The 72,089-nt window shown below is 37.8% G+C and overlaps 1 pseudogene; it reads right to left on the bottom strand.

Moving 5' to 3' along the window:
- Positions 1-62,513: 62,513 nt before the first annotated feature.
- Positions 62,514-70,083, bottom strand: LOC112795139 (adenine/guanine permease AZG1-like; annotated as a pseudogene).
- Between the last annotated feature and the right edge of the window lie 2,006 nt (positions 70,084-72,089).

Genomic DNA, 72,089 nt, shown 5'->3' with positions numbered 1-72,089 from the left:
TCTAACTGTACCCACTCTGAAAACATTTCAGAGGGACATTTTCTTAGCATACCTCTATACCTCTCCCAGGCATTGTAAAGGGATTCATTATCCTCTTGTTTAAAGCCTTGGATGTCCAGCCTTAACTGTGTCATCCTTTTTGGAGGGTAAAAATGATTCAGGAATTTGTCTGACAACTGTTTCCATGTCTTTATGCTTGCTGTAGGTTGGTTATTCAACCACCTTTTAGCTTGATCTTTTACAGCAAATGGAAACAGTAATAGTCTGTAGACATCCTGATCTATCTCTTTATCATGTACTGTGTCAGCAATTTGTAAAAACTGTGCCAGAAACTCAGTAGGTTCTTCCTGTGGAAGACCGGAATACTGGCAATTTTGCTGCACTATGATAATGAGTTGAGGATTTAATTCAAAGCTGCTTGCTTTGATGGGAGGTGTACAGATGCTACTCCCATATGCAGCTGTAATGGGGTTAGCATATGACCCCAGAGTCCTTTTGGACTGATTAATCCCACTTAAGTCCATAATGGACAAAAGGGAAATGATAATGATTGCAAAGAGATAAATTTTGTTTTTTTTTGAATTAACGAAAAAAATTAAAATAAAACAAAATAAAATTAAAATAAAAATTTGAAAATCAAAAAGAGAATAAGATCAAAGCAAATTGAAAACTGAATCACTGAGTTAATTAAAAAGATTTTGAAAATAGCAATTAGAAAGATATGATTGAAAAATTTTTATGAGAAAGATTTGATTTTGAAAAGAGGAAAGAGAAAAACACAAAAAGACACCAAACTTAAAATTTTTAGAAAATCAAACACACAGTTTTCGAAAATTTTTAAGGGAAAAACACAAAGAGGACACCAAACTTAGAATTTTTATGAATCAAAAAGGGACTAAGAACATGCAAAAATCGAAAATTAAAAGAAAAACAAAAGCATGCAATTGACACCAAACTTAGAATATGAAACTAGACTCAACTAAAAGACTCTAAACCAACAAAAATAAAACAGTCCTAATCTAAGCAACAAGATAAGCCGTCAGTTGTCCAAACTCAACAATCCCCGGCAACGGCGCCAAAAACTTGGTGCACGAAATTGCAATCACACTTTTGCAACTCCGCACAACTAACCAGCAAGTGTACTGGGTCGTCCAAGTAATACCTTGCGTGACAAGGGTCGATCCCACAGAGATTGTCGGCTTGGAGCAAGCTATGGTTATCTTGTAAATCTTAGTCAGGATATCGGAAATTATCAGGATTGATTGTGAAAGACAAAAGAACATGAAATGATTACTTGTTTTGCAGTAATGGAGAATAGGTTGAGGTTTGGAGATGCTCCATCTTCTGAATCTCTACTTTCCTACTGTCTTCTTCTTCAAACACGCAAGTCTCCTTCCATGGCAAGCTGTATGTAGGGTTTCACCGTTGTCAATGGCTACCTCCCATCCTCTCAGTGAAAACGATTGCATATGCTCTGTCACAGCACGCGGAATTCATCTGTCGGTTCTCAATCAGGCCGGAATAGAATCCAGTGATTCTTTTGCGTCTGTCACTAACGCCCCGCCTTCAGGAGTTTGAAGCTCGTCACAGTCATTCAATCATTGAATCCTACTCAGAATACCACAGACAAGGTTTAGACCTTCCGGATTCTCTTGAATGCCGCCATCAATCCTAGCTTATACCACGAAGATTCCGATTAAAGAATCCAAGAGATAACTACTTAATCTAAGGTAGAACGGAGGTGGTTGTCAGGCACACGTTCATAGTTGAGAATGATGATGATTGTCACGGATCATCACATTCATCCGGATTAAGAACAAATATTATCTTAGAATGGAAGCAAGCATGATTGAATAAGAAACAGTAGTAATTGCATTAATCCATCAAGACACAGCTGAGCTCCTCACCCCCAACCATGGGGTTTAGAGACTCATGCCGTGGAAAGTACACAAAGAAAACGTGTAAAGTGTCATGAGGTACTGATACAATGTCAAAAGATCCTATTAATAGTAAACTAGTAGCCTAGGGTGTACAGAAATGAGTAAATGACGTAAAAATCCACTTCTGGGTCCACTTGGTGTGTGCTTGGGCTGAGCAATGAAGCATTTTCGTGTAGAGACCTTTTCTGGAGTTAAACGCCAGCTTTCATGCCAGTTTGGGCGTTTAACTCCAAGTTTTATGCCAGTTCCGGCGTTTAACGCTGGAATTTCTGAGGGTGACTTTGAGCGCCGGTTTGGGCCATCAAATCTTGGGCAAAGTATGGACTATCATATATTGCTGGAAAGCCCAGGAAGTCTACTTTCCAATTCCGTTGAGAGCGCGCCAATTGGGCTTCTGTAGCTCCAGAAAATCCACTTCGAGTGCAGGGAGGTCAGAATCCAACAGCATCTGCAGTCCTTTTTGGTCTCGGAATCAGATTTTTGCTCAGGACCCTCAATTTCAGCCAGAAAATACCTGAAATCACAGAAAAATACACAAACTCATAGTAAAGTCCAGAAAAGTGAATTTTAACTAAAAACTAATAAAAATATACTAAAAACTAACTAGATTATACTAAAAACATACTAAAAACAATGCCAAAAAGCATACAAATTATCCGCTCATCATTCATCCACTTATTCATATGAATTTGCATGGTTTTACAATTCCTTCCTTGTGATATGACATAAGTGAAAACATGTTTCCTATGCTTTAGAAATATTAAAATTAATTATCCTTTATTACCATTCGATGCTGTGATCTGTGTGTTGAGTACTTTCAGGTTTTATAGGGCAGGAATGACTTAAAGGATGGAAAGAAAACATACAAAAAATGGAAGGAAAGCACAAAATGGAGTTTTTGAAGAAACTGGTAGCGACACGAACGCGTAGACGACGCGAACGCGTGCTTTGCGCAAATTGGCATCTGCGGGAACGCGTGCATGACGCGAACACGTGGCTCATGCGAAACACAGATGACGCGGACGCGTGACTGACGCGACCGCGTGGAAGAGCAAAACTCCAGATGACGCGACCGCGTGACCCACGCGGACGCGTGACGTGCGCGATCTGCAGAATTTACAGAAGTCACCCCTAGCGATTTCTGGATCCTTTTTAGCCCAAATCCAAGCCCAGAAAACACTGATTGGAGACTACAAATTGGGGGAATCCATTCATTCAAGGGGAGCGAACAATTAATGAATAATTCACAATTTTAGGATTAGATGTAGTTTTTAGAAAGAAAGGTTCTTTCCTCTCTCGTAGATTTTAGGAATTAGGATTTCTATTAGTTTTAGGATTAGGATTTCTACTTCTTCATCATAGGTTCAATGCTCCTTTAATTTATATTTCTCTTCCATTTTTAGATACTCTAATGCTTTTATTTGATTTATGTTGCCAAATTGGCTTATGAACTTTTCATGTTAGGATTTTCTTAACTAATGCAATTTGAGGTATTTTCATATATATGATTTTAATTTAGCTTTCTATATTCTTGGCTTTGGTTGATTAATTGGTAACTCTTGAGTTGTCAAACTCATCGTGATTGATAATTGATATCTTTACTGATTGATTTAGATTCCTATAACTCTAGTCTTTTCTCAGGAGTTGACTAGGACTTTAGGTGTTAAATTGATTTATCCACTTGACTTACCTTCATAGTTAGAAGTTGACTCAGTGGGAGCAAAAATATAACTCTCATCACCATTGATAAGGATAACTAGGATAGGACTTCCAGTTTTCATACTTTGCCAAGAGTTTTTTTTCGCTATTGATTTAATTCCCTACAATATATTTTTCTCATTCAACCTTTCAAAAACCCAAAAATACTGTTTTTCATAACCAATAATAAATAATACTTCCCTGCAATTCTTTGAGAAGACGACCCGAGGTTTGAATACTTCGGTTTATAAATTTTATTGGGTTTGTTACTTGTGACAACCAAACGTTTGTACGAAAGGATTTTCTGTTGGTTTAGAAGCTATACTTACAACGCAATTATATTTGTGAATTTCTTTACCGATAGGAAATCCGATCGTCAAAATGGCGCCGTTGCCGGAGAATTGCAAACGTGTGCCTTATTATTGGTTATTGTAAATATTTTTTGTTTACTTGTTTATTTGTTTTTGTTTTCCCTTTTTATTTCTCTTAGCTACTATGAGCTCTCACCCCTCTCGCTTTGAGTTTGGTTCTAAATTTGTTGAAAGGAATGGAAGCTATAATAGGACTATGCATCACGGTCAAAGAAATCAAAGATGGATGGAGCCAAGAGGATCTGATCAACCCTTTAGGCAACCACACCTTCCAAGATATCATGGACAAAGACCATTCTACAATGCATACCAAGCTGATAGATATGGTGGACCCCATTGTATTTACCAACAAGCCCCACCCTGTGCTTATAGACCATCCTCTCAACATAGCTTCGAATTACCACACTCACAACCTCCTTTTCACCATTCACCACCGTATGATCCTTATCCACCCCAATTCCAATCTAATTACTCCCAAGAACCACTACTTCCCTATGCACCATGTCCATATCCATCGAGCCAAGAATCACAGGCTCGCCTCAAGGAAACAGTAGATCAATTTCATGCAACTCTTCATCAACTGGAGCAAGCAATAAATCAATTATCTTCCAGATGTTCGGACACTCAAGGAACTCCCATAGCTCCATGTGGACAATCTAATAGAGAACGTAGCATGAAGGAGACACTAGAAGCTCCAGTGGACAGTAAGGAACATGACTTTGTCCTGGAACAACTGGAGGAAGCCCAAATTATCCAAGAAGAAGAAGTACTGATTGAAGCTTTAGGAGAAGCTGAACCCCCATGGAAATCCAGAGTTGTGAAAAATTTCGTCACAGACGCTACAATTGATGCTAAGGAGGATAGTGCACGACCCCCAAAGCAGGTATACTCTGAAGAACTGGACGAAACAACTCAAGAAACAGGTTTCCTTGATGATGATAATTACAAGTCAAGTTCTCTTAGTAATGAACTTGCATCCGCAAGTGAATTCTTTGAGACAGGAGAATCTTCCCCGAGTGAATACGAAGATGATGCTGAGGTAGATTTTTCTCAACCTCCAACTTATGACTTGAGTGATGTTGAGGAAGAAATCGAGGACTTTGATCAAGACATGGTTGAAATTGAAGAAGTTTGCAAAGAAGTGGAGAAATTCACAGAAGAACACAAAGAAGTAGAGCTTGCAGAGCCACTGGAAACACTTATCCCAAGGCCACTACCACCCAACTCCAACTTCAAGTGGGTAAAATCCTTAACTTTTATCTTTACTTTTCCACTTGAATATGGTTTACTTGAAACAGATGGCCAGCTTAGAGTTCTTTGCGACTTTAAGAGCAAAAGGGAGATGACTCGCACTCAGAGTTGGTATGCAAGATTTATTGAGGTTTTGCACTTCAATTTGAGGAGCAAGGATTGGTATAGAGTTTGATTAATTGGGTCTCAGAAGATGTTTGGCCATCCTGATGAGAATACAACTTCCAAACCACCCGGCTGGAAAAATATAAATCAAGACAAAGACGGGTGTAAAAGCAAGGTTTGGGATCCTGGAATCTGTTCTGACATTCAACACCCCGGAAGCCTGAGAACCTGTTTGGAACTTATCAAGGGCTTTACATGCCTTGTTTGGGATCCCAGAGGCTGTTGGCATTCCAAACATTGGTGGAGATTTCTGGATGAATTCAAGCACAAGCCGCTATAACAGGAAGCTCATCAAATGTCCAACTTAAGGACTTTAACTAAAAGTGCTAGGTGGGAGACAACCCACCATGGTATGATCATTCCTTTTTCAGTTTAGTCTATTTTTGAATTTTGATTGAACATGAAATTGTGCATAACATTCATTGCATTCTGCATACTGCATAAAAAAAATCACCCCATGCGAGCGCGCAGGCCACGGGTGGGCGTCGAATGGAAATCGGCGTAAAGATCCAACGCCCAAAAAGTTGGGCTGGAATCGTGCGGCTGGTGTGCGTTTAGCACAAAACGGCCCACGCGTTCGCGTCCCTTGCACCATAATCATCCCACATGAAGGCGTGAGCGACGCGTCCGCGTCGCGTGGATATTATGGCCCCTTAAATGGAAACAGAGAGTTGCGCCAAAACGACGCTGGAACTTTACGTCTAGCATAATTCACAACGATGCGTTCGCGTGCTCTACGCGTCCGCGTCACTTATCCTCTACCCAACTAACGTGATTGCGTTAATAACGCGACCGCATCAACCCCCTTTTTGCCCAATCACGCGTTCACATGCTCCACACGTTTGCGTGGATTTGAAATCACTTAACCCACCTACGCGAAACCCTACTGATGAGTGGATTTTTGATGGTATAGAATTTTACAAATGAATTCTCGTTGCAAGTATAGTTTCTAAACCAATCAATAATCCTTTCATACAAAAAGTTGTTTGTCACTAGTACAAACCCCTAAGATTTATAAACCAAAGTATTGAACCTCGGGTCGTTCTCCCTAGGAATTACAATAAAGTGTCTTGTTATTGGTTGTGAGTTATTTTGGGGTTTTTGAAATTTTAGACAAGAAATATAAATGGCAAAGGAAATAAACTAACAACTAACAAAGCTCTTGGCAAGATATGAGTACTAGAAGTCCTATCCTAGTTATCCTCCTCAATTGTGATAACAAATTGTCCATTACTCCCACTTAGTTAACCTCTAACCATGGAGGAAAGTCAAGTGGATGAATCAATTTGATTCCTCAAGTCCTAATCAAATCCTAAAGGAAAGACTAGCTTTAGAGGCATTCAAATCAATTAGCAACTTCTAATTATCAATCAACAAAGGAATTAGATAACTCAAGAGTCGCTAATTACTCAATCTAGGCCAAGAGGAACAAAACCTACACTAAAATCCAACCAAGCTTTTCATCAAACACTTGGAAGGCACAAAAGAAAAGCATAGTAAATTGACAACAAGAATGAAATCTAACAACAATTATTGAAAAGAATTAACAACAACAATTAAAAGAAACACATTTATTATGAATTACCTTGATTGAATTGAAAGAGAGTAGAAGAAACAAAAGTAGATCTACAACAAAACACAAGAACAATATAAAAGAGATTACAACAAAAGAATGGAATTAGAATGAATGTAACTACAAGGAATTGAGAAGTAGAAGTAGAAGAGAACATGAATTAAAATCTAGATCTAAGAACTAAACATAATCTTAATCCTAATCCTAGAGAGAAGAGAGAGCTTCTCTCTCTAGAAACTAACTCTAACTACTTCTAAAACTAGTCCTAATGAGTGAAAAATGAACTAATATCCCTTTGCTCTTCAATCCTTGGCTTTAAATAGCATTTTTGGCGCCAAAGTTGGTTGGGATTGGGTCCCACAACCCTTCTGAATTCGCTGGCCACTTTTTTATTAAAAAAAATCATAAACCAACAGCACGCGTACGCGTCCATGGGGTAATTCGCAAAGTGCGCGCAAGCGCCAGGTGCGCGTGCGCGTCCATGGGCGAGTTCAACTTCTTTGACTTTTCATGATTTCTCTACTTTGATCCATTCCTAGCCTTTTTAATCTGAAATCACTAACAAACATATCAAGGCATCTAGTGGAATCAAAGATGAATAAAAACCATCAAATTAAAGGTCTAAAAGCCTGTTTTCACATCTAAGCACAAATTAGGAGACAATCACAAAATCATGCTAATTCATTGAATAAATGTGGGTAAAAGGTGTTAAAATCTCCTAAAATCAATACAAGATAAACCGTACAAATGGGGTTTATCAACCTCCCCACACTTAAACCAAGCATGTCCTCATGCTTAAACCAAGAATGAAGTGAAGGGTATGGCATTTATTCAATGGAAACTAACTAAATGCAATCTACCTATATGCGACTATCTAAATGAATGCAATTGCTTGGTCAAAATAAATCAATTCCCAAGAAGCATATATGCACAAGGGCTAAGGACTAGCAAGTTTAATCCACAATTGAATTGAGTTATTAGATATTTTTATGAACTTGCATGAAGAGTGATGATTGTAGGTGGAAACATGTAATTGAGTATCGAACCCTCACCGGTAGTGTTTGCACTCTATTCGCTCAAGTGTTTAGGGTTGCTTCTCTCAAATCTCTTCTAATCATGCTTTCCAAGATTTGTTTTTCTTCTAACAATCAACACATATTTCATGCATGCATACAAGTATCATGAGGTCTTTTCTTTGGTTGTAATGGGGCTTGTAAGACCCAGAACCTTTGAAAAGTCTTATTATGGTCAAGTCCCAAATCATATAGTTATTTACAGCCTTAATTTCAGAAATTATTTTATTAAAGATATTTAAGGCAAGTTTTGATTTATTGAATTTGAGATGAGTTATGTTTATTACCCAATTTTATAATTTTTGGATTATTTTCTATATTTAAATTATAAAATTGACAGTTATGAAATAATAGGGATTTTTATACGATTTGGACTAAATAATTAATATTTTAGAATATTGATACTACTATTTTGGGAAAATAAAGGATTTAACTATATTATTCCCAATTATTGGGTTTGAACATTTTATTGAAAATAATTTGTGAAAGTGATGAACAAATAGTATTATATATATTATTATTGTTGGATTACAATTTATTTCTAATTACTATATTATCACTATTATCATTTGAAATTACAAAACTACCACCAAACCTAATTTTACCTAAATCCTAATTTTTCCCAACTCCTAACCCTATCAGATGCAGCCGTCACCCCCCTTCATTCCCTTCAGTATAATCTTCAGAAACAAAATTATAGAGAAAGAAGCTTGAGAAAGGAGAGTGGGAAGAGAGGGAGGGGCTGCGTTGTGCAGAATCGCCGCCAAACCTGCCATGCCCGGCTGTCACCATCTCCCCGCCGCACGGCCACCATCGCATCCTCGCGCACAGAGAGAGGGGGATGCGCGAAAGGGGACCTTTTTCCGCCGCTGTCGTGCCGTGAGCGCCAATTCGGTGGTTGCCGTTGCCGCTGCCTGGGTTCCATTGGTCCAAGCCGCCATTGATGGAGCTCGCATCACCGTCAGCCATGGCCGCTGTGCCTCGTGTCGCCTAGAAACGCCACTGCTGCTGCCGCCGGAAATCGCCATTGAAGCCGGTGTCGTTTGGTAAGCTTTAACCCGTCTTTAGTTTTCTTATCTATTAAAGTTCACCTTTACCATGAGAGTTGTGATGCGGCTATTGTGCTAGGAGTTGTCGCAAGTTGCTACTACCGGAATCACTACCGAGACTGCCGCTTCATGGTTCAGTCACTTCTTGTTTGCGGTAAGCATTTACGTTTCGGTAACCCCTTTAGTCGCTGTCCTGGTAAACGTTGAGGTGTTGTAGCATTCGTTGTTATGAGAGTTAATCTCGGTTATTATATGTTGCAATTAGAGTTTCTGTGGTTACTGCAAAAGTGAGCGAAGCTGTGATTCAAGCTGCCGGTAAATTCGGGTTATGAGAGAGGGTTCCTGTGACGCGTTTGGGTTATGGAATTTGCGTTTTGAGGTAGGGGAGCTTTCCAAAAACTATATTTTATATTTCAGAATTATTACATATGGATACTGATGTGAGATAATGTATTTGGTGATTGTATAAGCCTTATGTGATGTTGATTATCCTGGATGAATGTAATTATATGTTTGAATGGATTATTATTTGGTTTTGATGAACGGATTGTTGTGTGATTTTGTGAAACAGAATGCTTTTCAAGTTGATTCTTTAAAGATTTGAAATATGAGTTTAATCCATTGAGGATTGGTTTGAATTGAGTCAATTATTTTGATGATGTGAAAGATAGAATACACTTGAAATTTAGCCTGGGTTGCTTTAATTAATTTGGTCTTTGATAAATGATTTATTGCTGAACCGATTCTTTTAAACTTTGGAAATGAGTTAAATCGGTTGATATTGAGTTGATTTTGAAATGGTTTCCTTGAGATATGCCACTGAGGTGACTGTCGGTTTTAGCTTGCTTTTGAATTGATTTCTGGTTTTGAGCTGTTGAAAAGGAATGAGAAATGGTTTAGTTGGAACCCGAACCGGGTGGCAAAAGTCCAAGTTTTAGGGGACGTGCTGCCAAAATTTCTATAAAATCTGAGTCTTTATTGAATGTTGTATGGAAAAATGACGGGTTAAAGACTTCAACTATTTTATTTGAATTATCAAGAAAAGGATGATTCATGCTTTTGAAATGAATTATTAAAGAGGAAATTGTGATTTAGTCTTGTTTCTTAAGAAAGGCATTGTATCTCTTTCAGGAGAAAGTTACTTAGATGAAACTTATGTTTTTAAGCTGTTTTAAATGTGACAAGGGCAATGCCTTTGAATTTGACTTGAGGGTTTCAATTAGAGGAGTTTCAATGACTTTAAAAGAACTTGAATGTCTCTTGACATGTTTCATTTTGAAATGTTTTGAGAAAGGTTTGAAGTACTCTTTGAATTCTGAATTATTGCAAGACTAAAACAATTTTGAACAGTTGAAACGTTCTAGAATTTATCATGGGGGTTGAAGTTGGTTTTTGCCTAAGTAGAGGAAATGGATTTGAAAGAAGTGAATGATTACGTGACTCGGTTTGGCTTAGATCCTATTTTATTACTCAAAACGGAAAGCCAAGGTTTTAATGATTTTAAATGCGAGTAAGGGTCGATCCCACGGAGATTGTTGGTATGAAGCAAGCTATGGTCATCTTGTAAATCTCAGTCAGGCAGATTCAAATGGTAATGGAGGATTAATGATTAAAAGATGAATAAAACATAAAATAAAGATAGAGATACTTATGCAATTCATTGGTGAGAATTTCAGATAAGCGTAAGCGTATGGAGATGCTTTGTCCCTTCCGTCTCTCTGCTTTCCTACTGTCTTCATCCAATCCTTCTTACTCCTTTCCATGGCAAGCTGTATGTTGGGCATCACCGTTGTCAATGGCTACAGTCCCGTCCTCTCAGTGAAAATGTTCAACGCGCTCTGTCACAGCACGGCTAATCATCTGTCGGTTCTCAATCAGGTTGGAATAGAATCCAGTGATTCTTTTGCGTCTATCACTAACACCCAGCCTTCAGGAGTTTAAAGCTCGTCACAGTCATTCAATCCTCGAATCCTACTCAGAATACCACAGACAAGGTTTAGACCTTCCGAATTCTCTTGAATGCCGCCATCAATTCTAGCTTATACCACGAAGATTCTGATTAAGGAATCCAAGAGATAAACATTCAAGCCTTGTTTGCTTGTAGAACAGAAGTGGTTGTCAGGCACGCGTTCATAAGTGAGAATGATGATGAGCATCAAATAATCATCACATTCATCATGTTCTTGGGTGCGAATGAATATCTTAGAACAAGAATGAGCTGAATTGAATAGAAGAACAATAGTAATTGCATTAACACTCGAGGTACAGTAGAGCTCCACACCTTAATCTATGGTGTATAGAAACTCCACCGTTGAAAATACATAAGTGATAATGGTGATCATTGGCTTCGGCCCCAGAGAGGGAACCAGAAGTAGGGGTGTTCATAAAAAAACCAAAATGTGGTTAACCGGTTAAAAAACCATAACCACATTGTGGTTAACCAGTTTAATAAAACAATTTTAAAAACCATATCCATATTTTTTAGAATTGGTTAACCAAAACCAAATTTAAAAAAACCTATTTTTAACCGGTTAATCAAAACCAAAACCAAATTAAAATCAAAACTTAATTTCAAAACCAAATTACATACTCTTTCTCTCTCTCTCCTCTCTCTCTCTTTTTTTCTCTCTCTCTCTCTCCCTTCCTCTCTCTTTCTCTCTCCCTCCCTTCTTTATCATCTCTCTCTCTCTTTCTCTCTCTCCTCTCTCTCTCCTTTTAACCAAAAGAACCAAGATGATAATACAATAGTAAAAGGTCCTATTTATAGAGAACTAGTAGCCTAGGGTTTACAGAAATGAGTAAATGACGTATAAATCCACTTCCGGGCCCACTTGGTGTGTGCTTGGGCTGAGCACTGAAGCATTTTCATGTAGAGGCTTCTCTTGGAGTTAAACGCCAGCTTTTGTGCCAGTTTGGGCGTTTAACTCCCACTTCTGTGCCAGTTCCGGCGTTTAACGCCGGGCAGTCTTGAGCTGATTTGGAACGCCGGTTTGGGCCATCAAATCTCGGGAAAAATATAGACTATTATATATTGCTGGAAAGCCCAGGATGTCTACTTTCCAACGCAATTAAGAGCGCGCCAATTGGGATTCTGTAGCTCCAGAAAATCCACTTCGAGTGCAGGGAGGTCAGAATCCAACAGCATCTGCAGTCCTTTTCAGCCTCTGAATCAGATTTTTGCTCAGGTCCCTCAATTTCAGCCAGAAAATACCTGAAATCACAAAAAAACACACAAACTCATAGTAAAGTCTATAAAAGTGAATTTTAACTAAAAACTAATAAAAATATAATAAAAACTAACTAAACATACCAAAAACATACTAAAAACTAATAAAAATATAATAAAAACTAACTAAACATACTAAAAACATACTAAAAACAATGCCAAAAAGCGTATAAATTATCTGCTCATCAGTCATGTACTAGGTCTTGTCGAATGACGAGAATTAGAGCTTTATACACATGACGGTCTATTGATTAACACTGTTAGTCTTGCATTGCATAATTCTTGGTATTAAGTTTGGCCGGCTTAATACTAGTGAATTATGTATATGAGAGCACTAATGGGTTATCATAGATGATATGCGAGTTTTGAGTAAAGCAAATCGCGGATTTTGGGAACGCTGGAAACTATTTCTCGAGGCTATTCAGTTGTGTATCTTGGATTTTGTTCGAGTCGACCTGTTCTTTCATATCCTAACTTGAAGTTCTTGTTTGCTACTCCTCTTGAAAAGTAATTTGATGTTTCCACTCTGTTTCTCTATTCATATACATTCTTATTCGATCTTAATTGCATATGCTTGTTTGCAGTCCTTGTTGCATCTACCTTCTCTGTTTGAGTTCTTCCTGATTCAAATATTTTTTTCATATAGTCTTGAACTTGTCTTAATGTGTTGTACCTTTTAACTCCGGGTTCCGAGTCCATTCTTAGAGAAATTGTTGATTCAGTTTTTTCTCTTATTTGACAGTGAGCACAACCAATTTTGAGACTTTTTTGAAAATTGCTATTGAATAGATATATACTTATCTATACATAAAATTTTGAAGATTTTTCATACCGCTTAGTAACTATCTATTTTTAACACCTCACCTGTATTTTTACTAGTTTATGGAACTGCATTTACCTTAAATTACAATTTGGCTTTCAAGTAATTTTACTATAGTTCCAATGCACATCTTCATTTGATTATGTATTTGGACATTTTTCAACATTTTGAAAAGAAAGGATTTATCACTCTTGTCCCGGTTGAGTTTTGTTTGATAAGTTTTACTTAACTTATTTTGAATTGAGTTTGATTCAGCATGCTATAAGGTTTATGCCATTGTTGTTCTTTTGAAAATGTTGGACTCATAGCTTTCTTCCTATGAACGGACTAAATTCTCTATTAAACCTTCCATCTCTATGAACGTCATACTTGACTTTATTTTTAACTAATCTTTTACATTTTGTGGACATTACCATTGATCTTGGTTTTTATTTTCTTGTGAATCTCATCCTTATATGAGTCAGCTTGATTTGTTTTAGTTTTGTGCATTGCTTATTCTCTCATTGTATTTACAAGAGTTTTTAGTCAAAGACTTATCCTTGGGAAATTACTAATGATTGTGTTGTCTTTTCCTATGACTTTTATATTCTTTTGGATCAATTGAAAGCTTGTTTGTTGTCTCATGCCTAGTGGATCTTGTTTGAACTACTTTGATTTTAAGATCCTTTCTTGTATGGCTTGACCCCTTTTAAGTACATTCTAATCTCCTTGAATATCCTTTTGAGAAGGTGATTTCAAGAACACTTTGGAGTCTTGTCTTGAACTTTCTAAAGATGTTTTGAATTCTCTTTGAAGGAATACTAAACGGAATTTATTTTCTGTTGCTTGGTTATGATTGAAACCATTGTTCAATTTTTGACAAAATTGTTTTAAAGTTGACATGCGCTATTTTAAATGAGGGTTTGAAAAGTTTCCTTGTTTAATGGAAACCTGTTCGTTGGTGACGCACCACTTGTTTCCTTACCAGATTGTAAGCAAATTTTCACCTCGGAATTTCTTTTCTAAAGAGAATTTAACTTCCTCTTTCTTCCTTGCTATAAATGTTATACACGCTTGTTTTAATATGGGCTTTGGGAACTTTTGAACAAGCAATTGATTTTCTCTGAGTTTTATGAATTACTTTTGGTTAGGTTGTGCATCTAACTATCTTTCTAAAATATTTGAGGAAATATTTTGGCTCTTAGCCAAACTTGTGTGCATTTTGTTTTTGAAACTCTACATAATCTACTTCAACGTGAAATTGATTTAGAGCAAAGCCACGTTTATGCTTTTGTTACTCTCTTGAAGGATACTTGTTGTTTAACTTATCTTTTAGACTGTGAAATGATTTTTTCGCAAGTTTTCGATTTTTTTATGAACAATGTATCCGGGAGTATTTTTAATCGTACTCTTGAGTTCTATGAGACTTGTGTTGGGTCTGAGATATTCGTTTCTATAAACCTCATACTTCTTCGACTCAGTGTGAAATTGTTTCAAAATAATGCGCTGAATTTTCTTCTTATTGGTCCTGTTGGATTTCTTTGATACAAGGGTTATCTTTGAAGTTGTCAATCGATTTATTTCTAGCAAACTTTATTGGTTGAGTGTCTTTGTTTACCTGGATTGGATACATTCTCCCAAATCTATGAGTATTATTCTTGACATGTGTCTCTCCTTTCTAAGATCTTGTATCTTTCTGAGTAGACTCGAGAATTGTTTTGATATCACGTGCGACTTGTAGATGTAGTAACGCGATGCGTTAGTTCTTTAAGGCGTGATACGGGTATACGGAAGTTGAAGCAGTAGGTGTGCAACGTTATGAGTTGTGGGTGTTTTGTTCCTTGCGAACGGGTTTGCGGTTGTTAGGCTTATGATCGGCTATGAGGTTGTAAAATAATTGGTGGAGTTGGAAAATTGAAGTTCTGAAGTGGGAACAAGATTTGTCGGCGAACGTTATGCCGCTGTTTAAATACCAACATGCTTTGCAGCCTTTTACCACACTAATTGCCACTTTGCTTTGTGAACGCGTATCTAAATTTGCACCCTACTTTGGCACCTCAAGTTTTTGTAAAGCCTTGAGATCATGTGACCTTGTGCATTAAGCCTATCTTGTAACATTTGATTTGCAATCACACTCCTACCTTTGTATCTTTATGCATATGATCATCCAAGTATTTGAAGACCGTATATATATGTTTATATTTTGAGATATTTTTGCTTCTTCCTTAAATGTGTTCAAGGGTGAACTGTTATGAAATTTCTTTTGTTTTATATCAATTTTCGAGGGCGAAAATTTTTATAAGGTGGGTAGAATGTAAGACCAGAACCTTTGAAAAGTCTTATTATGATCTAGTCCCAAATCATATAGTTATTTGCAGCCTTAATTTCAGAAATTATTTTATTAAAGATATTTAAGGCAAGTTTTGATTTATTGAATTTGAGATGAGTTATGTTTATTACCCAATTTAATAATTTTTGGATTATTTTCTATATTTAAATTATAAAGTTGGCAGTTATGAAATAATAGGGATTTTTATATAATTTGGACTAAATAATTAATATTTTAGAATATTGATACTACTGTTTTGGGAAAATAAAGGATTTAACTATATTATTCCCAATTATTGGGTTTGAACATTTTATTGAAAATAATTTGTGAAAATGATGAACAAATAGTATTATATATATATTATTATTGTTGGATTATAATTTATTTCTAATTACTATATTATCACTATTATCATTTGAAATTACAAAACTACCCCCAAACCTAATTTTACCTAAATCCTAATTTTTTCCAAACTCTTAACCCTATCAGATGCAGCCGTCACCCCCTTTCATTCCCTTCAGTGTAATCTTCAGAAACAAAATTATAGAGAAATAAGCTTGAGAAAGGAGAGTGGGAAGAGAGGGAGGGGCTGCGTTGTGCAAAATCGCCGTCAAACCTGCCATGCCCGGCCGTCACCGTCTCCCCGCGGAACAGCCGCCGCGCCTACCCGTTCACAGCACCGTCGTCGCCCTTACCGCGTCGCGCCGCCACGGCAGTCCACACATCCTTGTCACCGCCAGGGGAATGCCAGCGCCGCCACCATGTCACGCCTTGCTGCCGTGCCTCGCGCCTCACCGCCGTCATCCTCGCAGGCGTGGATGAATCCTTTTGCTGCCACTGCTGCCCATGAAGTCGACGCGGTCGCGAATCAGAACTCAGGCGAGAGAGAGGAGGTCATGAAGGAGAGAGGAGCCGCGCCGTTCTGCCTCATCGTCACCATTAAAGACGCACCCAGTTCCTAGTCGCCGCCGCACCAAACGAGGGAGTGGCCGCCGTCGCTGCAGAGGAGCCGCACAGCCACCATCGCATCCTCGAGCACAGAGTGAGGGGGATGCGCGAAAGGGGACCTTTTTTCGCCACTGTCGTGCCGTGAGCGCCGATTCGGTGGTTGCCGTCGCCGCTGCCTGGGTTCCATTGGTCCAAGCCACCATTGATGGAGCTCGCATCACCGTCAGCCATGGCCGCTGTGCCTCGGGTCGCTGAGAAATGCCACCGCTGCTGCCGCCGGAAACCGCCACTGAATCCGGTGTCGTTTGGTAAGCTTTAACCCGTCTTCATTTTCCTTATCTATTAAAGTTCACCTTTACCATGAGAGTTGTGATGCGGCTGTTGTGCTAGGAGTTGTCACAAGTTGCTGCTGCCGGAATCACTACCGAGACTGCCGCTTCATGGTTCAGTCACTTCTTGTTTGCGGTAAGCGTTTACGTTCCGGTAACCCCTTTAGTCACTGTCCTGGTAAACGTTGAGGTGTTGTAGCATTCGTTGTTATGAGAGTTAATCTCGGTTGTTATATGTTGCGATTAGAGTTGCTATGGTTACTGCAAAAGTGAGCGAAGCTGTGATTCAAGCTGCCGGTAAATTCGGGTTAAGAGAGAGGGTTCCTGTGACGCGTTTGGGTTATGGAATTTGCGTTTTGAGGTACGGGCGCTTTCCAAAAACTATATTTTATATGTTAGGATTATTACATATGGATACTGATGTGAGATAATGTATTCGGTGATTGTATAAGCCTTATGTGATGTTGATTATCCTGGATGAATGTAATTATATATTTGAATGGATTATTATTTGGTTTTGATGAACGGATTGTTGTGTGATTTTGTGAAACAGAATACTTTTCAGGTTGATTCTTTAAAGATTTGAAATATGAGTTTTGATGACAAGTCATCATATACCCATTTTTCAAGCTAATTTCACTTGTTTTGTTAGCATTTATGCACTTTCTTGCATCCTAAGTAAGTGATTTGGAGTGAAAATGCATAACTTCTCTAAATCAAGCAACCACCATGGAATTTATGTTAAATCATGAGGTTTAAGCTAATTTTAATTGAATTTTAATGGATTTATAAGCCTCTTGAATTTAGTGATACTTGGAGTGGTTGTTTTGGTTTATTGTAGGTGAAGAAAAGAAAAGAAAAGGAAAAGCGTGGCCTAAGAAGTGTAGCTTAAGGAAAGGAAAGCGTGGCCGAAGGAATAAGAAGCGTGCCGCATGCTAAGGGGGAGGCAACATTGCCCTCCACAAGGGCAGACTGCCCTCTAGGAGGGCAACATAAGAAAACCAAGGAGAGAAGGCAACTCTGCCCTGCCCACTACAAGGGCAGAGCACAAAATGGTGCCTTGGGACCAAGAGGAAGAGAACCTTGCTCTGCCCTTGTGGAGGGCAGAATCGGGCTCTCCAAGGAAAGAAATTCAAGGGAAAATGTCACCCATGCATGCTACAAGGTTCGAACAAGGAACCATGAGGAAGCCAAGGACTAAGGTTTCGTGCCGTGCCAAGAAACCAAGGAAATTATTGTAGCGTGTGCGTCCGCCCAAATTCGAACTCGGGAATGCAATGTGGGAACTCTGCCCTGCCCTTGGCGCGGGCAGGGCAGCATTTGGATTGGCGCATGACCTTGGCGCACCACTCCTCAATCTGGCGCACCAATCTTCGACCCTGGCAGCACCACGCACGCGTCTGGCAGCACCACAACTTTCTGCCCTGCCCTTGGCGCGGGCAGGGCAGCGTTTTGCGTTCCTGGCACACCACGCTCGTCCCTGGCGCACCAATCTTCGACCCTGGCAGCACCTGGCGCACCAACTCTTCGATCTGGCCGCACCACAATTTTCTGCCCTGCCCTTGGCGCGGGCAGGGCAGCGTTTTGCGTTCCTGGCAGCACCAAGCCGCACCAAACTCGCACCAGCCGCACCAAGGCCGCACCAATCTCATGCACCAAGCACCAATTTTCTGCCCTGCCCTCCACAAGGGCAGGGCAGCCTCCTGGGAGTGAATTTTCATGGGCCGAAAATTCAAATTAAAACCCCATTTTAATTCATTTCTTCACCAAATCAAAAGCTCATCCAAATCCCAAAATCCAAGAATAGAAAGTGTATAAATAGAAGCTAGTTTGATGTAATTAGGACCCTTTTACCTTCTTTTGAATTTTTACCTTTTGACTTACCTTTGGCTTAGTCTTTGAATTTGCATTTTCTTTGAGCTTTCTTGAGAAACTTGTCCGAGCACCAAGAGGATCAAGGGAGAATTGATTGATCTCCTTCCTCATTCTCACTTGGGCATTTCTACTCTTCTGTTTATGAGTTTTGGGTGTGTGAAATTGAGGAAATTCTGTCTCAATTCCCATTCAAACTCTTTTCAATTTGTTTTCTGCATAATTGAATCTGATTTCTGTTCTTCTACTGCTTTCTCTTCAATTTTCTGTCAATTGCTTTGTGAACTTGGATCTAAGAAGGCAAATAGAGATCTAGGCTCTGCTACCTAGTCTCTTGAGACCTGAGACCCAATTTTACTTTTGGTTCTTCTGTGAACCCTTGCTACATTTTATTTCCTTTTTGTTTGAATTCTCATTGCTTCTGATCTAATTTCTGCTCTCTTAATTGTTGCAATTTACTTTCTCTTTGTTTATATTCTGCAATCCTAGTCCTCAAACCCCTTTTATTTTCAAGCCATTTATCTTTCTTGCCATTTAAGTTACTGCAATTTACATTTCTTGCATTTTAAGTTCCAGTCATTTACTTTCTTGTTCTTTAAGATTCTGCAAATTTACTTTCCTGTTCTTTACTTTACTGCACTTTTCCCTTCCCCTTTTACATTTACTGTCATTTACTTCCTGTTAAACATAAATCACTCAACCAAAACTTGATTCGCTTGACTAAATCAACCACTAAACTAAAATTGCTCAATCCTTCAATCCCTGTGGGATCGACCTCACTCATGTGAGTTATTATTACTTGATGCGACCCGGTACACTTGCCGGTGAGTTTTGTGTTGGATCGTTTTCCACACATCAAGTTTTTGGCGCCGTTGCCGGGGATTGAAATAGATTGACAATGATTAAGTGAAGTGGAGGTCTAGATTAAGCATTTTTCTTTTCTATTATTCTAATTCTTACTAACACACTAACTGTTTGAGTTTTTGCTTAAACTAACTAAACCTTCATTCTAGCTATAGATTGAAGTTTCATTGGCTTTCTGAGTTTGTGTGTTTATTGTTGTGTGTTTGTATGTCAGGTATAGGAAGATCCTCCCCTATCATCTCTGAGATTGATCAAAGGACTCTTCGGAGAATAAGAAGAGCTGAAAGAGGGAAGAACATTGTTGGAGAAGAAGAGTCTGAGGAGGAATTCCAAGACATGGAAGGAGATAGCAATCAACCAGGAGAAGGAGCCAACAATAATCAACAACAGAGAAGAGTCTTGGCTTCATACACATTTGCAAATGCTAGGCATTGTGGGAGTAGCATTCTTCCTCCCAATGTCAATGCAAACAATTTTGAACTCAAGCCACAACTCATCACTCTGGTTCAAAACAATTGTTCTTTTGGAGGAGGGCCTTTGGAGGATCCAAATCAACATCTGTCTACCTTTTTGAGAATTTGTGACACAGTGAAAACAAATGGGGTACCTCCTGATAGCTACAAGTTGCTGCTCTTCCCATTCTCTCTCAGAGATAAAGCCACTCAATGGCTAGAAACCTTTCCAAAAGAAAGCATCAACACTTGGGATGACTTGGTGAGCAAGTTTCTTGCCAAATTTTATCCCCCTCAAAGAATCTTAAGGTTGAAGACTGAGGTTCAAACATTCACTCAATTGGAGGCCGAGAACTTATATGAAGCATGGGAAAGGTATAAGGCTCTATTGAGGAAATGTCCACCAGAGATGTTCACTGAGTGGGACAAGTTGCAAAACTTCTATGAGGGACTCACTCTTAAAGCTCAAGAAGCTCTTGATCACTCTGCCGGAGGTTCATTACAACTCATGAAGACCACAGAGGAAGCTCAAAACCTTATTGATATGGTGGCCAACAACCAATATTTCTTTGCTCATCAAATACAACGCCAACCATCACAGAGAAGAGGAGTAATGGAGTTGGAAGGAGTTGATTCAATTTTAGCCCAAAACAAGATGATGCAGCAGCAGATTCAACAACAGTTTGAGCAAATGGCTAAGAGAATTGATGGCTTGCAAGTGGCAGCAGTGAGCACCACAAGCCAACCACCAACTACTTGGGTGCAAAGTGAAGAAACTCAAGAAGAGCAACAACAAGAGCAAGTCCAATACATGCACAACCAAAATCCTGGAACAAATGAAGTCTATGGTGATACTTACAATCCATCTTGGAAGAACCATCCCAACCTCAGATGGGGAGACAACCATAATCAAAACCAACAACCATGGCAAAGAAACACAGGCCAGAACAATTGGAAAAACACAAACCATAACCCCCAGCCAAACACTAACCAAAACTCATACAGAAAACCACAGAACAACTACCCAAATGCTAACCAATACCCACCCAATAACCACCCGACTAACCAAAACACTTATCTTCATCCATCAACACCCCAAAATCAACCCATCACACAAGACTCACAGAGAATCACCAATCTAGAGCTGCTCATGGAGAAAATGATGAAGAACCAAGAATTGACAACCAAGAACCAAGAAGCCTCCATGAAGAACCTAGAGAGGCAGATTGGACAAATCTCCAAGAAGATTTCTGTTGAAAAACCATCAAGTTCATTACCTAGTGACACCATTCCCAACCCAAAGGAAGAATGCAAGGTCGTGCAACTAAGAAGTGGAAAAGTGTTAGTGGATGGCAACCAAGGAGCAACCAAACAGAATGACACTGAGCCAACAAAGAATGATGAAGCCATCAACAAGGACATGATGACCAAGGATGCTCCAGAAAAATTCACAGAGGAAGACAACAAATCACAGAATCTGAAGAAAGGAAAGCAAATCATGGAAGAACCAACCCCAAGACAACATCAAGTGGAGAAGAGCCTAACACCACCACTACCTTATCCACAGAGATTTCACAAGGAAACAAAGGAGCAGCACTTCCACAAATTTCTTGAGACTTTCAAGAAGTTGGAAATCAACATACCTCTGGCAGAGGCTTTGGAGCAAATGCCTTTATATGCCAAGTTCTTAAAGGAGCTCATCAACAAGAAAAGAGATTGGAATAAGAAGGAAACGGTGATGCTCAGTGAAGAATGCAGTGCACTCATTAAAAAGGGACTCCCTCCCAAGCTTGAAGACCCTGGAGGTTTCTTCTTACCATGCACTATTGGAAACCTGTTCATTAACAAGGGGATGTGCGATTTAGGAGCAAGCATAAATCTAATCCCATATTCTTTAGTAAAAAAGCTTGGCATAGAGGAGGTGAAACCAACAGAAATGTCTTTGGAATTGGTGGACCAATCAATAGTATATCCTAAAGGGCTGATTGAGAACCTTTTAGTTAAGGTTGACAGGTTCATCTATCCAGCAGATTTTGTGATCCTGGATTCTTCAGAACATGGAAATGACTCCATAATACTTGGCCGACCATTTTTGGCCACTGCTAGAGCCATTGTGGACATAGAGCAAGGAGAGTTAACCCTCAGGATGCATGAGGAGAACATCATCCTGAAAGTCTTCCCAGAATTACAAAGGGATGAAGAAACAAGCAAAATGAGTGATGATCTCCTTCCAAAGCAATCAATTAACAAGGAAGTAGAACAGAAAAACAACCAGATGCAAGAAGAAAAAGGGATTCAAAAGGAACCAACAGAAGCAGGGGTGATAAGTAAGAAGGGAGGTATCACAACTCAAGTACTTGTCAAGAAAGAAAGATCAACAAGAAAGCAAAAGATAAAGAATAAGAAAAAGACTCACAAAGGGTGGAAGAACAAGAAAATCCCAACTGAAGGATTCTCTAAGGGTGATAAGGTGCAACTAGTATACCAACAGCAGGGAGCAGAAGACTATTACACTGTCAACCAAATACTTTCTCTTGAGCATATGGAAATTGAGCATCAAAGCACACAGAGAAAGCTGACAGTGAGAGGTGACAAGTTGAGACATCACCAACATCAACCACCTTAAAGGGAGGTCAATGTCAAGCTAATGACAATAAAAGAGCGCTTGTTGGGAGGCAACCCAACCTGAGGTAGTTTCTTTTCATAGCTTTTTCAATAAAAATGTTGAGTAATTGTTGTGCATTGCAAGGAGCTAAGTTTGGTGTTGCACACCAAAACAATTTGAGGGAGAATGAAAACTTCTAAGTTTGGTGTTCCACCAAAAATATCATTTAAAAACACACTCTCACCTCTTGCATGATTCTAGCTCCAAGCAATCAAACACTTTATTCAACTGTTGAATTATTTTTTAGCTTTTAGTTCATTAAACTTTAGCAAGGATACATGGTTCCAAATATGGTTGACTTGTCACATCTGAGACAGTGGCAAAACAATTAAGTTTGGTGTTCACACACCAAAACAAATCCTGAAACCACACTCAGTTTATGCACACTAACCATATAACTAAGGGCTTGAGAAGCAAGCAACTTTGAGGATTATGCAGGACATGAGTCAGCAATTGAAGACACTATGCATTTTAACTCAAAGAGAACACAACAGAAGGAAGAATCAAAGGGCTGCAACTTCAAAGGTTGTATCTGAACTTAATCCTTGCTGCTGTGTATTGTTTCGAACATGGGAACCATTGTTTGTCTTGCTAAAGTGTTTATCTAGCTGCAAGTGAAATTGTTTGCTAAAAATGCTAAATCTGCATAATGCTTGTATCCATCACTTAGCTTTAAATATTGCTTTGTTTCCCATATGCTTAAATAAAAGAGTTTGGTTTGAATTGAAAAGTAAAATATCCAATGTTGCATAAGTATGAATGGAAGTTGGTGGTGGTATATGTGTTTGATTAAATGCATGACTCATGAAATAAGTGTTGCATAATATCATTCTCATTCAATTGTGAGTTAGCTTGCTGTTACAAAGACTCTTATCAAGAATGAAACAACCTTGGTAACAAAAACAGAAAGAAAAAGGGAAAGAAAAAGCCAAAATGGCAAGAAAAACAAAGAATAAAGGTTGGACACCAATAGCTTGAGCCTTAGGACATATGCCTGTGGTGTTCTTGTACTAAGATCTGCTTGGATGAGTAAATTCTAAGGGGTATTTTGAAACCCGGTCACTTAGATCAACTGATTTGGGATGGCTAATTGAAAATCCACAATAAAGAGCAACTTAGATACAGAACATTTAGTTATCCAAAGAGATGCTGGGCATCAATGATCCTAGGAAGAATTAATGAGCCAAGTGTCTGTGGTGGAGAGATGTTGAGCAAAAAGAAAAGAAAATAAAGCCAAAGGCTATGCTGCAGCATTTGACACCCAACCTATAAAAGAATAATAAGCTTGTTAAGCTTTGTAAGCCAAGAAAAGTTAGCAAGGGAGTGAGTAAAAAGTGAGTCTTATCACAGCAAGTTTAGCAAACCTTTGATGCAAAATGTATATCATGTAACAAGAACAATAACTTGAGTTGTCATTGTCTGCATAAATGCCCCATAGATCAAGTTCTGCTATCTGCATAATAAGGATATATAGTCTTTTCTTATTCATTTCATTTACTCTTAGTTTTGATGCTTGCTTGGGGACAAGCAAGATTTAAGTTTGGTGTTGTGATGACAAGTCATCATATACCCATTTTTCAAGCTAATTTCACTTGTTTTGTTAGCATTTATGCACTTTCTTGCATCCTAAGTAAGTGATTTGGAGTGAAAATGCATAACTTCTCTAAATCAAGCAACCACCATGGAATTTATGTTAAATCATGAGGTTTAAGCTAATTTTAATTGAATTTTAATGGATTTATAAGCCTCTTGAATTTAGTGATACTTGGAGTGGTTGTTTTGGTTTATTGTAGGTGAAGAAAAGAAAAGAAAAGGAAAAGCGTGGCCTAAGACGTGTAGCTTAAGGAAAGGAAAGCGTGGCCGAAGGAATAAGAAGCGTGCCGCATGCTAAGGGGGAGGCAACATTGCCCTCCACAAGGGCAGACTGCCCTCTAGGAGGGCAACATAAGAAAACCAAGGAGAGAAGGCAACTCTGCCCTGCCCACTACAAGGGCAGAGCACAAAATGGTGCCTTGGGACCAAGAGGAAGAGAACCTTGCTCTGCCCTTGTGGAGGGCAGAATCGGGCTCTCCAAGAAAAGAAATTCAAGGGAAAATGTCACCCATGCATGCTACAAGGTTCGAACAAGGAACCATGAGGAAGCCAAGGACTAAGGTTGAGTGCCGTGCCAAGAAACCAAGGAAATTATTGTAGCGTGTGCGTCCGCCCAGATTCGAACTCGGGAATGCAATGTGGGAACTCTGCCCTGCCCTTGGCGCGGGCAGGGTAGCATTTGGATTGGCGCATGACCTTGGCGCACCACTCCTCAATCTGGCGCACCAATCTTCGACCCTGGCAGCACCACGCACGCGTCTGGCAGCACCACGCACGCGTCTGGCAGCACCACAACTTTCTGCCCTGCCCTTGGCGCGGGCAGGGCAGCGTTTTGCGTTCCTGGCGCACCACGCTCGTCCCTGGCGCACCAATCTTCGACCCTGGCAGCACCTGGCGCACCAACTCTTCGATCTGGCCGCACCACAATTTTCTGCCCTGCCCTTGGCGCGGGCAGGGCAGCGTTTTGCGTTCCTGGCAGCACCAAGCCGCACCAAACTCGCACCAGCCGCACCAAGGCCGCACCAATCTCATGCACCAAGCACCAATTTTCTGCCCTGCCCTCCACAAGGGCAGGGCAGCCTCCTGGGAGTGAATTTTCATGGGCCGAAAATTCAAATTAAAACCCCATTTTAATTCATTTCTTCACCAAATCAAAAGCCCATCCAAATCCCAAAATCCAAGAATAGAAAGTGTATAAATAGAAGCTAGTTTGATGTAATTAGGACCCTTTTACCTTCTTTTGAATTTTTACCTTTTGACTTACCTTTGGCTTAGTCTTTGAATTTGCATTTTCTTTGAGCTTTCTTGAGAAACTTGTCCGAGCACCAAGAGGATCAAGGGAGAATTGATTGATCTCCTTCCTCATTCTCACTTGGGCATTTCTACTCTTCTGTTTATGAGTTTTGGGTGTGTGAAATTGAGGAAATTCTGTCTCAATTCCCATTCAAACTCTTTTCAATTTGTTTTCTGCATAATTGAATCTGATTTCTGTTCTTCTACTGCTTTCTCTTCAATTTTCTGTCAATTGCTTTGTGAACTTGGATCTAAGAAGGCAAATAGAGATCTAGGCTCTGCTACCTAGTCTCTTGAGACCTGAGACCCAATTTTACTTTTGGTTCTTCTGTGAACCCTTGCTACATTTTATTTCCTTTTTGTTTGAATTCTCATTGCTTCTGATCTAATTTCTGCTCTCTTAATTGTTGCAATTTACTTTCTCTTTGTTTATATTCTGCAATCCTAGTCCTCAAACCCCTTTTATTTTCAAGCCATTTATCTTTCTTGCCATTTAAGTTACTGCAATTTACATTTCTTGCATTTTAAGTTCCAGTCATTTACTTTCTTGTTCTTTAAGATTCTGCAAATTTACTTTCCTGTTCTTTACTTTACTGCACTTTTCCCTTCCCCTTTTACATTTACTGTCATTTACTTCCTGTTAAACATAAATCACTCAACCAAAACTTGATTCGCTTGACTAAATCAACCACTAAACTAAAATTGATCAATCCTTCAATCCCTGTGGGATCGACCTCACTCATGTGAGTTATTATTACTTGATGCGACCCGGTACACTTGCCGGTGAGTTTTGTGTTGGATCGTTTTCCACACATCAAGTTTAATCCGTTGAGGATTGGTTTGAATTGAGTCAATTATTTTGATGATGTGAAAGATATAATACTCTTGAAATTCAGCCTGGGTTGCTTTAATTAATTTGGTCTTTGATAAATGATTTATTGCTGAACCGATTCTTTTAAACTTTGGAAATGGGTTAAATCGGTTGATATTGAGTTGATTTTGAAATGGTTTCCTTGAGATATGCCACTGAGGTGACTGTCGGTTTTAGCTTGCTTTTGAATTGATTTCTGGTTTTGAGCTGTTGAAAAGGAATGAGAAACAGTTTAGTTGGAACCCGAATCAGGTGGCAAAAGTCCAAGTTTTAGGGGAGGTGCTGCCAAAATTTCTATAAAATCCGAGTCTTTATTGAATGTTGTATGGAAAAATGACGGGTTAAAGACTTTTACTATTTTATTTGAATTATCAAGAAAAGGATGATTCATGCTTTTGAAATGAATTATTAAAGAGGAAATTATGATTTAGTCTTGCTTCTTAAGAAAGGCATTGTATCTCTTTCAAGAGAAAGTTACTTAGATGAAACTTATGTTTTTAAGCTGTTTTAAATGTGACAAGGGCAATGCCTTTGAATTTGACTTTAGGGTTTCAATTAGAGGAGTTTCAATGACTTTGAAAGAACTTGAATGTCTCTTGACATGTTACATTTTGAAATGTTTTGAGAAAGGTTTTAAGTACTCTTTGAATTCTGAATTATTGCAAGACTGAAACAATTTTGAACAATTGAAACGTTCTAGAATTTATCATGGGGGTTGAAGTTGGTTTTTGCCTAAGTAGAGGAAATGGATTTGAAAGAAGTGAATGATTACGTGACTCGGTTTGGCTTAGATCCTATTTTATTACTCAAAATGGAAAGCCAAGGTTTTAATGATTTTAAATGAATTTGGCAACTGAGTTTTATCATTCTCCCCTAAAGACTTGGGACTCTGCCGAGAAGCTTTTGTTATAAAATTCCATTGTTGGATGGGTGGTTTTGAATACTTGAAATAAATCCTTAACTTGCCATGGTTTGGAAATTTTGGAAAGAGGATGCCGAGAGTGGCATTGTTTTTAAAAGGAGAATTTACTTTGAGTAAAAGTGGCTTATGAGCCTGAGATGATTTGAGAAATGAGATCTTTAAAGCCAAGGCTGAAAAGAGTTGAAACTTGATTTTAAAGTGAAATAGTTTGAGAAAAGTGATTTATGGCTTAAATGCCGGTTTTATGAATTTGATGATGTTGAATGGTGGAAGTGCTGTTTTGTTATGGGCCGGAATGGCTGTGTATGATTATGAATATTGGCTGGTTTTGGATTGAACCGTGAGTCGGAATGACTGTGCATGATATTGATTTATGGCTGATTGCCGAATGAGTTATGGGTCATATGGCTGACTATAAATTATGAATTTAAGCCGGATGGCTGAGATGGATGTTGATCTATGATTGGGACAAAATGAATATATGCTTGAGATACCTGGGTAGTAGTAAGGGTTGTGGTTCGTCCTACTTGCTCCAGGTCAGAGACTGTGACGCCTGGGTAGTAGCGGTAGTAGTGGTGATTCCACTCGCTCCAGGTTGAGCTGTTAAACACCCGCCTGGGTAGTAGTCACTGTAGTGGTTATTCCACTGGCTTTGGGTTGAGCGGGTAGTAGCAATGGGGTTGTAGCTCAAACCTACTTGCTCCGCAATGGATGTTTCTGTCCATGGTTAGCTACCAGGACGTGTCGGGTTAGCTTTATAACCGACAGATGATATCATCAGCCACTAGGACAGGCATGCATCATATGCATCTATGTGATATTGTTTGGGTGTGTATATTGTACTTGGTTTGCCTTTGTGATTAACTGCTAATTGTTCTACTTGCTGTAACTATTTGTTTGTGCTTGAACTTCCTATCCGTGTTTGCATCTGGGACTCTGTTGGATCGTGGTGATTTTGTTGATGGTTGGATTGTTTGGGCCTGGGGCCGTGGTTGAATTGAGATGGACCGATGGTTGGTTTCGGTTTTGTGTTGCTGGTTTGGAAAAGTATGAAAGGCTATTTTGGGTCAGTATAGATAAAACTTTTTGAAAGGCTTTTGAATCTTGTTTTAAATGAACAGTTTCCTCTTTCAGAAAAGATTTCAGATTTCTCTTTTATTATAAACCGTTATTTTTGAAAAGAGACATAAGACGGTTATTAATCACTGGTACGGTTTATCTTCATGTATCCTATTACAGTAATTCCCAAAAACCCTCTACTGAGAACCCTTTCGAGGATGATGTTCTCACCCCCTACATTTTTCCCCTTTCAGGATATGGGCGCAGAAGTCACGAAGAGTTTATTTATTTGCTATTGAGATGCTCTGTATTGCTTTAGATTATTATTTTTGTACCCTCACCTTTATCTTGATATATTCTGCAAGAGGGATAGGAATTGTATTGGGTAATGTTTGTAATATTATTTATATATATGTATGTATGTATATATATATATATATATATATATATATATATATATATATATATATATATATATATGGATGTACTCTTTATGAGTTTCTGTAAGTTGTATGGTGTATATGGATGTGCGTTGTATAGCAAAAGTATTTTTGGGAGCGGTATTGCGGTTTAAAGTTTTAAACAGGCTCATATTTTAGTACTAAATAGTATAAGTGTCGTCGTAATGTCCGAGCTATCAGAGTCGCGTAGCCGGAAGTGTGAGCTTTGGTAGTTAGGGTGTTATAGGGCTAGGGTCAAGGTAGGATGCATATTTGGTCAAGTGAGCTTGAAGTTTGAATCTTTGATAAGCTTAAACTTCCCACCTAACCTATGACATCCTATACAATTTCAAAGCTCGCCTAACTACCCATTTTTCACCTTTTCACATACTCATGCATTTTCTTTTTCATTTCACAACACTTATGCATTGATCTTATTGAGCTTCGCTTTGGGGCATTTTGTCCCCCCTTTTTTTTTATTTCTATCTTTTTCTTCTTTTTCTTTCTTTTCTATTTTCTTTCTTCTTTTCTTTCTTTCATATACAAGAACGTCAATGCATAAGGTCTATACATTTAATCAATACATGAGCATGTACCCAATTCCCAATATTTACAACAAAAATGCAAAACTACCCTTTTATTCACCCAATGTCCCAAGATTTCCCACACTTGAATGATACTCACACACTAGCCTAAGCTACTCAAAGATCCAAATTAAGTACTTTTATTGTTTTTCGCTTTAAGGCTTGTAATGTGCTAAAATAAGAACAAGTGGGTTAAGCGTAGGCTCAAAGTTGGCTAACAATGGAAGATAAAAGGTAAGGCTATTTGGGTAAGTGAACTAATGAAATGATGGCCTCAATCATATAGATGCATGAATACACAAAGTAATAGACATAAAGAATCAAACAAATCAAAGATCACATTCATAGAAAGAGAATAATGCACACAAGAATGGAAAATAAGTGGTTATAAGATGTAACCACACCAATAGACTCAAAACTCACTTGCTTGTGTTCTTAGCTCCAAAACATGATCCACAAGATATATAATTCAAGCAAGTTCTATGAAAATTTTTCACTCAAATCAATTGGTGTGCCCTATAGATGGAATTCTTGAAAAATCTCATTATTTTGACTAAGTTTATTATGTATATATATGCAAAAATAAGAAAATGCAACAAAAATCCTAAAAACCTAAAATGAAATGCAAAAGTGTTGGGATTAGAAATTTATCACCCAAAATCACCGACCGGTCGGATGACCTCCCCACACTTAAAAGTTTGCACCGTCCTCAGTGCATTCAAAGATGAGCAAGGGGGTACGGCGACTCTCTGGATTGCTGCGTGTTCTTTCTTCCGCCTCCATGTTTGCTTGTGGTGCATTCATCATGAAAAACAAAAATATAACACCATAAGATGAGAAGATATAAATGCAAGGAAGCATACATTGTTGGAATGAGGTAATAATCACTAGAATTTAGTGAGGGAATTAGTGTGACATTAGTGACAAATAAGTGTGAATTCTAAATTGCGCGCCTTTGAGAACACACACTAGCACAAAAGGTGATGTCACAAAAGAAGCATGGACTTCACTTATCCTAGTGTGCTTGAGATGCTCTAAGTGAACTTGTAAAGTAAAACAAGCATTGAAGAAGCATGAAAGCATTCAAGTCAAGCATATATGGATGCATATAATCATGAAATACAATGCATTAAGGTAAATGCTCAACGTCCATCAAGAAATTGCCTAATCAAGGAGAGAGTTCAAATCACATGGTGGCCAAATCATGCAATTCAAAAGGAATAAACATGCTTGTAGGCATTTCTCATCACTTGGAATTCTTAAAAGGTAAGCATGAAAAACTCAAAACCAAGTGGTAAATGATAACCTCGACAATAGAATCCAACAATGAATATAAAAAAAAACAATTATGCTAAGATAGCATGCAATTAGGAATAGGCAGCAGTATATGTCAACAAAAGTAATAATCCAACACTTGTAATGAAAAAGAGAAACTGAAATGAAAACTAACTAAAACTAACTAATCAACTAACTAACTAACTAACTAACTAACTAATTAACTAAATGGTTATAAGTGGTGTTTGGAAGTGTCGAAAAGGTGTAGAAGAAGGGAATAAGAAAGGGAAAGGAAAGAAATGGAAAGAGGATGAGGAAAGAAAAATTTTGAGAAAAGGTGATCCGCGCGTACGCGTACATGCCGCATGCGCGTTGATGGTGTCCGAGAGGATCGGTGCGTGCGCGCAGCGTACGTGAGCGCGCAGACTGAGTTGTGCTGGGGGCACGGTGTCAGCCTAAGATTGGCCCAACTCTCTGGAATATGTACCAGGAGGGCAGGTGGCACTATCGGCGCGCGCGCGCACAAGGTGCGGTTGCGCGTCAATATGCAAGTTGCCAAAAGGGTGCGTACGCGCCAGGTGCGCGTACGCACGAATTGGTTTGTGCCTTAGGCCCAATTTTCGCACAGTACAGGACTAACTTTCGGGTTTTTTTTTTTTGCTGGATGGTGGAACTTCTGAATCCACGCGGACGCGTACATGGTGTGTCCGCGTAGGTTGGCGAAAATGCTTGATGCACGCGTACGCGTACGCGTGGATGGTGCTCTGTTTTTCAAAATTTTCTATGTTTTTGCACCAATCCAAGCATTTCAAACCTCCAAACAGCTACCAAAATATCCTAAAACCTTATTTAACATACTAACTACCAAATATACTCAACTAACTAATCAAAACATGAAACTAAACTACTTTTACCAATATGTACAAAAGAGAAAATGAAAAAAAAGTTACCATGGTGGGTTGTCTCCCACCTAGCACTTTTGTTTGTTGTCCTTAAGTTGGACTTATGGGGAGCTCCTTTCACGATGGCTTGTGCTTGTATTCATCTTGGAACTCCCACCAATGCTTGGTTCTCCATTGTGCTCCAAGATTTCTCATGGATCGAGCCAAGTGTTGATGGAGTTCTTCACAAGCTTGGGGCTCCCAAAGTTGATCCTCTTCTTGTAATCCGGGATCCCACACTTTATTTTCACACCCGTCTTGAGGTTGGTCATCATTGATCCATCCGGGTGGCAAGGAAGATGAATTCTCAAGGTGATATCAAACTCTTCTTTGAGACCCGTTCAAGTGAGCCTAGCCCAACCTTTGCATCTAAACTTTGATGTGTCAACCAAAATGAGCCTTGATTTGCAACGCCATCCACTAAACATTTTTCTCTTACGCTTTATCTCACAAATCATCCTAAGTTGACCATTTGTTTCAAACAACCCATACTCAAGCGGGATAATAAAGCTAATAGAAATGAGTTTTACCCACTCAAGTGAAGGAATATATGACAACCTAGGCAAAGAGGCTTCCAAAGATTTTGACAAAGCGTACTCAACTCCCGTCCTTCTTTTTCTAAGGACTTCCACCTCCTCACAAGATTTTTCAAATTCAATCCTTGTCCATCAATTTCATCTATCTCTTCTCCATCACCCAAATCATAAATGGGGGGTTGAGAGAAATCTACCTCCACATCACTTTTAAATTCATTGGGAGAAGGTTCTTCAAGTTCAAAGGATTCTTCACCACTAGGATTTGATGCTTGATCTTCATCACCAAGGGAACTCAATTCTTGCTCTATTCCTTCCAAGTCTTTATATGGGATATGTCTTTGAGGTTGTGCATATTCCTCCTCAACATTAACTTCAATCTTCTTGGAGGAGTTTTCTATAACTATAGCTTCCCATGGGGGTTCCGCATCTCCTAAGTCTTCAACCACTTCTTCCTTTTCTTCAATAGTCATAGGTTCCTCCAATTGTTCTGACACAAAGTAGCATTCCTCCTTTTCCACCGAAGTTTCCAATCTCTCCTTCATGCTATGCTCTTCTTTAGATTCTCCACATGTAGCCATGGGAGTTCCTTAAGTGTCCAAAAGTTGGGATGCTAGCCGGTTTACCACCTCATCCAAGGCGGTCATGAATTATTGCACATCCCTTGTCATCTCCTCTTGTCCTTGAAGAAGGACACCAAGGGTTTCATCCATTAGAGGTTGGGGTAGATGGAAGGGTTCATTATATTGGGGGAAGGGTTCATAATAGGAAGGTGGTTCATCATAATTAGGGTGTGGTGGTTCAATATTCTCCACTTTTTCCACTTGTTGCACAACATGCTCCATGGTTGCTTGAAATTGATCCAATGCTTCCTTGAGATGATCCCTTGACTCTTGTTCCGCTTGGATATCATGAGTAGGATCATAGGGCTCTTGGATTGAAGGACATGAGTATTCTTCCATGGGAGGTTGTGGTGGAAAGTAGTATTCATCTTGTGGTTGAAAAGTTTCATATATTAGAGGTGGTTCTTGGAAGTATTGAGGTTGGAATGGTGGCGGTTCTATGTGTGGCTCATATGGTTCAAAAGGTGGTTGGTATGGTGGATATGGATCAAGGTCATATGGAGGTATTTGGTGAAAAGAGGCTTGTGAGTATGGTCGAGGGCTATGTTGAGGACATGACTCATAGGCATATAGTGGTGGCTCTTGAAAGTCACAAGGAGATTCACCATAGCCATTTGATTGTTATGCATCATAGAATGGCTCTTCTTCATAGTGCATTGGTGGAGGTTGTTGCCATGAGGATTGATCATATGCATATGGCTCCTCCCACCTTTGGTTATCCCATCCTTGATACACATTCTCATTGAAGTTCTCATCTCCTACAACATAGTTGTAATCACACTCATAGCCAAAGTGAGAATTCATGATAGCAAGAGAAGGCAAAAACAAAAAAATAGTAACAAATAAAGAGAACAAACTAAAAACTAACAAAGAAGCAAAAAGCAAACATATTTACAATATTCACATATATACAATAATCAATAACACAACACCATTGCAATTCCCCAGCAACGGCGCCATTTTGATGAGTGGATTTTTTGATGGTATAGAATTTCACAAATGAATTCTCGTTGCAAGTATAGTTTCTAAACCAATCAATAATCCTTTCATACAAAAAGTTGTTTGTCACTAGTACAAACCCCTAAGATTTATAAACCGAAGTATTGAACCTCGGGTCGTTCTCCCTAGGAATTACAATAAAGAGTCTTGTTATTGGTTGTGAGTTATTTTAGGGTTTTTGAGATTTTAGACAAGAAATATAAATGGCAAAGGAAATAAACTAACAACTAACAAAGCTCTTGGCAAGATATGAGTACTAGAAGTCCTATCCTAGTTATCCTCCTCAATTGTGATAACAAATTGTCCATTACTCCCACTTAGTTAACCTCTAACCATGGAGGAAAGTCAAGTGGATGAATCAATTTGATTCCTCAAGTCCTAATCAACTCCTAAAGGAAAGACTAGCTTTAGAGGCATTCAAATCAATTAGCAACTTCTAATTATCAATCAACAAAGGAATTAGATAACTCAAGAGTCACTAATTACTCAACCTAGGCCAAGAGGAACAAAACATACACTAAAATCCAACCAAGCATTTCATCAAACACTTGGAAGGCACAAAAGAAAAGCATAGTAAATTGACAACAAGAATGAAATCTAACAACAATTATTGAAAAGAATTAACAACAACAATTAAAAGAAACACGTTTATTATGAATTACCTTGATTGAATTGAAAGAGAGTAGAAGAAACAAAGGTAGATCTACAACAAAACACAAGAACAACATAAAAGAGATTACAACAAAAGAATGGAATTAGAATGAATGTAACTACAAGGAATTGAGAAGTAGAAGTAGAAGAGAACATGAATTAAAATCTAGATCTAAGAACTAAACCTAATCTTAATCCTAATCCTAGAGAGAAGAGAGAGCTTCTCTCTCTAGAAACTAACTCTAACTACTTCTAAAACTAGTCCTAATGAGTGAAAAATGAACTAATCTCCCTTTGCTCTTCAATCCTTGGCTTTAAATAGCATTTTTGGCGCCAAATTTGGTTGGGATTGGGGCCCACAGCCCTTCTGAATTCACTGGCCACGTTTTTATTAAGAAAATCATAAACCAACATCGACGCGTACGCGCACAGCACGCGTACGCGTCCATGGGGTAATTTGCAAGGTGCGTGCAAGCGCCAGGTGCGCGCGCGCGTCCATAGGCGAGTTCAACTTCTTTGACTTTTCATGATTTCTCTACTTTGCATGCTTTCCTCTTCACTCCTTTGATCCATTCCTAGCCTTTTCAATCTGAAATCACTAACAAACATATCAAGGCATCTAGTGGAATCAAAGGTGAATAAAAACCATCAAATTAAAGGTCTAAAAGCATGTTTTCACATCTAAGCACAAATTAGAAGACAATCACAAAATCATGCTAATTCATTGAATAAATGTGGGTAAAAGGTGTTAAAATCTCCTAAAATCAATACAAGATAAACCGTACAAATGGGGTTTATCACCTACCCCTTCGCGTCATCCACCCTCTCCCCCTCTGCACTCCCATCCCCTCCTCCCCTCCCCTTCTTCTCCTTCTCCCTCCACTGCGTGCCTCCACCGCGGCCATCCAGAACTGCCGCCACCACCCAGACCGAGCCACCACCCTCGCCCCCTTCTTCTCTTCCCTCACCTCCCTTCCTTCTCACCGACCCCCATCCGCCATTAAACCCTACCCGTCCCCCAACCACCGAACCGCCACCTCAGACCGTCGCCTCCCACCACCGCCGGCCACCACCACAACCCTCGACCCAATCTTCTTTCCTTACCCCTCCCTTAACCCTAACCCAGCACTACAAACCCACCCCTGCCACCACCTCAGACCGCCGCCGCGCCACCCCTCCCATCGCAGCCGCATCAGCATCACCACCACCACACTCCCACCATCTCTCTGATCCATACCTCTGTTTATACACATACCAGGTTCCGCCGAACATCGATTCCTCTATTATTAGTTAGTTAGTTGCATATTTTTTAGATTCTGTTCAAAATTAGGATAGTTAGAGATGCATGATCGTAGTGGATTCTAGGTGGTTAGGTAGCTAGGATGCGGTTAGTGGTTTTAGGCCTGATAATTGCGCCATTCTTGTTACCCATTCTTGTTATCTATTTTTTGATTTATCTTGTGCCCAATTGAGTGATTTTATCAATTCTTCACCCACTTATTCATATGAATTTGCATGGTTTTACAATTTCTTCCTTTTGATATGACATAAGTGAAAACATGTTTCCTATGCCTTAGAAATATTAAAATTAATTATCCTTTATTACCAATCGATGCCGTGATCTGTGTGTTGAGTACTTTCAGGTTTTATAGGGCAGGAATGACTTAAAGGATGGAAAGGAAACATACAAAAAATGGAAGAAAAACACAAAATGGAGTTTTTGAAGAAACTAGCAGCGACGCGAACGCGTGCTTTGTGCAAATTGGCATCTGCGCGAATGTGTGCATGACGCGTACGCGTGACTGACGCGACCGCATGGAAGAGCAAAACTCCAGATGACGCGACCGCGTGACCCACGCGGATGCGTGACGTGCGCGATCTGCAGAATTTACAAATGTCACCCCCAGCGATTTCTGGACCCTTTTTGGCCCAAATCTAAGCCCAGAAAAACACATATTGGAGACTACAAATTGGGAGAATCCATTCATTCAAGGGGAGCGAATAATTAATGAATAATTCACAATTTTAGGATTAGATGTAGTTTTTAGAAAGAGAGGTTCTCTCCTCTCTCGTAGGTTTTAGGAATTAGGATTTCTCTTAGTTTTAGGATTATGATTTCTACTTCTTCATCATAGGTTCAATGCTCCTTTAATTTATATTTCTCTTCCATTTTTAGATACTCTAATGCTTTTATTTGATTTATGTTGCCAAATTGGCTTATGAACTTTTCATGTTAGGATTTTCTTAACTAATGCAATTTGAGGTATTTTCAGATATATGATTTTAATTTAGCTTTTACATTCTTGGCTTTGGTTGATCAATTGGTAACTCATGAGTTGTCAAACTCATCGTGATTGATAATTGATATCTTTGCTGATTGATATAGATTCCTATAACTCTAGTCTTTCCTCAGGAGTTGACTAGGACTTTAGGTGTTAAATTGATTTATCCACTTGACTTACCTTCATAGTTAGAGGTTGACTCAGTGGGAGAAAAAATATAACTCTCATCACCATTGATAAGGATAACTAGGATAGGACTTCCAGTTTTCATACTTTGCCAAGAGTTTTTCTTCGCTATTGATTTAATTCCCTGCAATCTATTTTTCTCATTCAACCTTTCAAAAACCCAAAAATACTGTTTTCCATAACCAATAATAAATAATACTTCCCTGCAATTCCTTGAGAAGACGACCCGAGGTTTGAATACTTTGATTTATAAATTTTATTGGGTTTGTTACTTGTGACAACCAAACGTTTGTACGAAAGAATTTTCTGTTGATTTAGAAGCTATACTTACAACGCGATTATATTTGTGAATTTTTTTACCGTTAGAAAATCCGATCGTCAGGCTCCATTATAGTTACCATTGTTCCTTTGATAAGTGTCAAAGGCATTTGCATTAGCATCGGTGCCAATGTTATTCATTATTGCTCTTGGTTCTAGGTCTGTCGTATGTGACATTTGCCTTTCTTGTTGCAGAAGCATAGAAAATGCTACGGCAATATTGGGGAGAGGTTTCATCGGCATCACTTGTGACTTTACACCAGCATATTGTTCATTGAGCCCTCTAAGAAAGCATATTACATATGTTTGAGATCTATATTCTCCAATTACTCCTAGTCCACATATGTACTCTTTCGAACACTTATAATTCGGAATAGGTTTAATTTCCTCCGGTACTTCCCAAATACTTTTCAACCTAGTGAAATAAGAGGTAATGGATAATTCACCTTATTTTGAAGTGAACAAATCTTCTTGAGATCAGCAATTCTGAAGAGGTCTCCCTCGTAGAAGTGGTACTTGAGGTATCTCCAGAGTTCATATGCATTGTCGCACCAGAGGACGCTGTTAAGAATCTCAGGACTTAACGAAGGACCAAGAAATTGCATCGATCCCAAGCTTCAAAGGTGGGATCGTTCTCTTCTGGCTTTGGCAATGATCCATCAATGAATCGTAGCTTGTTCTTTGTTTTGAGCGAAATCTTCACCGATTTTGACCATGAGTGGTAATTTTGCGTCGTCAAAGGAGAAGTTGTGAGCGAGAGCGCTGGTGTCTCGCTTGGATGTACGTAGAAACAATTTGATTGATCTTGGAGCGAGTTCAGATTCGAGCCCGATCTTGAGGATTTACCATGCAAACTCGATAAATGTGCCATCATTCGAGAAAAATTTTGAAATTCAGATGATGTGAAGCCTTGTGCTTCTGGTTCCACCATTTCATCACGCACATTCACCGTCGTTGATGAACAATGTGTGCTTAATCCAATTCTGACCGATCTTCTCAAGATGAAGGTTCTCACACTCTTTTGCAAGCATCTAAGCTCACCACACCATGTGAAAACTCTGTTCTTGCCCGCAGAGTTTCGGAAGTGAGGTGAAGCTCACTTGTGAGAGAAAGATTCAAGAAATGAGAAAAGGTTGAGTGATAAAACGCACTGATTTCATTTGCTATAAACAATATATACACACTATGATCTAGGTGAAGCTTCGATATCTAACTAACTCTAACTTGAATAACTTGAATACATGTGCAGCATGTTGTGATGCTAACTAAGCTAAAACTAACTCCAACTAACTTCTTATTAACTTAATTTGTCTTCTAGCTATCCTTCACTTTTGATTACTCCTAATCATATATATAAATATATGTATTGTTTAATTTATTTTTAATGTGTATCTTTTATTTTAATATATATACAGGTGGTTATTTTTTATGTACATATAACATGATTAGTCTTTAAAATATCTAATTTATAAATTAAAACACTAAAATAATAATTTAAATAATAACACATAATTTAGAATTTTATTATTTAGATTTTATATTTTAAAAAAATTGAATAATCTTTTTCTTAACAATACATGTTACCTAGATTATTTTTTTTATCAATAATAGAGTTACTATTGTAAGTTTTTTCAGTGAGAGTACATAAAGAGTACCTAGTATATAAGGTGTAATAACCCAACAAATATTTTCTAAAGAGATTTTTCATTCTCTTCAACAATGAGAAGAACTTATTTTTTTTCCTTTCTTAATCCCTTCTGGTCCATCAAACCATCAACATCACAGCTTGAACAGTTTTCTTTAACTTGGTTAAACTTAGTTCATAAAAAGACTTGAATGTGTAGTATATATATATAGTTACTTCTCATATAATTAGAAGCCAACTCTTATTGAGATTCATAGTTGAAAAAACTCTTTTAATTTATGCAATTGTTACGAAAAAAATTAAAACTAATATAAAAAAGATAAATAATATTCTTTCGAATCGATTTCTAAAAAAAACATAAATTTTATTTAAATTGAGAATTGATTATACTAATATAAATTTTTTAAATTGATTATGAAGTTCTAAAAATTGAATAAAAAATTATTGTGAAGTCAAATTTAGTAATTTAGTGAAAATAAATAAATATTATTATCATATACTATTAAAAAAATTTTAAATTGTAATAGGGCACTTTTCTTTACAGTCACACGTATATCCGTCTCTGGATAGGTGTACAGTGTAAGTGAATTTGTAATGTTATAATGTATAAGATTAAAGATTGTCTAATAATCCATCTGAAGGACAAAAAAGATTACATATATATGGCCATTGATATAAAGAGAGGAAGATTCTCGTTTGAAGAAGAAGAAATGATCATCCAGTTAGAGTGATTTGGGAAACAAGTAAGATTAAATCAAACCTAGGGTGACCTAAATGTTCCTTATTTATTTTTTAATGTGCATGTTATCCTTCACTTTTAAGAAGTCTATGTATAAATTATATTAAAACAATTAAAGAAGAACCTTTTTGAATTTGCACATGTAATAATATACAGAGTTATTGCCAACTAATTCATAGACTTTTCGATCGTGTAAAGAATTAAAATTCATTTCATATATATACTTAGAATGCTAGTTAGGCAAGGAAACTACAGTACTGTTCAACGTCAATTATATATGCTTAACTTAATTTGAACAGCATTAATTTCATATTTTTGTCATTTTGTATAGCATTTACAGAAATTATTGTTATTGGTGTTATTACTATATCTAAAACGAAAAATTAAATAAAATTATAATTAAACTAAACTTTTTTGTGTAATGCTTATTAGGTGGTCTACAATTGCTGCTATTTTAACTCAATAACTACACTTTTATGTATATAATATTTATAATTGTATATTTATTACAGCTAATATTATTCATTTATTATAACAATAATTAATAAATATAAAGTACGATAACTTTTGACTCGTTTAAATTGATTTTTATTTGTTCCCAAATATTTTAAACAATATTTTAAACAAGCAGCGTGTATGCCAAAGGTAAAAAAAATATTAGGTTAAATTATTTTTATAATGAAAAGTTGGCTTTTTATTTAAATAAAATAAAAAAATAATATTACTAAATTCTCTTAAACCAAATTTTAAAACGTTAATCGATTTATATATTAATAGAAATAAAAAATTTATGTTTTGAAATTTGGTTTAAGAAAATCTAGTAATATTGATTTTTTTATTTTATTTAAATAAAAAAGTCTTAATTAATCTTTTGTATATTATTTAATTATAAAATCTACTATCTATTTTATAAAAGAAAATAATCGATTTTTTATTATAACAATTGATTGTTTTAAGAGTAAAAAGTCAATTTTTGTATAAGTGAATCGATTTTATTATCTATCTAATTGATTGGTTGAGGGATCCATCCAATTTGATGGATTAAAGAAAATAATTGATTGATTGAATTATCCAATTAATTTATTAAAGAAAACAATTGATTATATATATTAATTGTTTAAAGATTTGTCTAAGACTTCGTTACATTGTATGGGCTTTATAAAACTTTTTTTTTATTGATGTTAAATACACATATTAATATATTACATAATTTTTTATAGAATGTGCCAATCATATATTTGGCTATCAAATAATTTTTCAAATGATGTTTATAACAAAAAGAAGACAAAGGTATAAAAGAAGAGGATAATTTCTAAATTTCATAAGCTTGTTCATACTTCAAAGATGTTATATCAAATATAAATTAATTATTTAAAAAAAATACAATTAGCAAAACATACTAATTGTATGAAATAGTAGTTGTTCAAATAATAAATAGATAAAATATTATTTCAACATATAAATACTCAATAACTAAAGTTTGTTAATAGCCTAAACCGGTAATATCTTTATATCTAATTGTTTGTATGCATATTTCAAAAAAATTATCGGTCAACCATAACTCATGATTTTCTCTAGTTGCAATGACTGTTGATTAAACGTACAACAATTATTATGCGAAGATCATGATCTTCAAACTGAAAAATATTTATTATATATTAGTACTAAGTGACATCTTAGATAATAAATAATAAATATTTTTAACACAAATTTTTTATAAAATATAGCTAAAATTTATGGTGCAATTGCCTGGTAAAAAATATTGACCTAAATTGATAAAAAAAATTAACACATTTTTTTTATAATTCAACCCATTAATTTATTAGAAGGAGATTAATTATAAATAAAATATGATTTTGGCATGTTAACCTATGATATATCCAACTCCTTATCTAATCTTCAATTCTTCCTAATTAAACTAAATAAAAATATGGTATATTAACACTTTAAAGAATATTGAAAGAAAACAAACAAATAAGTCAAACCAGATACAGAATATTTGGTTAACTTTTAATTAGCCAGCTATCCTATAACAATATAAATTGAAAGATAATAGAATCTTGATAATAAATGTCATGCAAGAAGAAAGAAAACAATGAACCTTAATGATATAGCAAAACAGTATGAAAAAGAGTCTAATAAATCAAAAGTTTAAAAAATCGGTTTGGATTGATTGGTTGAATCGATCGAACCGTGAACTGTTACAAAAAACGAATCGATTAAATGTCAATACTATAAAGTTTAAAAATCGTTATTGAACTGTTGAATTGGTTGGTCGACCCGGCCGAATTTTTTATTCGGAAGCAAACAGCGCCGTTTGGTTGATTCTGAATCAATGAACCCTAACTCCTCCACTATTCGTCTACTCCAGTCTCCACTTTCGAGTCCAACCCTAGCCTCCAGAACTAGAACACGCTAGCCTCTCTCTGTCTCTCACACTCAGTCCAGGTCCTCCCTCACTTTCGTAAAGCCTCTTGCTACCGTCGCTGTCAAAACTTCCAGCTTTGAAGAGCAAGCGCCTCCTCCCTCACTTCACCTCCATCGCAGACAGCAGTAGTCGCAGCCTTCTTTTTCCTCCATCGCGCAGCCACCGTGCGAACGTGAAGTCTCCATCGTGCAGCCACGGTGCCATCGGTGCCAGTTTTGTTCTACTGCAGCCATTCAAAAGGCGTCGAAGCCCATTCGAAGGTGAACTTTGTCGTGCGGTTTCCTTCTTGGATGCAATGTTCAAGACTTCTAGCTTTTAGGTAATTTTTTTAAGTATAATTGAATAATTTGTTGGTACTGTGAAGTTAGAATTGTGAACCGTGAACTGTGAGCTATATCTATGATTTAGATTTTTTATTTTTCTGTGAATTGTGAACTGAACTGTAAATTTTATTGAATGATTGTTGAATAATTATGAATAATTATTGTTAGTTAAGATGTGAATTTTGTTGTTATAACTTGTTATTAGATTGAATTATTATCGAATAATTTTTACTTATGAGATTATTGGGTTGGAGTGGTTTGTTGTGGGTTCTTGTGAACCTGTGATATTTTGTACTTGTTAATTTGTTAAATAGTTATTGTGATTCTTGCAATTAGGATTTTTGGGTTGCTTTGCTCTTCTCAAATTATTAATTTGCTAAATTGTTGGTGTTATTGTGATTCTTGAGATTGAAATTGTCTTTAATTTTTTGTTATTGGATTGTTGGATTTTTTATTTGGATTTTGTACTTGTTAGTTAGTTAAATTATTGTGATTTTTGCAATTGACATTATTGGGTTGCTTTGTTCTTCTCAAATTATTAATTTGTAAATTTGCTAAATTACTGGTGTTATTGTGATCTTTGAGATTGAGATTGTCTTTTTTTTTTGTTATTGGTTGCTGGATTTTCTATTCTGATTTTGTACTTGTTAATTCGTTAAATTGTTGTTCTGATTCTTGCAATTGAGATCGTTCTTGTTTTTATGTTTGTTGTTATTAGGTTGCTAGTAATCTTTAGCTATGAGTGTAGTATTAATTTGGATGATATTTTAAAGTTTATATTAGATTATAATTATATATTTTGATGTGTTTATTTATATTTTGTTTATTATTTTATTTTAAAATGGTTCTTTCGATTGAACTATGGTTGAATCAGTTGAACCATTAAACTAGTAAATCAGTGGTTAGAGTAGTTTGATGATTGGTTCAGTTTTCAGAACCTTGAATAAATCTTGATTAAAACATAGATGAATGCCATGAAAAAAATATTTAATAAATAACTTATCCATTAAATCTAAATTTTTTAGTAACATTTGAATAAATATTTAAAAGGTTTGTAAAAATATTAGTAGTAAGATTTAATCTCTAAAGTTTTCTTTTTATGTTTTAAAAAAATGTGATCATTTATAATAAAAAAATTTTAAAAATTCATTTCACAAAAATTTCAAAATTTTGAACATAAAAAGATCTTAGTTTTTAATAATAATTAAAAAAAATTACATTAGAATTTGATTTTTAAAATATATATTTAATATTTTATTGTATTTTTAAAATTTTTTAAAGACTTATCATTTTGATAGTTTAATCATTTTTATTTCATTCTAAGACATAGTTTGGACTATAGATGTTAGAACTGAATAGGTGATCAAACCGGTTAAGCTACTGTTTACTTGTTTATTGATTCAACAGATAAATTATTGGTTGAACTGATAAAATCGGTCTCACGTAAATAAAAAATATAAAATAGCCAAAAACTTAAAACTAAAATTTGAAACACATATCTTCACTAACATTTTATGAAGAATCAAGTCTCAAAATCTAAAAATAATTAATATAAATTTATTAATACTACTATAATAATATCTTAATTTAACACAATAAGAATAACAATTAATTCGCAAAGCCTATCATCTAACTATAATATCAGTAGATTTTAGTATTAGAATCAAAACAAATAACCTTAATCACAATACTAACATTGAAATAGATCAAGCAGATTAATAAATTTTTAGTGAAATTTATATTTATATTAATAATGATACATAATTAAAATATAATTAATTCGAAAAATAGAGAATACAAAATTAAATTAAATTAAATTAGATATCTATAAAATTATGTAATTGAATATATACTATATAATTACTATTTGTTAACATCTGCGATTCCAAAACGTCTAGAAGCGATGAGAGAGCGAGAGAGCGAACGAAAGCGTGTGAGGTGAGAAAACACAAGGGGTGGAAGGGCTACACAAAGTAAATATGATAAAGATACTAGGGTTTGGAACACAGAAGAGTATCAACGCTTGGAGCTTGATTCTTTCTCGATCTTCGTTGACAATTTGCAAGAGGACATATCAAAAAGAGAACTTTTCAATATGTTCAAATGGACAGGCAGAATCATCGACATATATTTGTCGCGGAAGAATAAAAATAGACATATCCATCTGTTTGCTTTTGTACGATATACGACAAAAGGAGGAGCTTTGAAGGCTGTTGCACATATGAACAGGGTGATGATGAGAGGTAAACAAATCTTTGTTGGAGAAGCAAAGTATAGAAGGAAAATTCTGCGGCATAATATGAGGGGCAAAGAAGCGGAAGTGATAGACAAACAACATGCTGGAAGGAAAAATTCACAGATAAGGACTGAGAGAGTAGCTGAAGTGAAAGTTGGTAGGCAACCGTCTGATGCTCCTGGAAAGGATCCAAATACCAAAGGATTGACAAAGAAGATAGAAGTACAGATAGCAAGTGAGAATGTGGTCTGGCTACAGAGAAGTATTGTAGGAGGTACAAAATTGGCGATTGATTTTAATACACTACAGCAAAAGGTTCATAGGGACTGGCCACATGTGATACAAATAAGGGAGTTGGGCGCGTATAAAGCAATGTTAAGGTTTGACACAGTGCTTAGTGCGGAAGAAGCTTACACCTTCAAAATGAATGATTTATTAAAATTGTTTCATATGGAATGGAGATGGGACGAGACTGAGAAGAGCGAGTCTAGAAGAGTTTGGTTGGATTGTTATGGAGTTCCGTTACATGCATGGTCAAGGGACACGTTCCACAGAATAGGAGAGCAATGGGGTGAGGTGGTGACATGTGATAAACTGATAGAATCGTACAACTCATTCAGTGTGGGAAGAGTTCTGATTTATACTTGTGCCTTCGACATGATTAACGAGTCGATTCATATTACAATAGGTACAAGTGTATTTGACGTCCTTGTAAGAGAAGTGGGTGGAGAAGTGTATCGAGAAGAATGTTTCCAGAAGTGTCAGAACAAGACAGAAGGCAGGGACATGTTAAACGGGAAAGAGATTCGGGATTCAAGAATGGGGAGTCTATTAAACTATAGTGATGAATGGAAGGTGGTTGGTTAGGACATGGCGGCAGTGCTGGCGGACGAACGGAGGAGTGACGGACAAGATAAGGGCGTGACGGTAAATTCACATGTTGATTTGAATGAATGGAGCCATCCGTTTTTGAATTTTCAATATCAAAACAGAAACAGTAATTATGAAGCATTAAAGGTGAGAGAGGATTTTCAGGGAACCTTCGATATTAATATTAACAAGGATATTGACTCGGAGGATACAGTATCAAATAATTATGAGGATTATTTTGGTAACCAAACATATGAGAATACAAGAAAGACTAATGGGCTGGCAGCTAATAGGCCCAATAAACTTGCTTTGGGTAATGAAACTGGGCTGAATGAGAGGGCACGCTGGGCAGGGGATGCTGCTGGGCCATCAAACCGGGTAAGGCCTGACCCGGTTCCCAACCTAACCCAGCAGGAGACGCACGCTTCCCTCCAGGCTGCAACGCGAATGGCGCGTTCGAGCAGGGTGTCGACAGAAGCTGGCAGGACGGCACGGGCGGACGGACGTGGACGACCAGCATCTGAGGCTGAGGCAAGCGAACCTGGGGCCTTGCTAACCCGGCGAGGGACGCAGTCATTGATGGTGCAATTAACGCCCACGGAGCCTGGGTTTGGGAGCCGTGGACTTCAACATGACAGGGATGACGGCAGGGGGCAGCAGTGTCATATGGAGGAGGCGATAGAGAAGTAGGCGTCTGAGGGACCTGTAGGTGCGGGACAGACTGCTGCGGAGGCCACCAAGGGTGACAGGGACAGACGGCAGTGGCGACAAGAAATTGGCAAAGCCAAGGATCCAGCACAGACACAAAATGAGCCATGTAACTTAGGAGAGGAGAGAATGATGAGCGTTGGAGCAGCTGCTGGGTATTACACTAATGATGCCATAGGAGTACGATGCTATACAGCAAGGGAAGAAAGTCAGCTTCAAAGCAAGACAGGATTGAGACTGGAGGAGGGGGAAATCATGACGGATGGAAGGGTTCAAGGTAATGAAAATGGACAAGAGGAAGAAAATGGTACAGGTTCAAAATCAGAAATGGAGGCTGGCACGGATGGTGGTAGTAATTTCAATATAGAGGAACAACGCCAGAGCTGGGAAGAGAAAATGGCAGAGAATAAAAAGGCTTGGGACCTAGCGGTAGAGTCAGGTGCTCAGTGCAGTGATGAGGAGGACATTATGGCTATTTTATAGGAACAAAATGAAGCAATTGCTCAGAAGAGACGACAGGCGAAGCAGAAAGCGAAAGCTCGAAGAAGTCGGCCAAAAAATCGAAAACAGGTGTGCAATAATTTTGTTCAATGATTTTAAGTTCCTGGAATATAAGGGTTTGGGAGGTGTTGCAAAATTTAGTATGCTAAAGAATTTTAAGAGTAAGTTTAGATTGAAAATGTTGGGTCTGATAAAAACAAAGAATGAGATTGTGACTAAGTTTGATGTTGCTCGTATTTGGGGAAGTGATAGAGCCAGTTGGGAGTTTGTAGGTTCAGTTGGGGCGTCTGGAGGGTTATTATTAATATGGGGTGAAACGGTCTTTAAGTTGCATAATTGCTATAAATGAGATAGATGGATGTGTATAAAAGGAGTTGTGATGAAAGACAATTTTCATTGTGCGATTTGCTTAGTGTATAGCCCGCATGTGAGAGATGACAAAATATCGATGTGGGAAGAACTGAATTAAATTGCAGGACTATGTCAGGTGTCTTTTTGTTACTTGGGGGATTTTAACGAAATATTGCATTTGGAAGAAAGAAAAGGAGCGACTAGTTTATCAGCGTCTGCGGAAGATTTCAGAGCATGGATAAATGACATGGAGTTGATTGATTTGGCGCTAAACGATCGTAAGTATACTTGGTTTAAAGGACAGTCAGCCAGTCGGATTGATCGGAGCTTAGTTACTATTGGGTGGCTGGATGAATATCCAGAAACGCGTCTGAAGGGAGGCCCAAGAGCTTTATCAGATTATTGCCCCTTGATCATGGGGGATAGTGATGAGCGGATAATTTGTACGCTTTTTGGCATTGTTTTTAGTATGTTTTTAGTATGATCTAGTTAGTTTTTAGTATATTTTTATTAGTTTTTAGTTAAAATTCACTTTTCTGGAATTTACTATGAGTTTGTGTGTTTTTCTGTGATTTCAGGTATTTTCTGGCTGAAATTGAGGGACCTGAGCAAAAATCTGATTCAGAGACTAAAAAGGACTGCAGATGCTGTTGGATTCTGACCTCCCTGCACTCGAATTGGATTTTCTGGAGCTACAGAAGCTCAATTGGCGCGCTCTTAACGGCGTTGGAAAGTAGACATCCTGGGCTTTCCAGCAATATATGATAGTCCATACTTTGCCCAAGATTTGATGACCCAAACCGGCGTTCAAAGTCACCCTCAGAATTCCCAGCTTTAAACGCCGGAACTGGCACCAAAGTGGGAGTTAAACGCCCAAACTGGCACAAAAGCTGGCGTTTAACTCCAAGAAGAGTCTCTACACGAAAATGCTTCAATGCTCAGCCCAAGCACACACCAAGTGGCCCGGAAGTGGATTTTTATGTCATTTACTCATCTCTGTAAACCCTAGGCTACTAGTTCTCTATAAGTAGGACCTTTTACTATTGTATTTTCATCTTTTGATCACTTTAGATCTTTAGATCATCTTTGGACACTTAGTTCTTAGATCATTGGGAGGCTGGCCTCACGGCCATGCCTAGACCTTGTTCTTATGTATTTTCAACGGTGGAGTTTCTACACACCATAGATTAAGGTGTGGAGCTCTGCTGTACCTCGAGTATTAATGCAATTACTATTGTTCTTCTATTCAATTCCGCTTGTTCTTGTTCTAAGATATCACTTGTTCTTTAACTTGATGAATGTGATGATCCGTGACACTCATCATCATTCTCACCTATGAACGTGTGCCTGACAACCACCTCCGTTCTACCTTAGATTGGGTGGATATCTCTTGGATTCTTTAACCAGAATCTTCGTGGTATAAGCTAGAACTGATGGCGGCATTCAAGAGAATCCGGAAGGTCTAAACCTTGTCTGTGGTATTCTGAGTAGGATTCAATGATTGAATGACTATGACGAGCTTCAAACTCCTGAGGGCGGGGCGTTAGTGACAGACGCAAAAGAATCACTGGATTCTATTCCGGCCTGATTGAGAACCGACAGATGGATAGCCGTGCCGTGACAGGGTGCGTTGAACATTTTCACTGAGAGGATGGGAGGTAGCCACTGACAACGGTGAAACCCTTGCATACAGCTTGCCATGGAAAGGAGTAAGAATGATTGGATGAAGACAGTAGGAAAGCAGAGAGACGGAAGGGACCAAGCATCTTCATACGCTTATCTGAAATTCCTACCAATGAATTACATAAGTATCTCTATCTTTATCTTTATGTTTTATTCGTATATCACCCATATCCATTTGAGTTTGCCTGACTATGATTTACAAGGTGACCATAGCTTGCTTCATACCAACAATCTCTGTGGGATCGACCCTTACTCGCGTAAGGTTTATTACTTGGACGACCCAGTACACTTGCTGGTTAGTTGTGCGAAGTTGTAGTGATCACAATTTCGTGCACCAAGTTTTTGGCGCCGTTTCCGGGGATTGTTCGAGTATGGACAACTGACGGTTCATCTTGTTGCTTAGATTAGGTATTTTTTCTTCACAGTTCTTGAAGATGAATTCTAGAGTTTCATGATGATTTGTTGAAGTCTGGCTGGCTGTGAAGCCATGTCTAATTTCATTGGACCGAGGTTTCAACTTATCATCACAAGAGTATGTTGATTTCTATCAATCTTGCTGTTGGAGCAGTGATATGCTAAGGCTTGGCTGGCCATTGGCCATGTCTAGTGTTTTGGACCGAAGCTTTCTTTGAAAGCTTGGCTGGCTGTGAAGCCATGTCTAATTCCTGGACCGGAGTCTTAGACTAAACATTGCATGATTCCTGGAATTCTCATTAAGAATTTTGATACCTTTATTTTCTTCTTCCACTTAATTTTCGAAAAATCAAAAAAATTTTTTACAAAATCATAAAACCAAAAAAAATATGTTATGTTTCTTGTTTGAGTCTATTCTCATTTTAAGTTTGGTGTTAATTGCACGTTTTTGTTCTTTTTGCACTCATGCATATACCTTCATTAATCTTCAAGTTGTTCTTGATGATTTCATTACTCTGATCTTTAATTTCTCTTGACTTGAGTGTTTGTGTGTCTCATATGCATTCTCATTAGTGTCAGTAGTATACAAACTGCTAAGTTTGGTGTCTTGCATGCATTGCTATTTGATTTTTGATTATTCCTCTTTAGTAAAAATCCAAAAATATTTTTAATTTGTGTCTTTTCAAGTCAATAATACAGAGAATTGAAGATTCAGAACATACTACAGAGGAATTACACAGAAAAAGCTGAGTGTTCAAAATGCCCAGTGAAGAAGACAGACTGGCGTTTAAACGCCAGCCAGGGTGCCTGGCTGGGCGTTTAACGCCCAAAAGGGTAGAGTTTTGGGCGTTAAACGCCAGAATGTGCACCATTCTGGGCGTTTAACGCCAGGATGGCACAAGAGGGAAGATTCTGTTTTTAATTCAGATTTTTTTCAAGTTTTCAAAAATTTTCAAAATCAAATCTTTTTCAAATCAAATCTTTTCAATCAAATCTTTTTCAAATTCAATTTCTTTCCATTTTCAAAGATACTTGCTATCAATTAATGATTTGATTCAACATATCAAGTATGTTGCCTTTTCTGTTGAGAAAGGTTTAATGTTTGAATCATATCTTTTCTTGTTAGCCAAGTCATTAATTTTCAAAATCAAATCTTTTTAAATGTTTCTCAAATCATATCTTCTCAATCACATCTTTTAAAACTAATCATATCTTCTTAACCACATCTTTTACAAAATAGCTTTCAATCAAATCTTTTTTATTTCTAATTTCAAATCTTTTTCAAAAATCACTTGATTTCTTTTCCACTCTTGGTTTTCGAAAATCAATTAGTGTTTTTCAAAATGTTTTCAAAATCTTTTACTTAATTTTCGAAATTACTTCTCCTCTTTTCACATCCTTCTATTTATGGACTAACACTATTCCTTAATGCAAAATTCGAACTCCATCCTCTTTGTTAAGTTCGAATTTTCTACTTCTGCCTTCTATTTTTCTTTTCCTCTGACACCTCAAGGAATCTCTATACTGTGACATAGAGGATTCCACATTTTCTTGTTCTCTTCTCTTTCATATGAGCAGGAGCAAAGACAAAAGCATTCTTGTTGAGGCTGATCCTGAACCTGAAAGGACCTTGAAGCGAAAACTAAGAAAAGCCAAGGCACAACTCTCTGAAGAGGACCTAACAGAAATCTTCAAAGAAGAAGAACCCATGGCAGCCGAAAACAACAACAATGCCAACAATGCGAGGAAGGTGCTGGGTTACTTTACTGCACCTACTCCCGACTTCTATGGGAGAAGCATCTCTATCCCTGCCATTGGAGCAAACAACTTTGAGCTTAAGCCTCAATTAGTTTCTCTAATGCAACAGAATTGCAAGTTCCATGGACTTCCATTGGAAGATCCTCATCAGTTTTTAGCTGAATTCTTGCAAATCTGTGACACTGTCAAGACTAATGGGGTTGACCTTGAGGTCTACAGACTTATGCTATTCCCTTTTGCCGTAAGAGACAGAGCTAGGATATGGTTGGACTCACAACCTAAAGAAAGCCTGAACTCTTGGGAAAAGCTAGTCAATGCCTTCTTGGCAAAGTTCTTTCCACCTCAAAAATTGAGCAAGCTTAGAGTGGAAGTCCAAACCTTCAGACAGAAGGAAGGAGAATCCCTCTATGAAGCTTGGAAAAGATACAAACAATTAATCAGAAAGTGTCCCTCTGACATGCTTTCTGAATGGAGCATCATAGGTATTTTCTATGATGGTCTCTCTGAACTATCCAAGATGTCTTTGGATAGCTCTGCTGGAGGATCTCTTCATCTGAAGAAGACGCCTACAGAAGCTCAAGAGCTGATTGAAATGGTTGCAAATAACCAATTCATGTACACTTCTGAAAGGAATCCTGTGAACAATGGAAATAATCAGAAGAAAGGAGTTCTTGAGATTGACACTCTGAATGCCATATTGGCTCAGAATAAAATATTGACTCAACAAGTCAATATGATTTCTCAAAGTCTGTCTGGAATGCAAAATGCACCAGGTAGTACTAAGGAAGCTTCATCTGAGGAAGAAGCTTATGACCCTGAGAACCCTTCAATGGAAGAGGTGAATTACATGGGAGAATCCTATGGAAACACCTATAATCCTTCATGGAGAAATCATCCAAACCTCTCATGGAAGGATCAACAGAGACCTCAACAAGGTTTCAACAATAATAATGGTGGAAGAAACAGGTTTAGCAATGGCAAGCCCTTTCCATCATCTTCTCAGCAACAGATAGAGAGTTCTAAGCAGAATGCCTCTGACTTAGCAACCATGGTCTCTGATCTGATCAAAACCACTCAAAGTTTCATGACTGAAACAAGGTCCTCCATTAGAAATTTGAAGGGACAAGTGGGGCAGCTGAGCAAGAAAATTACTGAACTCCCTCCTAGTACTCTTCCAAGCAATACAGAAGAAAATCCAAAAGGAGAGTGCAAAGCCATCAACATGGCCGAATTTGGAGAGGAAGGAGAGGCAGTGAACGCCACTGAGGAAAACCTCAATGGACGTCCACTGGCCTCCAATGAGTTCCCCAATGAGGAATCATGGGAATCTAAGGCTCAAAATGAGACCATAGAGATTCCATTGGATTTACTTCTGCCATTCATGAGCTCTGATGAGTATTCTTCCTCTGAAGAGGATGAGTATGTCACTGAAGAGCAAGTTGCTAAATACCTTGGAGCAATCATGAAGCTAAATGACAAGTTATTTGGAAATGAGACTTGGGAGGATGAACCCCCTTTGCTCACCAAAGAACTGGAGGACTTGTCTAGGCAGAAATTACCTCAAAAGAGACAGGATCCTGGGAAGTTTTCAATACCTTGTGCCATTGGCACCATGACCTTCAAGAAGGCCTTGTGTGACCTAGGGTCAAGTGTAAACCTCATGCCTCTCTCTGTAATGGAGAAGTTAGGGATCTTTGAGGTGCAAGCTGCAAAAATCTCACTAGAGATGGCAGACAATTCAAGAAAACAAGCCTATGGACTTGTAGAGGATGTTCTGGTAAAAGTTGAAGACCATTACATCCCTGCTGACTTCATAGTCCTAGAGACTGGGAAGTGCATGGATGAATCCATCATCCTTGGCAGACCCTTCCTAGCCACAGCAAAGGCTGTGATTGATGTTGATAGAGGAGAATTGATCATTCAAGTGAATGAAGAATCCTTGGTGTTTAAGGCTCAAGGATATCCCTCTGTCATCATGGAGAGGAAGCATGAAGAGCTCCTCTCAAAACAGAGCCAAACAGAGCCCCCACAGTCAAACTCTAAGTTTGGTGTTGGGAGGCCACAACCAAACTCTAAGTTTGGTGTTGAACCCCCACATTCAAACTCTAAGTTTGGTGTTGGGAGGTTCCAACATTGCTCTGAGTATCTGTGAGGCTCCATGAGAGCCCTCTGTCAAGCTACTGACATTAAAAAGGCGCTTGTTGGGAGGCAACCCAATGTTATATTTTATCTATTTTTCCTTTGTTATTTTATGTTTTCTGTAGGTTGATGATCATGAGAAGTCACAAAATCAATGAAAAAAGCAAAAACAGAATGAAAAACAGAAAAAAAAATAGCACACCCTGGAGGAAGAACCTACTGGCGTTTAAACGCCAGTGAGGCTAGCAGATGGGCGTTTAACGCCCAGTCTGGCACCATTCTGGGCGTTTAACACCAAAAAGGGGCACCAGACTGGCGTTAAACGCCAGAAAGGGGCAAGCATTTGGCGTTAAACGCCAGAAATGGGCACCAGCCCGGCGTTTAACGCCAGAATTGGCTCAGAACGCAAGTTTGCATGCCATTTGGTGCAGGGATGACTTTTCGTTGACACCTCAGGATCTGTGGACCCCACAGGTTCCCCACCTACCCTACCACTCTCTCTCTTCTTCACCCATTCACCAATCACCTCAACACCTCTTCCCCAAAAACCCTTCACCTATCAAATCCCATCTTTCTCTTCACCACTCACATCCATCCTTCATAAAACCCCACCTACCTCACCATTCAAATTCAACCCACTTTCCCACCCAAACCCACCCTCACTTGACCGAACCCTACCCCTCCCCCACTCCTATATAAACCCTTCTTCACTCCTTCATTTTCACACAACCTAAACACCACTTCTCCCCCTTTTGCCCGAACACAAAGCCATTCCCTTCTTTCTCATTTCTTCTTCTTCTACTCTCTTCTTTCTTCTTTTGCTCGAGGACGAGCAAACCTTTTAAGTTTGGTGTGGTAAAAGCATTGCTTTTTGTTTTTCCATAACCATTTATGGCATCCAAGGCCGGAGAAACCTCTAGAAAGAGGAAAGGGAAGGCAAAAGCTTCCACCTCTGAGTCATGGGAGATGGAGAGATTCATCTCAAGGGTGCATCAAGACCACTTCTATGAAGTTGTGGCCTTGAAGAAGGTGATCCCGAAGATCCCTTTCAAACTCAAAAAGGGTCAACTTTGATCAAAGGTTGGACCAAGTCCTCATAGATATATGTGAAGAGGGCGCTCAATGGAAGAGAAAGGGAAGCCAAGTCAACCAAGAAGGAATGACCTCAAGCCCATCACTAAGAAAAGGATGGAGCAAACAAGAGACCCCTCTCATCATGAAATCTCTGAGATGCCTCAAGGGATGCACTTTCCTCCACAAAATTATTGGGAGCAACTAAACACCTCCCTAAGAGAATTGAGTTCCAACATGGGACAACTAAGGGTGGAGCACCAAGAACACTCTGTTCTCCTCCATGAAATTAGAGAAGATCAAAGAATCATGAGAGAGGAGCAACAAAGACAAGGAAGAGACATTGAGGAGCTCAAGCACTCCATAAGATCTTCAAGAGGAAGAACAAGCCGCCATCACTAAGGTGGACCCGTTCTTTAATTTCCTTGTTCTTTATTTTCTGTTTTTCGAATTTTATGCTTATGTTTATCTATGTTTGTATCTTGTGATCATTAGTGTCTTAGTGTCTATGCCTTAAAGTTATGAATGTCCTATGAATCCATCACCTCTCTTAAATAAAAAATGTTCTTAATTGAAAAAGAGAAGAATTGCATGAATTTTGAATTTTATAACAGTTTAATTATTTTGATGTGGTGGCAATATTTTTGTTTTCTGAATGTATGCTTAAACAGTGCATATGTCTTTTGATTTTGTGGTTCATGAATGTTGGCTCTTGAAAGAATGATGAAAAAGGAGACATGTTACTGAGAATCTGAAAAATCATAAAAATGATTCTTGAAGCAAGAAAAAGCAGTAAATTCAAAAAAAAAAAAGAAAAAAGAGAGAGAGAAAGAAAAAGAAAGAGAAAAAGAAAGAAAAAGAAAAAAATAAAATTGTGATCCAAGGCAAAAAGAGTGTGCTTAAGAACCTGGACACCTCTAGTTGGGGACTCTAGCAAAGCTAAGTCACAATCTGAAAAGGTTCACCCAATTATGTGTCTGTGGCATGTATGTATCCCGTGGTAATACTGGAAGACAAAGTGCTTTGGGCCACGGCCAAGACTCAATAAGTAGCTGTGTTCAAGAATCATCATACTTAACTAGGAGAATCAATGACACTATCTGGATTCTGAGTTCCTAAAGAAGCCAATCATTCTGAATTTCAAAGGATAGAGTGAGATGCCAAAACTGTTCAGAGGCAAAAAGCTAAAAGCCCCGCTCATCTAATTAATACTGATCTTCATAGATGTTTTTGGAATTCATTGCATATTCTCTTCTTTTTATCTTATTTGATTTTCAGTTGCTTGAGGACAAGCAACAATTTAAGTTTGGTGTTGTGATGAGCGGATAATTTGTACGCTTTTTGGCATTGTTTTTAGTATATTTTTAGTATGATCTAGTTAGTTTTTAGTATATTTTTATTAGTTTTTAGTTAAAATTCACTTTTCTGGACTTTACTATGAGTTTGTGTGTTTTTCTGTGATTTCAGGTATTTTCTGGCTGAAATTGAGGGACCTGAGCAAAAATCTGATTCAGAGACTAAAAAGGACTGCAGATGCTGTTGGATTCTGACCTCCCTGCACTCGAATTGAATTTTCTGGAGCTACAGAAGCCCAATTGGCGCGCTCTCAATAGCGTTGGAAAGTAGACATCCTGGGCTTTCCAGCAATATATGATAGTCCATACTTTGCCCAAGATTTGATGGCCCAAACCGGCGTTCAAAGTCACCTTCAGAATTCCCAGCGTTAAACGCCGGAACTGGCACAAAAGTGGGAGTTAAACGCCCAAACTGGCACAAAAGCTGGCGTTTAACTCCAAGAAGAGTCTCTACACGAAAATGCTTCAATGCTCAGCCCAAGCACACACCAAGTGGGCCCGGAAGTGGATTTTTATGTCATTTACTCATCTCTGTAAACCCTAGGCTACTAGTTCTCTATAAGTAGGACCTTTTACTATTGTATTTTCATCTTTTGATCACTTTAGATCTCTAGATCATCTTTGGACACTTAGTTCTTAGATCATTGGGAGGCTGGCCTCACGGCCATGCCTAGACCTTGTTCTTATGTATTTTCAACGGTGGAGTTTCTACACACCATAGATTAAGGTGTGGAGCTCTGCTGTACCTCGAGTATTAATGCAATTACTATTGTTCTTCTATTCAATTCCGCTTGTTCTTGTTCTAAGATATCACTTGTTCTTCAACTTGATGAATGTGATGATCTGTGACACTCATCATCATTCTCACCTATGAACGTGTGCCTGACAACCACCTCCGTTCTACCTTAGATTGGGTGGATATCTCTTGGATTCTTTAACCGGAATCTTTGTGGTATAAGCTAGAACTGATGGCGGCATTCAAGAGAATCCGGAAGGTCTAAACCTTGTCTGTGGTATTCTGAGTAGGATTCAATGAATGAATGACTGTGACGAGCTTCAAACTCCTGAGGGCGGGGCGTTAGTGACAGACGGAAAAGATACACTGGATTCTATTCCGGCCTGATTGAGAACCGACAGATGGATAGCCGTGCCGTGACAGGGTGCGTTGAACATTTCCACTGAGAGGATGGGAGGTAGCCACTGACAACGGTGAAACCCTTGCATACAGCTTGCCATGGAAAGGAGTAAGAAGGATTGGATGAAGACAGTAGGAAAGCAGAGAGACGGAAGGGACCAAGCATCTTCATACGCTTATATGAAATTCCTACCAATGAATTACATAAGTATCTCTATCTTTATCTTTATGTTTTATTCGTATATCACCCATATCCATTTGAGTTTTCCTGACTAAGATTTACAAGGTGACCATAGCTTGCTTCATACCAACAATCTCTGTGGGATCGACCCTTACTCGCGTAAGGTTTATTACTTGGACGACCCAGTACACTTGCTGGTTAGTTGTGCGAAGTTGTAGTGATCACAATTTCGTGCACCAGATAGCAAGAAATTTGATGGCCCCAGACCGTTCCGAAGCTTGGATTTATGGTTCACACATGAAGGGTTCTTGAGAATGGTAAAGAAAGAATGGAGGGGATTAGGTAACATACAATTCTTAGACAAGATGAAAGCATTGTCAGCTCTACTCTGCAGATGGTACAAACAGCATTTTGGAAATATGAATGAGAGAATAAAGAGGCTTGAGGAAGAAATACAGAAGGTAGATGATATGGTTAGTAGTGGGCACTATGATGGCACAACAGAGGCAAGGAGAAGGGCACTAGTAAAGTGCTGTGAAAAGTGGTATGTGAGGCAGGAGTTGCACTGGAAGCAAATGTCTAGATCTCAGCATGCTAATGAGATAGATAGAAACACAAGATACTTCCACAATATTGCTTCGACGAGAAGAAGGAACAACCGGATTGAGTCTCTGGTGATTAATGGACTGATAGTCAGGAATCAAGCAAGAATAAAAGTTGCAGTTCGGAACCTCTATAAAAGTCTGTACCAGTAGGAAAATTCTCCAAGTGTGAGCTTTAGAGATGGATTAGTTAATAGATTACAGAGGGAGGAAACGGAGGCTCTAGAGGTGATACCATCCGTAGAGGAGGTGAAAGAGGCAGTGTGGGATTGTGAATCTTCTAAGGCTCTAGGAAGTGATGGGTAGAATATGAATTTTATAAAAAAGTACTGGAACGACATAGGAACAGAGTTCACTACAGCTGTGTTGGCTTTTTTCGAGACGGGAAGGCTACTAGCAAACTCTAATATCACATGGGTAGCTCTGGCGCCGAAATTTGTTGGGGCTAAGGAAATTAAAGATCTCAGTCCTATCAGTATGGTTGGATGTGTATATAAGGTGATCTCTAAATTGTTGACACGAAGAATGAGGAGTGTAATGCCAGGCTTAGTTGGGGAATCACAGAGTGCCTTTGTGAAGGGAAGGAAGATACATGATAGAGCTTTACTTGCATGTGAAACGGTGCAATGGATGAAACAGAAAAAGAAGGCGTTAGCGATTATCAAACTGAATTTCCATAAAGCCTATGATAGAGTGAAATGGTGCTTTGTTGATACTATATTGGAAGAGATGGGCTTCGGTAGAATATGGAGGTCATGGGTTAGAGAGTGTGTTAGATCAGCGTCAATTTCTATACTGGTCAATGGTTCACCATCAAAACCTTTCAACATGGAGAGGGGATTACGGCAAGGGGACCCATTATCGCCGTTTTTGTTTGTTCTGGTGGTGGATGTGCTTAACCAGGGGAGGCAGTTAGGAACGGTCGGATATCTCCACTCTTAGTCGGGAGGGATAATATAGAGTTGTCACACTTACAATTTGCTCATGACACTATATTATTCTGTCTGCCGGAAGAGGAGACGGTGAGAAACTATAAGAGACTTCTGAGGTGCTTCGAATTGATGTCTGGTTTGAGCATTAATTTTGAGAAGTCCAACTTGATACCAGTGAACTGCAGCCAGGAGTGGGTCAGCCGAATGTGTCGATTACTAGGATGTCAAGAGGCAACACTACCGGTGAGGTATCTTGGCATTAGCCTAGGAGCGAACCCACATTAAGTTAAAACTTGGAAGCCGGTTCTAGATAAGGTGGAGGAAAAACTAAGCCTGTGGAAAATGAAGGTGCTTAGCAAAGTTGGAAAACTGGTGCTCATTAAGTCGGTGATCAACAACCTACCTATCTACTACCTGAGCTTGTATAAGATGCCAAATGTAGTTGCACGAAGAATCATTTCCTTGCAGCGGAGGTTCTTTTGGGGGAAGGATGATGGACGACCTGGCATGGCCCTTGTAAAGTAGTAATTGGTCCAGGCACCAAAGAAGCTTAGAGGCTTAGGGGTGGGTGACGCAGTGGTCCGCAATACTGCCTTACTATTTAAATGGTGGTGGCGATTCTCAAAGGAGAAATGTCCTCTATGGAAGAAGATTGTGTGCTCCTGTAATAGATTGAACCCGAATCATTTGTTGTTAACTCAAAAGTTACCAAGGAGGGGGCCCGTGGAGAGACATATGTCAAATACAAATAAAGGAGCAACATGTCAGATAGAAGATGATTGATGGCTTTGCCATGGAAGTAGGAGATGGTAGATCAACCAGGTTCTGGGAGGATACATGACTCCAAGTGGGAAGGTTGACAGACTCATTTCCGGGACTCTTCTTGGTTTCAACCCAAAAAGGATCACCAATAGGGGATTGTGGGTTCTGGGATGGGATAGAGTGGGTTTGGCACTAATGGAGGAGGGAACTCCACCAATGGGAGAGTGATACATTGGATCAACTGCTTCACGTCCTGTAATCTGTTAGATTAGTAGCAGATGTGCAAGATAGAGTGGTGTGGAAATTTGGTAAGGAATGAGTTTATTCTACTAACTCATTTGTGCAGGTTTTGCAGGAAGAGACCATGAATGAGGAGTTTCTGAGCTATAAATTCACAAAGGAAATTTGGAAAGGTCTAGTCCCACCTCAGGTCGAGTTGTTCGTTTGGTTTGTGTTGTTAGGTAGGGTCAACACAAAGGATCGGCTAAGTAGACTGGGAATCCTACAACAGAATGATAATGTGTGCATGTTGTGCAAGAAAAGTGTTGAAAATATACAACACTTATTTGTTACGTGTGAGTTCTCTTGGCAGGTGTGGTGTGCATGGATATCGGCGTTTGGCCAGGTTTGGACTGCTCCAGGTACTTTAAAAGACCACTTTGAGAGTTGGAGATCTATGCCGATGAGAAATAAACAGCGCAAGTTCTGGCTAGTTGGGTTCTTCTCAGTAATATGGATTATTTGGATGCGATGGAATGATGTCATATTCCAGAACAAGATAACAGGAGTTGTAGAGTGTGTGGATCAATCGTTTTCATGTGCTACAGAGTGGTATCATAAATAACTCATGTTGTTGATGGCTATGCCGGAGATGACATAGGAGTTGTTTGTCTTTTATGTTATTGTCTATCTTACTTTGCTCCACCTTGAGTGTTGAGCTTTTTCATACTTTCAAAAAAATTACTATTTGTTATACATAATAATGAAAAGCATAATGGTTGAGTAGCAAGGGGAAGATGCTGCAACATTAAGGTTCTTGGGTCGAACCTTGCTTACAACATTTTGAAAAATTTTCCAAACAAATCGGTTCTCACCTATTTTGACCGATTTTTTGCAATTCTTATCGGTTCACACTGGTTCTATTCTTTGTACGGTTCAAAGAGTAAACTAAATTGGCTTAGGATTTCGTTCATCGGCCCGGTTTAGTTTTTATAACTATACTTTGGACCCATCACAAAGACACACTACTATAATCATGTGCCTTTTGGTCAACCTATCCAATTATTACACACTTTTTTCTAGTCTAACCAACTAACTAACTCAAACAAAGCTTATTAAATAGCTTAAGAGCATCTACTTTAATTTTCAGTGTAACTAAATAGTAAGGGTGGCAAAGTGGCCATCCCGTTCCGTCAAAATCCGTCACAAAACAAAACAAGCCAGCCCATTCTGCTAAAGTGATATGAGCTGAACTCACTATTTACTCTCTATCAAAAACTAAATTGGTGGGCCGATCTATCTTTTTTTACATTAAATTTTTATTTTCTAAACAGAATTTTATACCGCATACAGTTTTCAGTATTAAAATTTTAAAATAAAATTCTATGAACTAATAAATTTCATAAATTAACAAATTTCTAAAACCTAAACATTTTCAACAACAATCAACAAGTTACAAAATCAGATCTCAAAACCATCCATAAATCAGCAACAAATGTCTTCAAATTAGACAATATGTACATTAGTTTTAGTGTCAATTTCCAAATGAGTGAAAAGGCAAATGTACATTTCCATTGATTTTGCCAAGACAATGAGTGAAGGGGAACGAAGCCACAACTTCAAAGGGTGCCAAATAGTGCAGGTACAGGTACAAGGTAGGAGGAGAGTGAGAGATCATATTAGCAAGAATACCTAGAGAAAATGGTGCTACTGTTGGACGACGAAGATGCCGCCACGGTGCTATTGCTGGAGGACGAAGACGACGTACTGCTATTGAAGACCGAGATGCCATCGGGGTGCTGCTACTGGAGGACGAACGCGACGCTCTACTGTTGATGATGAAGACACCATTGAGAAGGTCACAGATGAAGACGCTCCTTGAAATGATGGCTTCTGGTAGAGACAAAGAGAGAGCGAGAAACTAGCGGCGGCAAGGGCAAAGGAGGATGTTCGGCCTTTGGAGAGAAGGTGGCGTTGTCTTTTAAGAAGAGAACGGGAGAAAATTAATACTATGTTTGGTTCGAGAGAAAATGAGTGGAAAAAAATGAATGAAAAATATTTTTTTTGTTTGGTTATCAAAGAAAATAGAAAGAAAAGAAATTTTTTATGTGGATTCCACTAAAAAAATTTTTTCTATCACAAGCAAGAAAACAAGAAAAAAATATTATATTTTTTATATTTTCAATACTACCCTTAGTTATATTATTATTAAAATTATTAATATAAATTTAGTTTTAATATATTATTATAATAGAAATTCATATTTAAACATTATATGTATTAGATAAATAATTCAAATTAAATATATAAAATTATAATATTTTATAATATTTATAAAATATAATAAAATATGAATAAATAAAAATATTTATACTTTATTTTATGATAAGGGTATTAATGTAATTTTATATTATTATGGTTTTCTTTCTTATCACTTTTCTTTCCATCTAAACAAAAAAATTTTCTCTTTATTTTCTTTCCATCTATTTTCTATTCAATCAAACAACGCAAAAATAATTCCACTTTTTCTTCCATTTTCTTTCCTCTTATTTTTTTCCTTCCATTTTCTTTCCTATATCCAAACAAAGTGTAAATGTGTGAACCTTAGTTCCTAATTTGATCAAATATTGATTATCAAATTTTAATAATTAAAAAAAATTGTGCCTACCCATCGGTCAATCTCTTTCGCCCAGTCAAAGTCCGTGAATTCGGCAGTGTAGTTTTTTTGAAATTTGGCAAGTTCAAAATCTCTATTCAACCCGTCCTTTTTGGCGAGTTTGGCAAGTTAGCCTGACGAATTTAACCCATTTTTATCATCTCTACTAAATAGTATTACTCTAAATTTTAGAGTGCGCATATCTTATTTTAATACGGTGACAACTCATATATAATTGTTAAATAATAATTTAGTCTAATATATTAAATTATTTAAAGATTTTAGCTATTAAATTTAGGCAAAAATATTTGTATATAAGTGTTATTTCAATTTTTAATATTAATATTTAGAAGGTACATGTATCATTTCGTTTCATATTATACATTTATCTCCACCCTAATTGTCCACCTCTTATCTCATTTCATCTCGTCTCCGGAACTACTATTTAACACACGATCAAAAGAAACTACAATGCATGATTCTAATAAAATAAAGAAAATATACATATCCAAAGTTGTACATTCTCATAAATATTCCACCTAGTTACTAAATCCTACACCACCTCAAGTGCTTTACCATGCCATTTTCTTGGTTATCATCAACAACATGATGATTCTCATTATTATTTGCATCAGACATTCCCTTCAAATTTTCTCATAACCACAAACGTCTCAAACGACTCCTCTCCCCACTCCCAAACATGCAACACAACGTAACTCCCAATTTCTCCTACTAACCCATACGCTATAGAATACATTAACGACATCAAAACTATCATCACGAATTTCGGTATAGCTTTTCTCATGTCATCCCACTTAATCTCCACCACACATCTCATCATCATCACTCCCACTAAGATCAACGGCGGCCCAACGGCCTAAGGTGGAATCAGAGCCAATAACGGTGTAAAAAAGAATGCAAACAAAAAATACCCAACCACAGTTAACGCTGTTAGCCCTGTCCATCTGCCTTTGCAAATCACCGTTGAGGACTCAATAAATGCAGTTACGGGAGAAGTACCCAAAAGTGAGCCCATAACAATTGAAGATGCATCAGCCATGAATGTAAAATATTGGCCTTCGAAATAACTGTTGAGATCAAGAAACCCCACGAATCTAGCCATTGAATATAAAGTGCCTGTTGTATCCAATATATCAACATATAAGAATGTGAACAGAGCCTCCCAAAATGTACCTTTATTCATACCCTCAAATCTTAACACACTAGCGGTCTTCTTAATCATGTTAACATCCACCACCTTCTTGAAGTATCGGTATACTTCGTCACTGTGTTTCGTGGCTGGAAACACCGTAAATGCAGTGTTTCTGAACTACGATATCACGGTGACAAAAAGATGTCTTATATCATTGCACTTTTAATTTTCTTCATGAGAAAACCACCAAAAGTAACTATGAAAGATTGTTTCGCTAATAAAAGTAACCATGAAAGATTATAACTCCTCAGATGTCCACAAAAATTTAATTTCGTGTAAAAAAATAACCAAACCTGGTGTAGCCTTAATAAAGTGGCTTACATGGACAATTTTTTTCATGATGGCACGTGTTGCAAGGCCTATGTGTATTTAGTACTATTTAGGGACAATATGAACCTTAATTCTTTGATCTTCGTTGGAACCCAATCTTCGCAGAGTAAAACCATACCCGAGCACTATCCATTGTTTCGAGCTATTCCATAGTAAAAGAGAACCGTAAATTAATTTATTCCCATAGAATTTGAGCAATGTCAAGGAGAGAAGTAACTACAAGCGAAGGAAACAGATTTTGAGGAGCTTCATATTCAAAGATGAAGAAGAAGAAGAAAATTCTGAATGGAACTGTTGGAGTCTTCAACGGTTGCTAATCCTGGAAGATGTTCATTCGTTGCCCCTTTTTAAAGGTATCTAACATTATTTACTATAGTTAGACAAGTATAGGATTTCTCTGCATCTTTGATTTTTCAATTTTTTGCCTTCTATAGAGTCGAGATTGCAATTACTTTGTTTGGGTTGATGAAATTAATGGGGGATGGCAAAGTTTGGCAAGGTCTTTGATTAGAAGACTCAATAAGCATGAATGTGATGTTACTAATTAGGATGTGACAAATACTCTAGTAGACCACAGGGAGAGGAATGTTAACATAGCCATGAAGATTGGGAAGAATATTGAAAGTGAAATAAAAGCTATGAAAGTATGGCTTTTGTCTGTGTCTTTGGGATTGTTTATGCAGTTTACACTTTTTTGTTTGTAATGGTCATATACAAGTAATTGGAAAATTTGATTCCAAAGTTTATGCATAAAAAATAGTTTCGGTACAGGGTCTAAGCATTTTGTTCCAATGAAGAACAATGTAATTAATGTTTGAATAGAATGAAATATTTGCTATTAATTAAATTTTATTTTATCACTATTCTTAATAATTGTTAATTTTTTCCAACATTGATTAAGCCTTTTAAGTTGAATAATTAGTTACTCATAATAATATCAATATCAGAATATAATATGTACTAAAAAATCTGCATAATCATTCATAAGGTTTTTATCAAATATGAAAACAACCATAAGTATTCATAGGGTTCTTAGAAGCTACATCAATAACAGTTTGAATAGTGTATGTAGCATACAAAAATGACATCATAACTCAAAATAAAAATAGTTAAACATAAGTGATCCTGATCAGTAAAGTATTCAGGTAAATTACATAAACCCATATTCTAGAAAAACAAGATAATGATTGCTAATGATTGTTTTAGTTTGGTGTCGAATTGCTGCTCTCACTAGATAATCCATAGGTTGTGCCTTGCACAGTAGTAGATGTTCTATGTGGTCTGAATCCAGAAACTGATCATCTCGGTGTAAGGTGTGATGTTGGTATTGGCATAAACTATGCAAACCGGAAAGTTGTGCCTGCACTAGCTCCTTGCATTGTATATGGAAACACAGTGGGTGATCTAACAGATGCATTGGATGGCTACTGATGAGTGTTCAAAGTTGGAGCCTAATGTACAGGGGTCTGAGTGCTTGATGGTGGCGTAATGTTGGTGGCTTGTGATAGAGGAGGCCTCCTAGTGGATCTCTTTGTTGTCTTTATTTTTGTGGTTGATGGCCAAATTGGTGGTGGCACTTGCAGTGTAACCGGCATATTACGAGATGGATTCAATGTGGTAGTGGCCTATAAATTAAATTGATTATAAATGTAAGTAAATTTAATAACTCTAATATGTTTGAGCAATTAACAAATTTAGATTTTACCTGTGGTTGGGTTCTAACAGTCAGAGATGTCTCAGCTTCTGCAACTGTAGCATCTAAGGCTACCTCTGCCTCTGTAGCCTCCAAGGTTTCTTTCTGATACATTTCAGCCAATCTTTTATTATCCCCATCCTGCTCTACATTAGCAGGTGGTACTTGTTTTCACTTCTGTAAATCTTCCTTTTTAGCCTTGCAACTTCTAGAATTGTGCCCTTCTTGTATAATTATTGAGAATTCACAAACTAATCAGATAATTGATCACAATTGTACCAGTCAAAAACCAACTAAGCAATTATTCAATCAACATTACACAACCAATGCACAAGACAAATATTCATAAACAAATATCCCCAATAATTGTTGACAAACAATATTTCACAAATGTTCAAATAGTATTTGCATTTATTTGACTGTATTTCCTTTTTGTCCTATACAGGTCTAGGTTAACCTTGGGATTATCTCTAGTGGTGTCTCTCTTCTTAATGGGCCTCCCGATCGGATGTTTGTAATGAGGAGGCAAAATTGGTATAATGTCTAGCTGTTGCCAATACTCTTGACTAGGCACCGGCTGAACCAAAACTTGGTATGTTGCATTGTAAGAACTAATTGCTAGCCATGTGTATACAATTTCTTTAGCCTTCCTATTTTGATGTGCCAATGCTGCACATGTATGTTTGCAAGGTATGCTAGTGAGCTATCATAGTCTACATGTACAAATATGCTTTCCGAGATCAACACTTACCTTTATAGGCAAGCATTGAACCTCAAAGATATTCCCACCATTATCCCCTGTCTAGAATGGCGTCCAGCTACTACTCTCTTTCTTGTTTTTCTCCAATCTACTCTATTGTACTAGACAAAGCCTTCCATTGTATCCCCATAACTCTTTCTTGTTTTTCCCTAAATTTCTTACACTTTGAGTTGAATATTTTACTATTGTCATTGGTGATATTATCCACCTTTGGCCATTCACTGAAGTGGGGTCTTGACCATTATTTTGGTGGAATGCGACTCAGATATTCTCAAGCATGCAGGTTTAGTCTTTTAACTGCGGCCATGGCTGCTTGAAAGTCTTGGAGGGTTGTGCTTCTTGCACAAATCTAAACTCCACACTTGAGTTGTTTGCTTTTTCATTACTTTGTGAAGTTGTGTCATATATGCATGGCACTAAACCTGTGTCGTGCCCCGGACATAACATCCTCTAGAGCTGGAATAAGACCCTGAAAAAATGTAGAAACACTTTAAATATTGAGTTGAGACGTTTATATGCAAAAAATGTATAAATACTTGAAATGTTGTACCTTTTGTTGATCTGACATAAATGTTCAGTAGTTATTTCTCTTATCACCCAAATCTTCTTGCAAAAGCTCAAGAAACTATTTTCAGTTGTCCTTGATTTTCGAATCCGTAATAGTATATGCAATGGGATAAATATTTGCCTCTTGACTAACAGCAGTCAAGAGTTGTCCACCGTAGTATCTTCTCAAGAAGGTCCCATCCAAGTTAATAAATAGTCTGCATCCAGTCAGAAAGCCCCTTCCTATAAGCATCTAGACAAATATATATTCTTCTAAACAACACAGTTGAATTTGGCATTGGTGTGGTGCGTATAGTCACGGTGGAGCTTGGGTTGGTCTTCAAAATTTTTATGGCATATTCTCAAAGTCTTGCATATTGTGCTCTCTCGCTTCCTTCAATTCTTTCTTTTGTTTTTGCCATTGATCTATAAATTTTTCTTTCACTCAGCAAAACATCATACTCTTTCTTAAAGTAATTCTCATCCTCTCAAATATTCATTATTGGCTGCACTCTAATTTGCTGCTCCAATTTATCCACAACCCACTTACCATTAATAGACTTATTGTGAACAACTCTACAACAAGTATGATCATTCACAAATGTTTTCACTCTTGTACTATCCACTCTAGAAAAAAAATACTCCTCCTTAAGTTGATATTAAACTTTCTCACAACCTGCTTAAACTGCTCTAAAGATTCAAACTCCATCCCTACTTCAAGCCTAACTTGTCCAACAGGTACATCAGCATTACCTTGTGAAAAGACCTATGGTTGTTCCTCATATGAATCTGCACAGCTATGAAGATCCTAAGACTTATAATAATGTAATCCTGGTTTGGAGTCCGAATAATCTTCAAACTCATCTACTGGCACAAAATACTTGGAGCCTTGTTAGGATCTGGGTTCTAAATGAAGGTTTGTCTAATAGGTTTAGGTCTACTAGTGCTTTTTCTGTTCTGCTTCTTTGGCACTTCTCTTGCTTCGTGTTAAGATGGACCTTCATTGTGTTTAACATTTTGACTTGATGATGGTGGTGGTTAGGGCTGAGTGAGAGACTCAGAATCCTCTACATGATAGAATTTAGATTGGGATTCATTACAAGCTTGGAGTATATATTGTGTCAGTATCTCTAGTGGTGTTGTTGGGACATCATAAAAAGGTCGAGAACTATAACAATGTTGTGAATTATAACAGTGTTGTGAATTTAAGGTATTTGTGGCTTGTTGTGTTTGGAGGTGGTGTATGGGTTTATCTATTTGTATGGGATTACTAGGCTGTCTTGTGGTTATGGTGAGTTGGCTAAGAAAATGTATGCCTTGTGATAATGATGTCCTTGCTTGTGTATTGAACTGAGTGTTGGATTGCATATTATAGGCTGCTAATTGAGCTGGCTACTGGGCCTAGTACTGACTGTGTGGTGGATTGGGCTTTAGGATGATCAGTTATTTTGGTCATCTTAGTAACCTTTTTTAGGAGTTGGAGTCTTCCTTGCACAACTCTTTACTCTCACCTTGGAAGGAGAGACAACATTAGCACCATCCTCTTTAACAACTTATGACAAGCTTATCAGGTGCTCAGTGTATACACAAATCCCATTATCATTCCTTAATTCAGCTTCATACATCTTTATTATGTCCTTATCACTCCTCAATAACTTCAAACCACCATTAAGCTCCATTCCAGACACTAACCAATAGCATTCACTGATCATGGTGTATCCTATATCTCTAAGGAGGTCATTGATAAAAAACCTATTAAGAGTATCAACATTGACCCTTCGAGTTTTATATTTTTTACTATCTAAATATAGAGTTCTTTCATCTTTTGTTCTCTCAAATTTTTCTCTGTGATATATCTCCAGAGTGATATATATTATAGCCATTTGTGTAAAAGAATAACAAGAAATGGATATTAACTACGTCACTCATTCTCAGATTTGTCTAAAAAAATGTTTAATAACATTGATTGGATGATGATTAATTTCAACAAATGAGACAAAAGACCTATCATACTTATAATCAATATTAAAATCTAATTATAAACAATGATGTCATATTTATACTCAAACTTAGTTACCTAAATCAAACTTAAAAATCCAATTAAAATCAAACATTCTCATATTGATATCAAACTTCTAAACTTAAAATGAAACTAAAAAATCACTGCATTGACTAGCCTCTTTTACAATTGAATTTCTAACCTAGTCTTATATTTGTTAGCACAATTATGATATATAATAATTTATTATACATAATAAACAGACTCATATATAGACTAAAATAATATGAATAACTTTGTATTTAAGGGCACTATCACATCTTTAATGGAACAATTTAACGAGATAGAGCCTGAAGGGTAGGAACTTCAAAAAAAGGCTTACTTCAAAGATATTTATTCACTAAATAAATATCCAACCAATTAGTGTAATACACTTGTAGGTCTATACATTCAATTCCTAAATATGAACCATCTAAAATGAATATGACGAATCAATCAATACACACCCTAATACACCAAAAATAAGAAAATGTTGTGTTCCCAATATAAAAAATTATACAGCTTAAATAGAGGGACAAAAATATAATGAAGTGATTGCAAAATGAAATTCTATTGTAAATAAATACAACAAATGAACTAATTTTTTCACTTTAAACGAAGAACTCTTATAACTATAAGGTTATAGTCATCGAATCACTTAGTTTATGAAAGTATTGCCTCTTAAAGCCTTCGAGTGTGACAGAGCTCACCTCTGAACATGGTCCGTTAGAAAAGTAGCAACCTCCCTCTCCAATGTCATCGTAGGAATATAATCACAAAACAATGGGGTACGTTAAAGAAGAAGAAGATGAAAAATTTCTCTATTATGGCATAGTTGATTTCACGCTCAAAATGGGGTGGGTGACATTTTCTATTCGTCATCTAATTTTAATTTGAAGGAGTAAGTAATTTTTTTAATTAAGTAAGTTAACTAAATAAATACAATTTTCAGAAAAAAAAAAGTTTAATCCATCTAAAAAATTCTTTTGCCATGTTGTTATGGATGTGGACATCTTACATAGCTTAACAATACCCTTTTAACGTTTGGTCAGCGAAACAATCTTTCATGGTTACTTTTGGTGGTTTAGTCTTTTCTTTATCATGCAATAATCTATGATAATGGAACCAAGCCAGCCTAGCCATAATGTTGGGTTTTCCATTCGATTCTTCAAGCATAGTATGTTATCAGAGACAGCGCCATGTGGTATTATTAGACTAACAGTTCCATTGATGACGTTATGACGGGAGATAACGCCGTTAAGTCTGATCTTGAACATCCACCAAGGGTTATTAAAGTTGATGGGTTGAACCTAATAAGTTCAATGCCTTCATTATTTTGGAGCCCAATGAAGGCCAAGAAAAGCCCAATTCCCAGAGAAGAAGAGATCCGAACAGGCTTGGGAACAAACTTGACAGGTTTGGTGCAAAATCCACCCACGTGGTGTAACCCGGGTTGGCGGAATTTACATGTCGGGTCGGGTTGCACGAACCGGTGGATTGGACCAGTGTATTTAGTTAAAGGGATGGTTGGTTCGAAGCAAAGAAAAATGCAGTCGAAGATATCACTGGTGGCACCGGAGTCAACAGTGATGCTGGTATTAACAGCAAGGATGTAAGCCATGGCGACGAATATGGCGGTGCCGACACGAAGTTCGGTAGTGAAACTAGTGTTACGCTATATTAGCTTGAGATACTTTCGAACTCTACTCTAAACTACCAAAGAATTGAGACGAGCTAAGAGTGAGAATTTCAAATTTAAGATTTGGTAACTCTCAAATTCAAGTTCCATATTTTGTGGCACCAATTAGAGTTTTTGTATTTGCAAAGAATGAAATGCGTACTATTGTGTTAAGAGTGCATGAAAGTGAAGAAGAGAAGGATTTGGGATTTGGTTGAGAAGTGGAAGAGCATTGAGAATCAATATATGAAGGTCGGTGTTACGTGTGAGGGATGTATATTATTGTCATCTAGTTATATGTAGCTGCTATCATTTTAATAAAGAAGAAACGCAAAAAAGTTACCCCCGTCTTTGAAGCCCGACGCGTGTGTCCAAAAAACACTCGATAAGCTCATCGCAAGAAAAGACATCAATTTCAATTTTTTGTTCCGCTCCTCATGAAAAAAGGAAAAAACCTCTTCTGTTCTGGAAGGTCATCGTCGAAGCTCTTTATCCAGTGGATTGAAGGAGGCCATCATTGTAGCAATCCCAAAACCAGCCTTCAGCAGAAGAGCACAAAAATGGAAGATTCTCATTGGATGATTAGGGTAAACAATGGATTAAGAATTTATTGTGCCTAATAGATAATAGGAGATGAATTAAGAATCTTTCCCCCAAATTTTAAGGTATCATTTTATCCATCATTTTTAGGGCATGTTAGATCCTCAACGATCCCAAAAGGATGGAATTAACCACTGATACTTTGCTCTGATTGGTTGAGTGGGCTTTAAACCCGGATCATTTGATTGGAGGATGTTGCTGATTAGTTTCATTTTCTGGAATGTGGAGTAAAATAGAACGCCGATGCTACTTCCTAGGGCCAGTAACACCTTTTTTACTAGGAGATCTCCGAGATGCAGGGTGATTACGACCGGGTCGTCTAGATTTGCCACATTAGTGTTGTGGTCGGCTGTCTGGAATTTTATCTGCGAAAACTGCGGAAGTGTCTGTTGTTGAGTTTGATTGGCTTCTATGGAAAGCATGGCTCGGTAAGATTGCTTTCTTGCCGAGCTTGTGGTTCCTCCACCTGTAAAACCTCTGGAAATACAGTTAATGATACGCCTTGGTTTATCGGGATGGCTGGTGTCTGGCCGATCTTTATCTCGGCCATGCTGTGTCGCTAAGTTTTGTTCACCAGAGGAATTTGTTCGTGGCTGTATGTGGCCGCCGATGTACTTGTTCAGATGACCTTGCCGAACTAATCGCTCCAGAAGGTCTTTGGCGATGACACACTCGTCGGTAGTGTGGCCGTGCTTTTGGTGGAAGGAGCAGTATTTTGATCTGTCCGTGCCTTTTGAATCTGGGTAACTGCCGGCTTTTCTTGGTGGTTTGATAAGCTTCAAATTCATGATCTCCTTAATGATATCTTCGCGCTTGGTGTTGAATTGAGTGTAAGACTCATATCGCGAAGCTGGTTTGGAGTCCTTCCTATTGTCTCGCGTTCTGTTGTTGTTTCGGTAGTGTAGTTTTTCTGTTTTCCGAGCTTGTCGGAGTTCTTCGATGTCGATCTGACCTTTGGCCTTTTTCACGGAACTTGGCCATAGTCTTAGGTTTGGCTATGGCAATAGTTTCCTGGAATTTTCTTGATCGTAGTCCGCTTTTTATTGCGTGCAGTTTCACCTCGAGGTGGAGGTCGGTATACTCATGGCTATCTTTGTGAAGTGCATCATGTAGTCCCTGAGGCTTTCGTGTTGGCCTTGCTTGATTGTGTTCAGGTAGTCAGAGTCGTGTAGGTAGATGGCCGATCTAGCAAAGTGTTCCTCGAAGGGCTTTGATATGTCTCGAAATCGGGAAATAGAACCTGCAGGCAAAGAACAAAACCAATCAAGTGCAGGACCGTCTAAGTAAGATGGAAAGCAACAACATAAAACTTTATCAGATACACTATTTACTATAATTATGAAGGTGAA

Source organism: Arachis hypogaea, chromosome 4 (genome assembly GCF_003086295.3).
Source record: "Arachis hypogaea cultivar Tifrunner chromosome 4, arahy.Tifrunner.gnm2.J5K5, whole genome shotgun sequence".
NCBI lineage: Eukaryota > Viridiplantae > Streptophyta > Magnoliopsida > Fabales > Fabaceae > Arachis > Arachis hypogaea.
Note: the sequence above shows the minus strand (reverse complement) of the source record. Positions and strands in the feature narration are given on the sequence as shown.